A 72,089-nucleotide genomic window follows, 5' to 3' on the forward strand; every position below is an offset into this window, starting at 1 on the left:
TAATCCAGAGACTAGATTCCTCCTTCTCACCAACTCTCTTTCTTTTCACCACAGTTCTAACTTTATTGCTTTACACACTTGTGCACTGACCATGCCTTAAAAGTACTAGATAATCAGGCATCACTCATTAATTCATTTCTTGGTCAGCTAGCCAACAAACACTCATGGTGTCCACACTAAATGTATTATTTACTAGGAATGTAGACATGAATGAGAGAGAATCTATGTCCTCAAGGAACATCCATGAGAGAAGGACACACCCAGGCCTGGATTCAAAAGGAAAACTCTCAGAAGACTTGCTGATATATCACATTTTCTTTATACCTACATCTGTTGATGGGCACTTAGGTAGTTTCCATATCTTGGCTGTTGTAAATAATGCAGTGCAGATATCTTATCAAATTCGTGTTTTCTTATTCTTGGATAAACACCCAGAGGTGGGACAGCTAGATAATATGGTAGTTCTATTCTTCCTTTTTTGAGGAATCTCCATACTGTCTTCCATAGTGGCTGCCCCAATTTACATTCCCACCCACAGTGTTTGAGGGTTCCCTTTTCTCCACAGCTTTACCAACACTTGTTATTTCTTGCTTTTTTGATAATAGTCATTTAACAGGCATGAGGTTATATCTCATTGTGATTTTGATCTGCACTTCCCTAATAATTAGTGATGTTGAACATCTTTTCATGTACCTGTTGACCATCTGTATGTCTTCTTTGGAAAAATGTCAATTCAACTCCTCTGCCTGATTTTTAATTGGGTTGTTTTTGTTGTTGAGTTGTATACGTTCTTTATATATTTTGGTTATTAACCCCTGATGAGATGTATCATTTGCAAATATCTTCTCCAATTTAGTACATTGTCTTTCATTTTGAAGCTTTTTAGTTTGATGTAGTAACATTTGTTTATTTTTGCTTTTGTTTCCCTTGCCTGAGAAGACATATCTAGAAACATATTGCTAAGATTTGTGTCAAAGAGTGAATTGCCTATGTTTTCTTCTAGGAGTTTTATGGTTTTAGGTCTTACATTCAAGTCTTTAATCCATTTTGAGTTAATTTTTGTGTATGGCGTGAGATAGGGATCTAGTTTCTTTCTTTTTCTTTCTTTTTTTTTTTTGCTTGTGACTATCTAGTTTTCCCAACCCATTTGCTGAAAAGACTATCCTTTCTCCCTTGCATATTGTTCATTCCTTTGTCATAAATTAATTGCCCATACTTGTGTAGGTTTATTTCTGGGCTCTGTCTTCTGTATCATTGATCTATGTATCTGTTTTTCTGCAAATACCATGCTGTTTTGATTACTATGGCTTTGTAATATAGTTTGAAATCAGGGAGTGTGATACCTTCAGTTTTGTTCTTTCTTCTTAAGATTGCTTTGGCTATTTGAGGTCTTTTATGGTTCTATATAAATTTTAGAATTTTTTGTTCTATTTCTGTGAAAATATCCTTGGGATTTTGATAGGGGTGACATTGAAACTTTAGGTTGCTTTAGGTAATATGGGCATTTTAACAATGTTAATGATTCCAATCCATGAGCATGGAATACCTTTCCATTTATTTATGTCCTTTTCAATTTCTTTCAACAAGGTCTTACTGTTTTCAGTGTACAGGTTAAATTTTACCTCCCTGGTTAAATTTATTCCTAGGTATTTTATTCTTTTTTTGCAATTGTAAATGGAATTGTTTTCTTAATTTTCTTCATTTTCACTCTATAAGCCATCCTGTAACGTCATGCCTCTGCACTTCACATCAGTTTAGATTTTAAAGCTCCAGAACAGTTTGTGAACTGTTCTTATATGCACAATAAATTCTTATTAAATTTTACTGATCCTGTGGTTTTAATTTTGCTCTTTCTGGACATTTGACATCTTTATTTTGAACACTTTCAAATATGCACCAATAGCACCTAGCATCAATATTCAATATCAAATATCAGTATCACTAATTTATCAATAACTTGCCATTCTTCTTTCATCCATCACCATCATCCCCCATATCTTTTTTTGGGGGGGGGGGCAGAGGAATATTTTAAGCAAATCAAAGATGTCATATTATTTCACCTGTATACATTTTACTTTGGGTCTGTAATAGATATGAACTTGTAAATTAACAAACAATATTATCAGCACAACAAATACAATTAACAGTATTCCTTAATAATTGCTTAATATCATCCAATAATCAACTCATGTTTGCTTTCTTCTGATTGTCTCAAAATGTCTTTCTGGAGTTGCTTTTTTTCTTTTAACAATTAAGATCTCAAATAAGTCCATACATTGCCTTTGGTTAATATGCGTATTAAGGTTCTTTTCACCTTTACAATTCCTTTTCATCCCCGTTTTTTTTTTTTTTTTTTTTTTTTTGCAGTACGCGGGCCTCTCACTGTTGTGGCCTCTCCCACTGCGGAGCACAGGCTCCGGACGCGCAGGCTCAGCGGACATGGCTAACGGGCCCAGCCGCTCCGCGGCATGTGGGATCTTCCCAGACAGGGGCATGAACCCGTGTCCCCTGCATCGGCAGGCGGACTCCCAACCACTGCGCCACCAGGGAAGCCCTCCTCCCGGTTTTTTTCATGCCAATTACTTGTTGAAGATACTTGGTTGTTTCTTCTGCGGAATTTCTCACATTCTCTATTGGGCTGATTATTTCACTTGATTTTGTTTAATGCATTCCTTTATCCCACATATTTTCAGTAAACAGGCAGGACAATCTAGTGGCATCATTAGATTCAGATTAATGTATTTTCTTTGGGCAAAACTTTTCTTCATAAGTGGTACAGTGTCCGTCTTATTAGATCACTTCAGGGAACACATGATGTCTGGTGTCTCCTTTCTGTCAATATTACAGTTGATAACTAGGTTCAGATGTTGTCGATCTGAGCCACACTTTGCAAAAACCCTCATGAACCTCTCACTCATTGTTTTGAAGCCAAAACCATGTTCATTGTCCATGTCGATTATTTCATTATGTGTTGTAAAATGGTGATTACTATAATTCTATCATTCCTGGTACATTCATTAGTTAGCAGTTTTCTAGAATAAGGATTTTTCCTTCATCAATTATTTAGAACATATGGTTCATAGCCAAAAGGCTGGATATAATCTTGATTCGCTTGATTCTGACCCTGTTTTTACCAAGTTTCAGAATGATGAGTTGGTAGAATACAATAAAATACAACACAGTATTGGAACCCAGGATTATGTGACTCTAAGCCTTTTTAATTTCCACCTAACTAGAGAGTTTAAAAGGTTGCATAAGAATATAAATGAGGTCTAAAAGTCCTAGTGCTTTTTGGCAGGCAGTAGGTTAAAGAGCCAGGATCCCTCCCTCATTCTGATGTTTCAGGAGAAATGTCAGAGGTTACCAAGTGTCACCCAGTTGCATTTCATAGCAGTTACGGACCTTTGCAGGCTGACTATCGTAATCACCATGGACTCTCAACACTCCGATGGTCAACAGCTATGTTTAATTTATACCCCATCCCTTCTACGGTGCTCCTGGCTCCGGGCTGGAAGAACAGCAGAGACGGTGCTTGCTGGGGCATTTCCTTCTATTTCACTTCTTGCAGCAGTCTGACACCTTTGGAGAAGAGGAGAGTTATGTGAGTAAATACGGTATTTCCTCTCCAGCCCCAAGGGAGCTGCCTTTGTCAGCATCAGCAGAAAATTGTAGATTGGAAGTGACTCGCTGTTGCTCCCGAGCTAGACCAGCACAGCAGCTGAAACCACACCCGTCTCTGTGTGCCCATGTGAAAACCTGAAAATAATGTGTTTATCCGCGTGCTTTTAAAATGAGAATGATTTTTCAGGAAACCTTGGAGTGTTCCTTGGAGGCACCAAGGAAATTGTGGGAGGTTCAGTTAACTGCTCTTTTTCCACCTGTTGCTCTCCTGGGCAGGTGGCCTGGGAGGGGTTATCTCCAGGCACCACTGCCTTAGAAAAAGGTTGGAACTTTCTCCAGCCATCCCTCCCCCAAATTTGAAATGTTCTTACTAAGCCTACATGGGAGGATGGAGCCCAACCTTAGTCATATCAAAGGGATGGAGTTGGATAACAGAGATATTTAGAATTGTAATATGTATACAAATTCCACCTCCCCTCTCTACTGGGAACCCAAAAGTGTAGAGAAGATTCCTTCACACAACTGTCTTGGGGAGTGGGAGGAGGGATGGTCAGAGTAGTGGGTATCCAAGAATACAGAGAAGAGGGCAGAAGGTTGGAGATTCAGGAAGGGCAAGGGAGCCCAAGGAGAGCAGAGGGTGCAGTGGGGCCAGGAGTCAGGTGGATTCCAAGGGGAGAGTCCTGGCTCCCTTCCTTACTGTTCCCGAGTTCTCTGCCCCACCTCTTCTTTCTCCCCCAGTGTCCTGATTGGGATGGCTCTTGGCAGGTGGTCCAGTACTGAGTCTTTGAGAGAGCCTGAGGCTGCAGATGGCTGTGCTGGGTGAGAACAGGGCATACTCTCAGCTCGTCTCCATGCTCATATTCCCATAAAGGTCATTACAGAGTATTGAGTAGAGTTCCCTGTGCTCTACAGTAGGTCCTTGTTGATTATCTACCTTATACATAGTAGTGTGTATGTGTCAATAACAATCTCCCAATTTATTCCTTCCCCCTTTCCCCCCTGGTAACCATAAGTTTGTTCTCTAGGTCTGTGAGTCTATTTCTGTTTTGTATATAAGTTCATTCATACCAATTTTTTTTTTTTTTTTTTGTGGTACGCGGGCCTCTCACTGTTGTGGCCTCTCCCGTTGTGGAGCACAGGCTCTGGACGTGCAGGCCCAGCGGCCATGTCTCATGGGCTCAGCCGCTCCACGGCATGTGGGATCTTCCCGGACTGGAGCATGAACCCGTGTCTCCTGCATCAGCAGGCGGACTCTCAACCACTGCGCCACCAGGGAAGCCCCATACCAATTTTTTTTAAGATTCCACATATAAGCGGTATCATTTGATATTTGTCTTTGTCTGAGTTACTTCACTCAGTATGATAATCTCTAGGTCCATCCATGTTGTTGCAAACGGCATTATTTCATTCTTTTTTGTGGCTGAGCAATATTCCACCATATAGATGTACCACAGCTCCTTTTTTTTTTTAACACTGAATGATAGTCGATTGTCTGGATGTCCCAAAGATTATTTATCCATTCACTTAGTAAAAGACATCTTGTTGCTTTCAAGTTTTGGCAAATTATGAATAAAGTTGCTAAAAACATTCACGTGCAGGTTTTTCTGTGGATCTAAGTTTTCAACTCACTTGAGTAAATTCCTAGGAGCATGATTACTGTATCATATGATAGGACTATGCTTCGTTTTGTAAGAAACCATCAAAGTGTCTTCTAAGATGACTGTGCCATTTGCACTCCCACCAGCAGTGAATGAGAGTTCATGTTGCTCTGCATCCTCCCTAGCACTTTGCATGGTTAGTATTTGGGGTTTCGGCCTTTCTGATAGACGTGTAGTGACATCTCATTGTTGTTTTAATTTGCATCTCCCTGCTGATATTTGATATTAAGCATGTCTTCATATGCTTATTTTTCATCTGTGTATGTTTCTATGGTGATGTGCCTGCTCAGATATTTTGCCCACCTTTAAATTGGGTTGTTTTCTTATTGTCGAGTTTTAAGACTTCTTGGCATGTTTTCAATACAAGTTCTTTATGAGATGTGTTCTTTGCAAATATTTTCTCTGAGTCTGTGGCCTGACCTTTCACTCTCTTAAAGGCCTTTAAGAGATTTTCCAAATGTCTCAAAAGCACTGGGTTACACTACGGTGGGCTACAGGGCTTCAGAACAGAAGACAAGTCATCTAAGATAACTTCACAGAGTTGGTCCTTGTAGCCACTTAGAATACTCCTGACATTTCATAAAACCTATAAAAGTGTTTGTAAGATAAAAGAAAAGAACAAAATCAAGGGTGTTGTAAGTAGATGGTAGTTTATATGAACCTTAAAGATAGAGAAGTTATTAGATAGGCAGGATGGGATGGAATTCAACTGATTGAGATAACATTTGCAAAAGTCATAGCATGAACATAATTAGTGATGTTTTCTGGTGAGGAAGGAAACTATAGGGCAGAGTAGAGGAAATCATTCCTCAAAAGAGAAAAAGAAGGTGGACTATATATTCTATTATTAATAATAGAATAACAACTGTAATGAGGGCCCATGACTATAGAATGTATATCTTTAGATGGCTGTAAAACATGGAATTGCACTTTGACTTTGCTGTATATTTTGGCAATTATCCTAGCATTTTTATTGAGGTCATTCCCGCCTTCCAATTAAGCCATGAGAGTCATGGACTCCTGGAATCACCAGGGTGACACAGAGAAGACAAGGAGAAAGGAGAGTTTCTGGAACCATCACTGGCATCATGAAGCCAAGAAATGTGTTGTTTCAAGTCCAGCCAAAGGAACTAACATTCAAAGAGTTTTAAAGTCATAATTTCCCACTAGGTATCATTTGTCACACACGTTCAGCCACCTCTATTCTTATAATAGGCTGCATTCCACTACAAAAAGGGCCATTGTCAAAACAACCTGAGAAATATTTCTAATGATTCCTTTAGGGTTCTCATCTGGTGCCCACTCATTCTTTCTTCCTTTTTTTTCCTTTTGCTCTGGCTAGGAGGTCCCTAAAGCAGAAACAGTGCAGGTTTGCTGGCCACTGGTCCAGTGCTAGTAATTACAGTGTACACCTTATGCATTAGTTGTCATGAAATAGGGATTCTGGAGCTGGAATCTCAGTTTACCCATTCACCTCTCTGAGGTTCAGATATTATACATGCAGAATGAAAAGAAGAAGGAGAACTCCTTTATAGGCTTGTGGTAAAGATTCCATCAATTTATACAAGTAAAGTATTTAGAACTGCCTGACACATAGCAAGTATTTAATAATGTTCAGTTACTATTTTTTTAATAGATTTTTTTTATTTTGAATTTTATTTTATTTATTTTTTTATACAGCAGGTCCTTATTAGTTATCAATTTTATGCACATCAGTGTATACATGTCTATCCCAATCTCCCAATTCATCACCCCCCACCCCCACTCCCCCACTGCTTTCCCCCCTTGGTGTCCATACGTTTGTTCTCTACTTCTGTGTCTAAATTTCTGCCCTGCAAACCAGGTCATCTGTACCATTTTTCTAGGTTCTACATATATGCGTTAATATATTTGTTTTTCCTTTTCTGACTTACCTCACTCTGTATGACAGGCTCTAGATCCATCCATGTCTCTACAAATGACCAAATTTCCTTCCTTTTTATGGCTGAGTAATATTCAATTGTATATATGTATCACTTCTTCTTTATCCATTCATCTGTTGATGGACATTTATGTTGCTTCCATGACCTGGCTATTGTAAATAGTGCTGCAATGAACATTGAGGTGCATGTGTCTTTCTGAATTATGGTTTTCTCTGGGTATATGCCCAAGTGGGATTGCTGGATAATATGGTAATTCTATTTTTAGTTTTTTAAGGAACCTACATACTGTTCTCCATAGTGGCTGTATCAATTTACATTCCCACCAACAGTGTAAGAGTGTACCCTTTCCTCCACACCCTCTCCAGCATTTGTTGTTTGTAGATTTTGTGAAGATGCCCATTATAACTGGTGTGAGGTGATACCTCATTGTAGTTTTGATTTGCATTTCTCTAATAATTAGTGATGTTGAGCAACTTTTCATGTGCTTCCTGGCCATCTGTATGTCTTCTTTGGAGAAATGTCTATTTAAGTCTTCTGCCCATTTTTAGATTGGGTCGTTTGTTTTTTTAATATTGAGGTGCATGAGCTGTTTATATATTTTGGAGATTAATCCTTTGTCCATTGATTCCTTTGCAAATATTTTCTCCCATTCTGAGGGTTGTCTTTTCATCTTGTTTATGGTTTCCTTTGCTGTGCAAAAGCTTTTAAGTTTCATTAGGTCCCAATTGTTTATTTTTGTTTTTATTTCCATTACTCTAGGAGGTGGATCAAGAAAGATCTTGCTGTGATTTATGACAAAGAGTGTTCATCCTATGTTTTCCTCTAAGAGTTTTATAGTGTCCGGTCTAACATTTAGGCCTCTAATCCATTTTGAGTTTATTTTTGTGTATGGTGTTAGGGAGTGTTCTAATTTCATTCTTTTACATGTAGCTGTCCAGTTTTCCCAGCACCACTTATTGAAGAGACTATCTTTTCTCCATTGTATATCCTTGCCTCCTTTGTCATAGATTAGCTGACCATAGGTGCGTGGGTTTATCTCTGGGCTTACTATCTTTTTCCATTGATCTATGTTTCTGTTTTTGTGCCAGTACCATATTGTCTTGATGACTGTAGCTTTGTAGTATAGTCTGAAGTCAGGGAGTCTGATTCCTCCAGCTCCGTTTTTTTTCCTCAAGACTGCTTTTGTTATTTGGGGTTTTTGTGTCTCCATACAAATTTTAAGATGAGTTGTTCTAGTTCTGTAAAAAATGCCACTGGTAATTTGATAGGTATTGCATTGAATCTGTAGATTGCTTTGGGTAGTATAGTCATTTTCACAATATTGATTCTTCCAATCCAAGAACATGGTATATCTCTCCATCTGTTGGTATCATCTTGAATTTCTTTCATCAGTGTCTTATAGTTTTCTGCATACAGGTCTTTTGTCTCCCTAGGTAGGTTTACTCCTAGGTATTTTATTCTTTTTGTTGCAGTGGTCAATGGGAGTGTTTCCTTAACTTCTCTTTCAGATTTTTCATCATTAGTGTATGGGAATGCAAGAGATTTCTGTGCATTAATTTTGTATCCTGCAACTTTACCAAATTCATTGATTAGCTCTAGTAGTTTTCTGGAGGCATCTTTAGGATTCTCTATGTATAGTATCATGTCATCTGCAAACAGTGAGAGTTTTACTTCTTCTTTTCCAATTTGTATTCCTTTTATTTCTTTTTCTTCTCTGATTGCCATGGTTAGGACTTCCAAAACTATGTTGAATAATAGTGGTGAGAGTGGACATCCTTGTCTTGTTCCTGATCTTAAGGGAAATGTTTTCAGTTTTTCATCATTGAGAATGATGTTTGCTGTGGGTTTGTCACATATAGCCTTTATTATGTTGAGGTAGGTTCCTTCTATGCTCACTTTCTGGAGAGTTTTTATCATAAATGGGTGTTGAATTTTGTCAAAAGCTTTTTCTGCATCTATTGAGATGATCATATGGTTTTTATTCTTCAGTTTATTAATATGTTTTATCACATTGATTGATTTACATATATTGAAGAATCCTTGCATCCCTGGGATAAATCCCACTTGATCATGGTGCATGATCATTTTAATGTGTTGTTGGATTCTGTTTGCTCGTATTTTGTTGAGGATTTTTGCATCTATGTTCATCATTGATATTGGTCTCTAATTTTCTTTTTTTGTACTATCTTTGTCTGGTTTTGGTATCAGGGCGATGGTGGCCTCATAGAATGAGATTGGCAGTGTTCTTTCCTCTGCAATTTTTTGGAAGAGTTTGAGAAAGATGAGTGTTAGCTCTTCTCTAAATGTCTGATAGAATTCACCTGTGAAGCCATCTGGTCCTGGACTTTTGTTTGTTGGAAGATTTTTAATCACAGTTTCACTTTCATTACTTGTGATTGGTCTCTTCATATTTTCTATTTCTTCCTGGTTCAGTCTTGGAAGGTTATACCTTTCTAAGAATTTTTCCATTTCTTCCAGGTTGTCCATTTTATTTGCATAGAGTTGCTTGTAGTAGTCTCTTAGGATGCATTGTATTTCTGTGATGTCTGTTGTAACTTCTCCTTTTTCATTTCTAATTTTATTGATTTGAGTCCTCTCCCTCTTTTTCTTGATAAGTCTGGATAATGGTTTATCAATTTTGTTTATTTTCTGAAAGAACCAGCTTTTAGTTTTTTTGATCTTTGCTCTTGTTTTCTTAGTTTCTATTTCATTTATTTCTGCTCTGATCTTTATAATTTCTTTCCTTCTCCTAAGTTTGGGTTTTGTTTTTTCTTCTTTCTCTAATTCCTTTAGATGTAAGGTTAGATTCTTTATTTGAGATGTTTCTTGTTTCTTGGGGTAGGATTTTATTGCTATAAACTTCTCCTTAGAACTACTTTTGCTGCATCCCATAGGTTTTGGATTGTCATGTTTTCATTGTCATTTGTCTCTAGGTATTTTTTGATTTCCTCTTTTTTACTGTCTTTGATCTCTTGGTTATTTAGTAACGTATTGTTTAGCCTCCATGTGTTTGTGTTTTTTACATTTTTTTCTCCTGTCTTTTATTTCTAATCTCATAGCATTGTGGTCAGAAAAGATGCTTTATATGTTTTCAATTTTCTTAACTTTACTGAGGCTTGATTTGTGACCCAAGATGTGATCTATGCCAGAGAATGTTCCATGTGCACTTGAGAAGACAATGTAATCTGCTGTTTTTGGATGGAATGTCCTATAAATATCAATTAAATCTATCTGGTCTATTGTGTCATTTAAAGCTTGTGTTTCCTTATTAATTTTCTGTCTGGATGATCTGTCCATTGGTGTAAGGGAGGTGTTAAAGTCCCCCACTATTATTGTGTTACTGTTGATTTCCTCTTTTATAGCAGTTGCCTTATGTATTGAGGTGCTCCTATGTTGGGTGCATATACATTTATAATTGTTATATCTTCTTCTTGGATTGATCCCTTGATCATTATGTAGTTTCATTCCTTGTCTCTTTTAACATTCTTTATTTTAAAGTCTAGTTTTATCTGATATGAGTATTGCTACTCCAGCTTTCTTTTGGAATATCTTTTCCATCCCCTCACTTTCAGCCTATATGTGTCCCTAGGTGTGAAGTGGGTCTCTTGTAGACAGCATATAGATGGGTCTTGTTTTAGTATCCATTCAGCAAGCATGTGTCTTTTGGTTGGAGCATTTAATCCATTCACGTTTAAGGTAATTATCGATATGTATGTTCCTATGACCATTTTCTTAATTGTTTTCGGTTTGTTTTTTTAGGTCCTTTTCTTCTCCTTTTTTACCCGCTTAGAGAAGTTCCTTTAGCATTTGTTGTAGAGCTGGTTTGGTGGTGCTGAATTCTCTTAGCTTTTGCTTGTCTGTAAAGTTTTTGATTTCTCCATCGAATCTGAATGAGATCCTTGCTGGGTAGAGTAATCTTGGTTGTAGGTTCTTCCCTTTCATCACTTTAAGTATATCATGCCACTCCCTTCTGGCTTGTAGAGTTTTTGCTGAGAAATCAGCTCTTAACCTTATGGGAGTTCCCTTGTATGTTATTTGTCGTTTTTCCCTTGCTGCTTTCAATATTTTTTCTTTGTCTTTAATTTTTGCCAGTTTGATTAGTATGTGTCTCATCGTGTTTTTTCTTGGGTTTATCCTGTATGGGACTCTCTGTGTTCCTGGACTTGAGTTGCTATTTCCTTTCCCATGTTAGGGAAATTTTTGACTATAATATCTTCAAATATTTTCTCAGGTTGTTTCTCTCTCTCTTCTCCTTCTGGGACCCCTATAATGGGAATGTTGTTGCATTTAATGTTGTCCCAGAGGTCTCTTAGGCTGTCTTCATTTCTTCTTTTTTTTTTTTTTTAATTAATTAATTTGTTTTTATATTTATTTTTGGCTGTGTTGGGTCTTCGTTTCTGTGCGAGGGCTTTCTCTAGTTGGGCCAAGCAGGGGCCACTCTTCATTGTGGTGTGCGGGCCTCTCTTGTTGTAGAACACAGGCTCCAGATGCACAGGCTCAGTTGTTGTGGCTCATGGGCCTAGTTGCTCTGCAGCATGTGGGATCTTCCCAGACCAGGGCTCGAACCCATTTCCCCTGCATTGGAAGGCAGATTCTCAACCAGTGCACCACCAGGGAAGCCCTGTCTTCATTTCTTTTCATTCTTTTTTCTTTATTCTATTCCTCAGCAGTGAATTCCACCATTTTGTCTTCCAGGTCACTTATCCGTTCTTCTGCCTCAGTTATTCTGCTATTGACTCCTTCTAGTGTAGTTTTCATTTCAGTTACTGTATTGTTCACCTCTGTTTGTTTGTTCTTTAATTCTTCTAGGTCTTTGTTAAACATTTCTTGCATCTTCTTGCTCTTTGCCTCCATTGTTTCTCCAAGGTCCTGGATCATCTTCACTGTCATTATTCTGAATTCTTTTTCTGGAAGGTTGCCTATCTCCACTTCACTTATTTGTTTTTCTGGAGTTTTATCTTGTTCCTTTATCTGGTACATAGCCTTTTCATATTTTCTATCTTTCTGTGAATGTGATTTTTGTTCCACAGGCTGCAGGATTGTAGTTCTTCTTGCTTCTGCTGTCTGCCCTGTCGCCCACTCATTCTTTTTTGAAGACTCTTGGCAAGTTAAGGTATGTGGACTCTTCTAGAGAACCTGCTCACATTTCCCAGATGGATCTTTGCACTTTGGATATCTTGGTGCCACTTAAATCTACACAAGTCTCTATCCCATTATCCTTATATCATAAAGTGCATGCTGAAGTTCCATAAACAGCAGTGAGAAAATGTAGGAAAAGTGGATGGTCTCATCTCTAATTATAGTGCATAGAGTTACATAAACCCCAAAATACAGTCAGGAGGTTCAGATACGACCATGCCCTGGGCAGGGAAAGGCAGAAGGAAGAAAAAGCACAGAGCTCTCACCCAGATGTAAAGGAGAAGGAGATTACAAAGCCAGAGTGTGGACTCTTCCTGTTACCTGGTGCCCCATATAACCCACTCCAGTTCCATATGATTGTTTTCCCCCTCACATCCTCTTTGCTGTAGAAAATTGCAGGACATGAAGGAGGAGCAAGGATGCCCTTACTACACCCTGAGGAGGTGCACACCACCGTGGGGGCATTCATCACAATATCAAGGACTAAGTTTAAAGAGAAGTGAACACTATATTCAAGGAATAAAATGCCTGTTGATTGCATTTCCTTTCCCATTAATACCAAACAAACGTTTTTCCATTTTAGTCAGCTGTGCTGAATCCCAATCTGGGTGTCCTTTTTAAGTTCCACAATTAATCACCTGACAGAAGGAAGGCAGGGGGTGTGGGTGGGAAATGAGTTGGTAGGAGAACGGAATCAGCGAGGAAACACACAATTACAGCTGTGTGATGGGCTGCACCAAAGGCAGTGGTTTCTGTCTACCCCATTCCACTGAACAGCAACAGCAGGAAACCAGTGATGGACCCAGGTGAAAACATACATTTAAGCACTCTTGGCTCTCCCCCTGCTCAGTCTGTGTTGGCCACACAACTTGGGAGGCTGAAGCCAGAGAAAGTGCAGTTAGGAGTTTCAGTTTTCAAATTATGAAACGTTTACCTTGTTCTTGAAAGAGAAAGATGTGTGCCTGGCAGAAGATGAGCCCACCTGGGTACCGCCCAGTCATTCCTCTCTTGTATCATGTAGCATCTCCTCGTCACACGTCTGCAGGGACCGTGAGCATCTTGGAACATCCCACCAGTTCCCAAACATGAAACTCCTTTGGCTTCTCTCTCTTACGACTTTCTTTGTCTCACCCTGCGAAGAGAGAAAAGATGGGCATGCATTGCAATTGCCTATTAAGGGAGACAAAAAGGTTGCTTTTGAATTTCAACTTTAACACCTACTAACACAACTGTGTATCTTAGGAAGATTGTTTCTTTAAATGTAAACTTCTTTTCTTTCTCCTTTTGCAAACAGCGTTAATTGGGAATGTGTCATAATTTCTTAAGTTCTTTTTGTCTGATTTCAGTTGATCAAAATATTAGTTGGTCATCTACTTAATCATTCAATAATGTCTTATTAGGTAGTGATTATGTGCAAATCATTTTGTAGCCTGGGATACAAAGATGATGAAGGAATAGTTGCTGTCCTCGAGGAGCTCTAAGTGTAGAAGGATCCCCGACATTCACAAGAGAAGCCAAACTGAAGCCTTTGAGATTAATCCCATAGCCTATTATGCCCCCCCAACATGCAATGAACTAAAACTGAAAAATTAATCTCATTCAGGTCCTTTGTCATGCTTGAATTGTCATTAATTAAGCTACTCATTAATTTAACAAATATTTATTAAGCATGTACTAAGTGTCAGAAACTCTCATGAAACTTACATTTATGTCAGATAGTGATAAAGGCAGTGATGAATAAACTCAGTTAAGCAGATAGAGAGAGATATCGTGGTCAAGGAAGGCCTCTTTGATACGGTGACAATCGAACAGAGAAGGGGTGAGCCTTACAGGTGTCAGATATCTGCAAGGGCAGAGGGCCTGAAGCATGAATGAACTAGACATGCTCAAGGGAGAGCCAGGAAGCCAGTGGGGCCACAGAAAAGGAAGAGGAAGTAAGTGATGAGGAATAGAGGAGGTGAAGGCATCTTATATGTGGATGCATGGTTGTGTGGGTCCTGGTAAGAATTTGGGGTTTTACAGCATGACTATAGGAAACAGATGAATATACAATAAATGTTATTTAACATAGTATGACAGTATAATCAAATAATACCATCTCTGTTTCCAAACTTTATGGCCACCCTGAATAATAAAAAATGTGGGCAGCTCATGGTGGGTTTGGAGCAGAAGAGAGGCATGGTCTGGCTTTTGAAGGGGTTCAGAGTATGCTCCCCCCAAATGTACTATGCTGGCATAAGGATTATTTTAAGTTCAAGACAACTGAGAAAAAGCAGACACAAGAAAATCTCTCTGCCCTCCCCCTCTCAACCAGGAAGAGCAAGACAGTCCTTAATCCCCAGGAGAAAACTCCAGGTGCTTATCAGCCCAAAGATGACCCCAGAAGAATCTACATAGGAAATCTTGCTAAAACTGCCATTAGTTTACATTAGTTTCCTCCCTATATTTACCTTCTCACAATTTGCTTCTCAAGTTCAAAACTCCCTTTCCTCTTTGTCTTGTCACTTCTCTACAAAGTTATTGTTCTTTTGTTAAGATGCTATTTAAGCCCCATTTCTAACCAACCCTATGAGTCACCATCACAGATGACTCCCATGTGCATGTGAATGCATGCATTAATAAACTGCTGTTTGTTTTCCTCTTGTTCATCTGTCTTTTGTCAGTCTAATTTGCAGAGCCCTAGCTGGAGAAACTAGGGAGGTAGAGGGAAAAAGAGTTAAGTTTTTCCTCCCCTACACTTTCATTTACCAAATCTTTCAACCTGTTATGTTGGGAATAACCTGGAAGGTTGTAAGGAAGAAGCAGGAAAAGCAGGTGATGGGCTATGGAAATGGCTTTGGTGGAAAATATTGGGAGACTGGGCTGGAATGGTGATGGGGAGAAGGGCAGGTTCCAGATATATGTCAAAGGTAGAGCCAACAGGACTTGACGGTGGATTGTGATATGGTTTGAGAAATAAAAAATAACAAGGACAACTCCAGGCTTTTGTCCTATGTGACTGGCAACCAGGAGTGGGTGATTCCCAAGATGGGAAAGACTAAGGGAAGAACATGTTTGGGGTGGGGGTCACCCCAAATGGAGATAAATGAAAAGTGGGTTTGGGTTTTCTGTATTTTATCAACAGAATAGAAAACAAGTGGCACTGATGAGTGGGCAGTTGGATGTGTGGGTCTGGAGTTTAGGGTGGGGCAGGGGAGGAATCTGGGCTGGAAACAATCAGAATTTGAGAGTCCCTGGTGTATGGATGTTATTTGCAGCCCTTGGTGGGGCTGAGATCCCCTGGAGAGTAAATATAGAGAGAGGAGGGGGTGAGGACTGAACTCTAGGTCATCCCAAAATTTAGGTGTTGGGAAGATGAGGAGGAACCTGGGAAGCAGATGGAGAGGAGTGAATAGCAAGATCCAGGAGGAAGTGAACTCAATGCCAAGTGAAGAAGACAGTTCAAGGAGGTAATGTTCAACTTTGACTCAAGGTGAAGACCTCACTTTCTTTTCTCATTTATTTTTTACCAGCCCTAAAAAAATGTCATAAATGGCTTTTATGTCTACATATATTAAGAGCTAGTAGCAGCTTGCTTTCTTCCTTCCTTCCTTCTTTCCTTCCTTCCTCCCTCTCACTCTCTTTCTTCCTTTCATTGGTCATGCCACATGGCATGTGGGATCTTAGATCCCTGACCAGGGATCAAACCTGTGTCCCCTGCTGTGGAAGCCCAGAGCCCTAACCACTGGACCACCAGGGAAGTCTCCAGTGGTAGCTTTCTTTAAGAGAATATTTTCAACTCTTCATAAAATGCATTACATGTAATAATAAGAGAATAAAGAGAGATGAGTGTGTGTTGAGATGAACTGCTGGACTGTGGATGAGGCCGTCTCCTTAGCTGTGTTGGTTTCACAACATATGTGTTTCCCATTTAGACCTCAGCAAAAAGACAATTTTCTGTATATCATTGACCTTTGGGTCTGATCACATATAATTGAAATTGCAAAAGTTCAACTCATAAATGCCAAGAGCCAACAACAAAGAGTTGCAGGGGTTGGGATAGAAGAACATGTACAATTTGGGCACAAAAAATAGAAATAGTCAATTTTGCTTTCTATGTGGCTTATTTATTTATAACCTGCTTTGTCCCTAACTATAATCTTCCAGCAGGAAAAATCTGGGTCTAAAAACACCCATTGTTTGCAGGAACTTAGATTAAGTGCCTGGGGGTGTAACAAAGAATTAAAAAGAAAATAGAGGCAGCAGTCTTCTAGTTGGCTTACTTTGGTCAATGTACAGATGCTACATACTTCTTAGATTTGTAGTTTTTCACCCATATGTTCATTTAGACTCTAAACCCACAGGCTAAATCCAGGCAACAGGCAAGCTTTGTTTGGTGAACACAATGTTGGCTTACATATAAACACTGGGAGATTTTCCATTGTACATTTCTGGGTGTTTTTTTTTTTTTGAAAAACTGGCCCGATAATACGCTGAGCTGGGTCACAGCTAGCCCTCTAGATAGGGCATGCCATTCAGTCTTCAGCTTGTCAAAATCCACACTCAGCCTAATTTATCCATTTAAGTTACCTGAATGAGCCTTAGAGACAATGGAGTTTGCAATCATTGACCCGTGGGATTTAGTTATCACATGAATTATTACCACTTGAGTCTTCTTTCAACACAACACATGTGGCTCTCCCATAAACAATTTTCAAGATGAGAAAATCGACTTCTTCTGTATGTTACATTGTTTTGGATGCTCATTTGCATCATGTAAAAGTTCACTTAAAATTATTTTTGATATGTCAAAACAAGATGCATATGGTTCTGAGCAAGTCAATAAATATATATTGCTATATTTTCCAATGTCAAAGTATTGTAAAGATCTGGTAAGTTGACTCACTTGGCCATACATATCCACCATATTGGACCAGACATCCTAACCCACCATGCTATAATCTCTGAAATGGCTTTCATTAGTTAGTTCATTTGTTCATTCACTTACTCTGTGTCAGTGCCTTTTATATGTCAGAACTTCTGGGAGATTGAGATTAGAAAGGAGTAAAGTTGTATCCCTACCATTATGATTCACTAGGAAGATAAATACAGGAGCAGACAATCAAGATCCAGTGGGATAAATTCTAGGAGAGTGTCAGCACAATGTGCTATGGGACCACAGAGTAGAGGGTCTAAAAGCAAGCAGGAACTTGTGGGGCCCTCCCGGGTACAAAATCTCCTCTGTATCCCCCACTTCTTGTCCATAGATAAAGGCTTCAGCCTCCTAGACCTTCCCTTAGTTCCAAAGAGCAGACCCAAACAGTTACTAATTAGGGAAGGGAGGAGATGCAGACTCATAGAAGGAGCAGTCAAGAAACAAGAGTTTAGTGATAAAACAGAGTCCTAGTTTCTCCTCAAGGGATAACAATCTGATACACATCTTAGAGTTGCTCTACAGCAGGAGTCCCCAACCCCCAGGCCGCGGACCAGTACTGGTCCTCAGCCTGTTAGGAACAGGCTGCACAGCAGGAAGTAAGTGGTGGGTGAAGCTAGAGAAGCTCCATCTGCTGCTCCCCACCACTCACATTTCCGCCTGAACCCCCCAACCCCCTCCCCAGTCCTTGGAAAAATTGTCTTCTATGAAACTGGTCCCTGGTGCCAAAAAAGGTTGGGGACCACTGGTGTACAGGAACCCAGGTGGAGGATGGTAACTTCAGGCTGAGCACAAGATTCCTGGAGCACCGCCCTGTTACCTCACCACCAACCAATCAGAAGAAAGCCACACACCCTGCAGCCCTCACCCTAAATGCTGCCTTTAAAAAGTCTTCCCAGAAAACCATTCAGGGAGTTTGGGTCTTCTGAGCAGAGCTGCGGATTCTCCTTGCCTGGCCCTGCAATAAACCTTTGCCCCAAACTCTAACATTTCTGTTTGTTTCTGTCTGCTTCAGTGTGCATCAGGCACACGAACTTGGACTTGGGTTCAACAACAGGACCAATGACCTCATTCAGTGAGGAACTCCAGTGTGGATAACTTCCAAGCTTCTTTGTTCTTAGCAGTTAAGTGAATATCAAGTATCTTACTGAACAGTGTTACTCTTTTGTGTTGGTGTGTGATGGGTCTCCATCAGATCTCATTCAAGGATATTCTCTCTGACTCTCTCTATCTTTCTGTCTCAATTTATTTCTAGAGAGATAGGGAGGGAGGGAGAGGGAGAAGGGAAGAGAGGGAGGACAAATGGGGGAGGATAAAAGCATTTATTTTAAGATGGTTTCCAGATATGGGTTTATATAACACTAGGGTTTGTAACACTTTGCTATGTAGCAAGGAAATTTACTGTCTCACAACAGCAAAGAAGTCCTGAGCTAGTCTTATTATTCTTCATTTAACAGATGAGGAAACTCAGAGGAATTAGGTCACTCACCCAAGATCCAGGGCTTATAAGTGGCAGAAGCAAGTTGCAAACCAATGTCTCTATAACCTTGATAACCTTACACTATGCAGCTCTCCATCATGGCATACAGGAGTTAGGCTCTGCTTCTCAGAGCGGGGAAATGGAAGGAATGAAACAGAGACTCCAGACCTGTCAAAATATTACAAAGACTGGGCAAGCACAGCGAGAAATAGGCTGAAGCTTGGAGGGTCCTGGGGGTCCAGGGGATATACTCCAGGCATCCTAAAAAGGCACCTGAAGCTTAAGGAAAAACCCCCCTAATTCCCACTCCAGCACCTGTTGACACCAAATCTAAGGCCCAATGCTGTCTTGGTCAGAACTGATGCAGTAGCCAGTGGGGAGGGGAGGGGGCAGAAAAGAGGGCCTGCAGATCCAAACCTCTGTTTGCAGGACAGTTAGGAAGGGGCTGGTACTGGTGCTCTTTGTGGATCTACCTGTTGGAGAATGAACCCCTGCTCCTATTTTTGGTGGTGAGCATTTCCTTTGAAATATTACAGCCTTGTGGGTGAGCTGCATGCCTCCTCTGAGACCCATTTTAATGTTTCTATGCAATTCTCCCCTCAGTTTGGTGGGTTCTTGCCTTATTTCAAGTACTGTCTTCAGGCCAATGGAATGATTCCTGCAGAGAGTCTACATCATCCCAGGGTAGCCCTTCCTGGTCACCTACAGCTGCAAGGTCATGGGGGCCTGGCTCCCTCACCTGGGTGGGACATCCCTAAACATAAATTACATTCCCGATTTCCCCTGCAAGATCAGCTGAAGCGGCTCCTGTAGGGTGTTGTCTGAACTCACACCTTTACTTGTCTTCTTCTCCTTTTCTGTCTGTCTTTCTTTTACTAGATTCTCCTTAATCAATAATTTGCTCCTGATCCTTGTTTCAGGATTTGCTTCTGGGGAAACCCACCTAAGACATGCAGTATTCTTGTTTGTGTGTTACAGATTTATATATTCAGTCATGTTCGAAACTCACGGAGAGTGATGTTTATGGAAAAATGGCATCGTGTTTGAAGCCAGGTGAATCTTGCAAACCTAACCATTGCTGCTGAGGCTGTCAGGCAAGGTAGCCCACCCCCCACCAGCTCTCACCTTGCTTGTTTCATAATGTGTGAAATGTCAGTAATGGTACTGAAATGGAAGGAGTCTGAATTTAATAGGATAAAGTATTTAAATCACTTAGTACTCAATGGCCTAGTTATTATAACCCCAAACAAAATAAAGTTTGAGACATTGACTCCCAGAAGTCATGAAGAAACTGCATTTAAAATATAAATGATTTTCCTTTGATTATGTTTTTGTATAGATCTTTCTCATAGAAAGGAAGAAACGAATCAGTACAGCCCTGGCCTTCACAGAGACAGTCAATGCCTGCTTGGAGTTCTATAGTGTTGCTGACAATTTGTTCTCACCCTCAGGAGGCCCTGTGGTCTGTGAACAGAAAAATAAATATTTTTGTTTGTTTCTTCATTTAGTATATGTCAGTCTTTCATTGATCTTGGCTATTTCCCTCAAAGGGCTGCATGTAGAAGCAGTTTTCACAGCACAGATAAATATTAAAGGCATATTTAGGTCCCTACAGTAAACTAAACAGAGGAGACAAACAGTCTTATCACCAAAGGATGTATTTGAAGGCAGATGAAGGGATGGCCATAAAAATGACCTGCCTAAAGCCCTAAGAAAAGATGCCTTTCCTAAAACTCAAGGACCTGCCATCTTCCCTTGGGCTTAAATAAGTTCATTTTTATCATTTTTTAAAGATTACCCATATAAGTGATATCATATGGTATTTGTCTTTCTCTGTCTGACTTACTTCACTTAGTATGATCATCTCTAGGTCCATCCATGTCATTGCAAATGGCATTACTTCATTCTTTTTTATGGCTGAGTAATATTCCATTGTATATATGTACCACATCTTCTTTATCCATTTATCTGTCGATGGACATTTAGGTTATTTCCATGTTTTAGCTATTGTGAATAGTGCTTCTGTGAACATTGGGGTGCATGCATCCTTTCGAATTAGAGTTTTCATCTTTTCTGGATATATGCTCAGGTTGGAATTGCAGGATCATATGGCAGCTCTATTTTTAGTTTTTTAAGGAACATCCATGCCGGTTGTACCAATTTACATTCCTGCCAAGAGTGTAGGAGGGCTCTTTTTTTGAGGAGGGGGATTTTTTTTCTTTTTTTTTTTTAAAGGAAGGCTGGATCTGGGTTCTTATAGCCACACTTGACTGCTCCCTTATGAATCCTCTATTTCTTTTTGCAGCTGGTAGAAGAGAGCTGAGCTTTTTAAAAATAAATTTATTTATTTTTGGCTATGTTGGGTCTTCGTTTCTGTACAAGGGCTTTCTCTAGTTGTGGCAAGCGGGGGCCACTCTTCATCGCGGTGCGCGGGCCTCTTACTGTCGCGGCCTCTCTAGCGGAGCACAGGCTCCAGACGCACAGGCTCAGTAGTTGTGGCTCACAGGCCCAGTTGCTCCACGGCATGTGGGATCTTCCCAGACCAGGGCTCGAACCTGTATCCCCTGCATTGGCAGGCAGATTCTCAACCACTGCGCCACCAGGGAAGCCTGAGGAGCGGGATTTTAGTCTGCATTGTTCACTATATTTTCAATCCCCCAGAACAGTGCCTGACATGTAGTAGGCCCTTAATAAATATGTTATGAATGAAAGGATGCATTTCCCTTGGTAACAGTTATAGCTCCCTCAATGACGGATCCTGTGTAACATTATAACAAGAGAAATGTATTGCTTCAGCTTGCCAAATCAAGGGTCCTTGTTAAAAGGCAAATACCTCTAGGGAAAAAGTGATGGAGATATTTTAAATCTTGACCTAACCAAACAGAAGCAAGTTAAACCCTTGTTTAAATTTGCTTTTCAGAGGTTCTGGTTTGTTAGAATCTTAAATGGTACCTGGAGGCTAATAGAAGCTGGTTGCTTTTGAGCTCAAACACTTGCTGTAGGAAGTGAGATTGTGGGTGGGGTTTCATCCATCCAGGCATCAGCAGCCACGGAAAATACATGTTCAGCTATAGACTGTTTAATCCAGTTTAGGGAGTTAAGTAGAAAATGTCTTCTTGATTGGAAGTCATTTCTGCTCTTCCTGGGTTGTTAGGTACTTCATCACAAGGGTAGATTTTGTCTCCTCTTTCTCTGTATATTCTGGAAGGTTTAATAGAGGGCAGTAAAACCTTTAGTAAATGGCTTCAACAACAGGCTGTGTCACTGGAATAATTCCTGAAAGACATAAAGACATATGATAGGTATCACTGTAGGAATTTTATTTTTTATTTTTTGCGGTACGCGGGCCTCTCACTGTTGTGGCCTCTCCCATTGCGGAGCACAGGCTCCGGACACACAGGCTCAGTGGCCATGGCTCACGGGCCCAGCCACTCTGCAGCATGTGGGATCTTCCCGGACCGGGGCACGAACCCGTGTCCCCTGCATCGGCAGGCGGACTCCCAACTACTGTGCCACCAGGGAAACCCCACTGTAGGGATTTTTGATGGCAAAGTAGAATTCTCTCTTGATGTCCTAGGACAGTTTTGACTCTGAGATGGTTAAGGAATTACAAAAGATAATTCTATTCCAAGACTGGAGAATCTAACAAGATTATAGTCAGCTGTGGTTGAGATTAGTAAAAGAAAGGAAAAAGCATAACAAAATCTAGAAACATTGACCCTATAGGTTTTATCTTTGAATGTGCTATTTATTAGTATTACTCTGTTTAGTGTTTAGAGATATCTGTTTAGACTTAAATTTTGGGAAGTATCAACATAGTATTCTGATTCTTAGAAAAGAATATGCTTCTCAGTTCAAACTAGATAATTAAGATACCTGTGCTCCACAGTGGCAATTTTCTGGAAGAAAAGAAAAGGGACAGGACTCAGGAGAAGCCCTCACTTGGCATTTGGGGCTGGAGAGGGGTGGGGAAGTCACCAATGGGGAGAAGATGCAAAGAGTAGAACTTGAGAGCCCTTGACAAAGAGGGCAGGCATTAGCTAAGCACCTTCTTGCAAGTGGCTGCCATATAAATTGCAGAATCTTGGCCACTTGTCTTCTTGGCTTTTCTCTCTGTCAGAATGCCAGAAGGAGTAAGTGTTTGTGGAGGGTAGGGAGGACATGATGAGAATTTAAGTGATGGTTTAGAGAGTCTGGTGGAGTGGCTCAGGTTGCCTAAATGGCTGGTGAAAGTAGGAAGTCCTATACATGCATTCCCAAGTGTCTTTCCTTCCTGACTATCCCCCACAGCGGCCTCTGCCTACCAGGAGGTGTGGAGCTGCATCTGCTAGAATTTTTACCCAGGAGAGCTATGCATCACTGTGTGATCCTGGAGTTGATGGCTGGCAGTTAAGCTGTCCCTGGGGGCTTTGCAGATTTAGCGATTCACCCTCCTGGAAAGCATGACTGGATTAATATTGATGCCCCAGGGAGAAGGGTTATTGTAAAAATGGAATCCTGGAACAGTCACTTTTACTGCCTCAAAAGACAGTATTGCATCATTGCTTTAGAGGGAGGCAGAGATATTTCTATTTTTTAGCTTGCTTCTTTGTGAGCAAAGGGAAGGGAGTTATGTTCCCTGAAATGAGATCTTGATTTTTCAAAGTAGAATCAATAGGCTGCCTCATTCCTGGGAAGAGAGAAGATGCTGCAATGGGTCTGGAGCCTGCTAATCAAGAGCATAGTGGGGTCACCGGTATTTCTCATTCTGTCCTGGTGAAGAAAGGCTGTTGTGAGAAGGAAGCCTGACATCTACTCTCACTGCCTAAACCCTCATCCATCCACATCCTCGTCCAAACCGCAAAGGGCTTGACCTCCCAGCCGCTCAGCCGGGGCTTTCATCTATTGTCTAAGGTGACCTCTAAGAAATGGTGCTGTTATCCCCGCCTCACCTGATGACACGGGAACTCTTGACCTTCAGAGCTGGTGAACAGAGAAGCTAGAACTTGAACCTGGGCTTTTCTTCCTCGAGAGCCTGTACATTTAGGAAGTAGGCTTTCTTGCTTGTTTGTTAATTATTAATTAATAACTGAATAATTCAGACATTATTTCTGCTTCTCTATTGTACAAAGAACAGTTAGGACACTGGATTAATCAGGGTTCTCCAGAGAAATGGAACCAAGAGGAGATATAGTTGGAGATTTATTATAGGAATAATAGACAACATATTTTATATATTTTAATAGAATATTAATATTCATTAATAATAAAATTGATTATTATATAATATATTAGGTATAAAATAACATAATAAATATAGAAGTAAATATATAAAATAAATAGAAAATATATAATATTGGGTATTATATAATTAATTATATTGTTAATTAATATTACTATTATTTTAACATATAAAATACATTGTATATTATTTCTATAATAAATTTCCATATCCATCTATATCTACCTGTCTATCTATCTATTACGTACCTATCTAGCTATCATCTATCTATATATCTCTACTGTCTATCTGCCTATCTATCTATCTATCTATCTATCTATGTCATGTGATTTGGAGGCTGAGAAGTCCCACCATCTGTTATGTGCAAGCTGGAGAAACAGGAATGCTGTTGGTATAATTCAGTGCAAGTCTGATGGCCTGAGAATCAGGGGGCTGGTGGTGTAAGTCCTGATCTGTGTCCAAAGGCCCAAGAAACCTGAGCTTCAATTTCAGAAGGCAGCAGAAGATACATGTCCCAGCTCAAGCAAAGAGTGCAAATTTGATCTTCTTCTGCCTTTTTGTTCTATTCAGGCCCTCAATGGATTGTATGATGTCTGTTTGCATTGGTGAGGGTGATTCCTTTACTCAATCTCCCAATTCAGATGCTGATCTCTTCTACAGACAACTTCACAGTCACACCCAGAAATAATGTTTACCAGCTCTCTTAGTATCCCTTAGCCCAGACAAGTGGGCATATAAAATTAACTATCCTAGACACAGTTGCAAGCATTTATCATTCTTGTAGACAAATGATCTATGGTGGAATGTGTTCTTTGAGATGGGTAACCAAAGAGGGATAATGTGAACATGGGAAAGATGGTTAGCAGGTGTTTCCTGGGGAAGACACTGCCTATCCTTCCCTGGGACATCTGACTGCTTCCTTAAATTCCCTGGACTCTCTGTGTGGGTGTGGTGAGCACATGCCAGATTTGGCTGACAAAGTGGAAGATCCTATTCTTTCTCATTGGAAATGCAGTTTTTTCATCATCGTGTGTACCATCTCTCCTTCTGTTTTAGGAGACAGCTTTATGCAGTGGAAGGACAATGACCTTGGGGTGGAATTCCCAATCTCCTTTTGCAGTGAGACCAACCTGGGCAAGCCAAGGAAACCAGCTGCCCTGCAAAGGGACACACACTACTTGGGTATGAATACTGGCTGTTTCTTACAGTTGGCCCTCTGGATCCATGAGTTCTGCATCCACAGATGCAACCAACCTTAGATCAAAAATAATCAAAAAAAAATTCCAGAAAGTTTCAAAAGCAAAACTTAAATTTTATGCATACTGGGAACTGTTTAGACAGCTTATATGCTGTATTTACAACTATTTATATAGCATTTACACTGGATGAAGTACTATAAGTAATCTATTGATGACTTAAAGTAAACAGGAGGATGTGTGTAGGTTATATGCAAATACCGTGCCATTTTATGTAAGGGACTGAGCATCCAGGGATTTTGGTATCTGCGAGGGGTCCTGGAACCAATTCCCCGCAGATACTGAGGGAGCACTGTACTCGAAATATGACATCACACAGGTTCCTTACCTGTTCTGTGCCTCAGTTTCCTCATCTGTGAAATGGGGATGATAATATCAGTTATGTTTTATATAAACCCATGGGGATTATATGACGGATAGGTGGGTTTATAAATAAACTACTTTCAAGGATGCCTGGCCCATAATAAATTCTAAGCAAGTGTTCACTGTCTCAGTTATTTCTTCCCTGGTGAAAGCATTTTAATGCCTTCCTCGTGAGATTAATTTGTGTACCTTATGGCTGTGGCTTTCAACCAGGGCCAGTTTTTCTCCAGAGGATATTTGGCAATGTCTGTAAACATTTTTAATTGTTTAAAACTGGGGTGGGGTGATGCTACTGGCATGGCACCAGAGGTCGGGGAAGGTGCTAAACATCCTACAATGTCCATTGCAGACGACAAAACAAAGAATTATCTAGTCCAAATGCCAATAGTGCTGAGGTTGGTACCCTGACTTACAGGATGCTTGTAGCTCAGCCCTAGGTACTTTACAGGTATGCAGTGTGTATTGGTACCTTTCTTTTTCCCATCTTCCTTCATCTATACCATTGATATACCATTGACTATCACCTTTCTTTCTTCACAGGTGTACATTTACAGTCAACAACTCTACTTGATGCTCCATCTTTCTATTCCTTCCTTTAGGAATACACCAGATATTGGGCTTTTGTGGGGAGATTGGAATAATGAGCTCCCACTTTAGAGCTGTTTTTAGAGCTACCAGAGGAAGATGGATGATAGAGAGCCAGTTCTGGCTTGGAGCTTAGAGTGCTAGAATCTACAGTCATTGAAGTGTCATTGTTTCCATTTCTAAAATTCTGAGTGGACCAGGGCATGTCTTCTGCCAGTAATAGATCCTGGGTTGGGGGAGAGTTGAGTGGAATCTCTGAAAAGAACAGAACACTTGGTCAGTGATAGAAAGGGGTGTTCATTTATCTCACCTCTTTCCTTGATGAAGATCCTAGTGATTGGGAGTAATTGGTGTTATGGATGAGAAGAAGGAAATAATGGACATGCAGAGGATCATTTTAGAAACTGTCTTTGAGGCTTACCTGGGAGAGCTTCTGTAGCTACAGGTAAATTTATTGTTTGGAGACACATAATTTATCTGAATTTTTATGACAGCTGTTTTGGCTCCCTATAAACATTTCCTAAAGCAGGAGGGTTCTGGGTTCCACCTCTTTTATGTTGACAAATGAAAAGAGAAATGATCTGGAGCATTACATATTATCCAAAATTTTCTTAGTAGATGTTCTAGTAATTAGATGTTTGTTCAGAGGATGCTTCATTGGAATCAAATACACCATTATTAATTGCTGAACACAAACGATGCCTTGCATTTGTGTGATGTGGAGTACAGTATGAATCCTTATCTCCATGTTTGACTGGCCATTTTCCATTTTCTCAAAGTTCTTAAACTGTCTCTGCTATTTAGAAACTGACACTTTCCTCTCATAGATGACTTATGGTTTTAGAATGAGAAATATAAGCAGGAAGAAATTTCCCTAAAAGTAATCCAGTATTTTATTTTCAAGACTATAGAGTGTTATTGAATATGAATGCAATGTGCCTGTAACCTCTTGGCACCTACATTATAATAAAAAATGGGCATTTGATAAAGTCTCAGATATGAACCATGAGTCAGGGCAGTTTTTCAAAGCCATTGTGCAGAGTTCTTATGACAGCAATAAATACCTAAATATCAGTTTAATAATTGGATTCTGATACGTATGCAATCGTGGCCACACATCACCAAAACTGTTTATTCAGCACCTCAGAAAAAAATCAGAGGATGCATTTGTGCGAGATGTTTTCAAGTTAAAAAGGAAAGCAGAAAACAAATGGAGAGGAAGTGCTAAAAAGACCAGTGCTGAGTCTTTTGCCTAAGTTTTTTGCATTAGTCTCATTTGAGGAGCCGGAGTTGAAGATGTATCGTACAGGCAGTTTGACCTATGTTGAAATTTTGGTTCTTTCTCTTAAGCCCTCTAAGACCTTAGACACTTTATTTAACCTCTGCTTTTAAAACTTTCTCACATATATGGATATTGCAAAGATGAAATGAGATAGTCTATACAGATATCCTTGCAGAGACTACTGGAATATAGCAGGTAGTGCTTAAGAAATTGAACCAATAGATCCTCAAGTAAAAGTAATGTGTAATTGATGTGATATTTACCAACACGACATTTTGAAATTTCTATCTTCTCTATTTCCTTTTTAGGAATTTTGGAGCTGGGAGAGGTCAAAAGAAGTTTGACGTATGGCAAATTTCTAGTCACATCCAGCTCAGGTGAACATAGATATTGTGTTGTAGGGGTCAAAACTGTTCCCAGTCAGATTTTTAGGCACATTATGAGCAGGTAGAATTTTGTTGGATTTCCCAAAGAGCTGAAAAATGACTCTAGTGAGGAGAAAGTCGGCTTACATTAATGACCGTTATTACTCTGCTGTCTTTTAAATGCAAGTTCAAAAATGAAGACGGAAAATTATGTAGAGCATTTCAGCATCTTTGTTTACATTGCTCTTCAAATCGAATTGAAAGTCCACTGTTTTCAAGCCCTCTGTCACTTTCTAGCTGTGTGATTTGGGGCAAGTTACTTAATCTTTTTAAACCTTAATTCTTCCATCTATAAAATGGTACTAATCAGTGAACCTGTTTCAAATTTGGTCATGAAGATGAAAGGAGATAATGCATAAGAGGTTGTTAATAGCCATTAGCTCTTACTATCATTCTTAGCCTCCCAGAATTATCTTCCATTCACCCTGGCTCTTCTGGTCAAGTTTCCCCAGGGAGATGTGGAGGGTTTGGATGGCTGGTGAGTTTGTGAGCCTCTAATAGCGGCTGCTATAAGGTCTTAGGTTCAGGCATGCTGCCAGTTGTACTGATGACCTTGGAGACGGGTAAAAAATGAAAGTTTGCTGTTGACAGGAGCTGAGGCATCTGTAATTAAGCACCTTGTCTTTGACCTCTTGATTGCATCTGTCTATACAAGTATCTATGCTTGTATGTTTATTTAGAAAGTGTGATTAGGTTAAATGTTTCTGGCCATATTTTTAACTCTTCTATGATGCTTCCTATGGCCATCTTCACTGCAATTGTTTCCGGATCCAAACTTGGCTGCAACACTTTCTAAGGAATTTAAAAAATACAGGTGCATGTATTTTAACTATTGCTGGACATTAAAAAAGTCTCACAATGGAAATATTCCCTATGATTTACATCAAAATGAAAACTTCAGGAATTATAGCTGCTTTCATCCTGGGATAACATTAGCTGTTGGCTGGGAATGAATATCAGCCATACAAAATAGATGGGAGCTGCTTATTTAGTGTTTTCATTTGTTGTAACAAATCTGTCAGGTGACTTTGACAACAAGATGAGCACCCTCAGTTTGATTCATACAGGAGGAACGGGAGGAACTCTGCAGAGATTGGACTTAAGCCTAGTATATGAGGGAAATGTAGGTGAATAAGGAAATCCAGGTAAACCACACAGCCAGCAAACTTACAAGAGAAAGCCTTCGGCCATCTGATAGTGACATACATTTTAGAAGGTGTCCTGCTTTAAACTGATACCACCAAGGGACCCCTCTTCTAACTTGGAGGTTTAGGTTACAAATCACTTTTACATCACTTCGAATGCTTAGTTTCTCCATACAGGCAAAGACTAGTATGGAGCATATTATTAATTTGTTCAACATGACATCTTAAATACCTACCGTGTTTCAAGTAAACGCTGGTGACTGGGAGGTGCGTGAGATACTGTGATTGCTCTGGGGGCAGGTGGAGAGGATGGAGGCTGGGTAAACTCACTCACAAACAAGCAAATGCTACAAAATTCAGGAGCATTCCAGAAGTCATAGCTGGTGGGCAAAGACGAGATAGTTGTCATTTCCATTTGTGGGTAAGGATTGTCCATATCAGAAAAGGTTTCAAAGAAGAGATGAGGCTCAGATGACTTGGAATGTTAGCGGATGCTTGCCAGAAAAGATAGGAAAGACGTTTCAGGAAAAGGTATCATTTGAGCAAAGACACAGCGGTGTGAAGCCCAAGAGCCAAGTATTGGCTTCCACATTTTTTTGTGTGTGAAATTCATCCAAGTATTTTATTTTAAAGGATGACTCAATCACAAAAGAATAAACACAGATGAGAGGGCCATTAAAGAGTATTCACTTGTAATAAAATAATACTTGAACAATATCTGCTCTGCTGGGGTGCCCGTGGTTGATTAGCAGCACTGGTGATTCTGTGGATTGGCTCATTAAACACCGTATTCCAACCTTCTTCTTTGTGTACGTGTCTGACTGGAGATTCTGAAAAGCTTAAAATGACACTTCCCATGGCACCCACATTTGACTTCATCTGGGCAGTCTGATCAAGCCTGGTCTCAGCTCCTTCCATATCACTCAAGTGCATGAGATTTGGCGTCAGGAAGTATAGAAATAGGACTGCTATAGACTGAATGTTTGTCCCCCTAAAACTCACATGTTGAAGCCCCAGTCCCCCAGTGTGATGGTGTTTGGAGATGGAGCCTCTGGGAGTGTTATGAATTTGTCAAATTAACACTTGGTTAAATGGAACCCAAGGTGCTGGATGGTGAGTTGTATTTCAACAACAGGTCACAAGAGAGATTGAAATAGGGAAGTTTATTACTTGCGGCTCCTGGAAGAAGTATCTGGAATGCCTCAAGAGGCCACTGGTGAGGTCAAGGCAGAGTACAGACAGAGAGAGACAGGCCCTAGTACACATACCTTGTGAGGGTCTGTGGGTGGGGTGTTTTGGAGTTCTTAAGCCAAGGCTGGTTTGGTCAATTGAAAACCAAGTGCCAGCTTCTAGTACGCTCCATGGGGGCTTTATCTGAGGGGTGTGTAAGGGGCAGGCCCCGGGAGACGCGGGAGACTGGGGATCACAAGGGCCGCTGGGAGGTCATATCAGGAGCTTACACTTGCTTGTGACTCGGAGGACTGCTATCTAGGGCACATGTTTGTATGAGGGGTCAGTGTCAGTTTAAGGTCCCTGAGGGCCACACGGCTGAAAAAATTGGATGCCAAGCAAGACGGATGCCGAGGCAGCGATATCATGGAGTAGCTTAGCTATACTCTCAACAGAGAGGTAATTAGGTCATGAAGGTGGTGTCCTCATTAGTGCCATTTATAAGAAGAGACATGGGACAGATGATCTTTCTCTATCAGGTAAGGCCATAGCAAGAAGGAAGGCATCTATCTGCAAACCAGGGAGAATGTTCTCACCAGGAATCAAATCACCTGGCAACTCAATCTTAGATTTCTGAGCCACCAGAACTATGAGAAATAAAAATGTTTAAGCCACCCAGTCTATGATATTTGTTACAGCATCCAAGCAGACTAAGAGAGACAGGTTTGACGTCTCACAGAGAACAGATTGGTGGTTGCCAGGGGGTGAGATGTGGGTGAAATTGTGAAAGGGAGTCAAAAGGTATAAACTTTCAGTTATAAAATAGGTAAGTCATGGGGATGTAACGTACAGTATGGCGACTAAGGTTGATAGTACTCTATTGCATATTTGAAAGTTGCTAAGAGAATAGAATAGTTCATATCAGAAGAAAAAAATTCTGTAACTATGTGTTGTGATGGATGTTAATTAGACATTGTGGTGATCATTTTGCAGTAGAGAGAAATATCGAATCATTATGTTGTACACCTGAAACTAATATAACATTATATGTCATTATACCTCAAAAAATAAATAAAAACAAAGGAATTAAAAATGCAGAAATAAACCAGGGTTGAGACATCTCAGAAAGAACTTTGAGTGTAGTTAGAGCTACATGGCTCAACTGGAATCAAATCAGAATCTAAATGCATTTTTGAACAGGCTTTATTGCCAACAAAACTGCACTCCTGGAAAATACAAAAAACTAGACAAAAAATATCTCCATCCCTCAATTAAAAAACCCGGTGCCTGTTTGACGTTTAGGACACTAAGTTTCCTATGGCAAGAAGAGGGTGGGGGTGTTGTGACATTCCCAAGGAAGACATACCTCCCTAAACCCTCTTCAGATAAGGCAAAGAGGAGAATGGAAAGTGGACAGAAGCATTCCTCCCAGAAAACAGAATCAAAGCCGAATCAAGGAGCATCCCTCATCCCCTGAATCAGCTGGATCCCATAACTGGGCTAGTGCTTCTGTGTGTCGTCCATTCTTTCATGTTCAATGGGGAATTTGTATTGACAATTTCCTGACCCTGGCCCACCGTTGCTTATCAAGTGTGTGTGTGTCTGTGGTGGGCAGGTGACCCTCACTGGACCACTAGCAGTCACGTGGCTCTTCATGTTGTCTTCTGGGGGCTGGGGTGAATGGGGTCCATGGCAACCAGAACAGTGGACCACGAGGGGTATAGTGCTTGATGCTCACCAAGCCGGTGTCCTTTTCCTCCTGCTCACCCAGGAAGACAGGTCCCAGACCCTTTCAACAAATACATACTTTCTAAAGTTAGATGGAACTTTGGGATTGAATTTTGGCCGCAGGAATGTGAATGGAAGTGGCTGGCCATTTGGGGCTAGTCCTACCACCTCCTCTCACAGGAACCTCTACAATTTCTCCCATCCCCATCTTCCAACTGGATTTGGTACCCAGGGCCACCTTGGGGACTACATATGGAGAATAGTGAAGCTTCTGTGATGAAACAAGGAGCCTTCCTTCCTGGCTCAGGACTGCACCTGAGTGCAGTGCTGGCTACAGTGCTTGCTGTAGGATTCTGGGATGTGGTTTTTGTTATAACAGTTAGCCAACTCTGACAACTCCTATCTAACTTCTACCTGTAGCCTCAGCATTTCACAAGGTTCCCAGAACATAGTAAATGCTCAGTATATATACTTGTTGAACTAATGGATAAAGTTATATACTAAATTTTAGAATTTTTTATGGTTATTATAAAATGTTGGCTACATTCCCTATACTGTACAATGTATCCTAATAGCTTATTTATTTTACTTTTAAAATTTATCTTATTGAAGTATAGTTGATTTACGAGGTTGTGTTAGTTTCTGCTGTACAGCAGTGATTCAGCTATACGTATACATCCTTTTTCATATTCTTTTCGTTATGGTTTATCACAGGATATTGAATGTAGTTTTCTGTTCTATACAGTAGGACCTTGTTGTTTATAAGAAGAATTTAATGAGTATCTGCTATATGACAAGAATTGAGTGAAGTACTGCAGGGAAATGATGACTAAGATATTGTTTTATCCCTTAAATGGTTAAAAAATCTTTTTAAAAGTTATATTTTACTTTATTCAATCACTTTGTTCCTTAATGGTTCTGAGGTATTACATTAAAAGCAAAAGTCATAGAACGAAATGCAATATCCATAAGAATCAAGAGTCAGGATCAGGGAAACAGAAGTTTTAATGGACAGTCAAGATCAAGGTGAAGGCAGGAGACTAGTAGGAGAGGAAAACCCAGGAGACACAAGGCTATGCACACTGTAAAGTATAAGTAGCCTTATTTTTTTCCCAGTCCCCAAAATTTCCTTTGAACTTGAAATTGAGACCATTCCACTTTCCTTTAACAACTAGTCACTTGTTAGAATTGGGAAGGCCATTAGCATTCAACATTTTTTTCAAGGTGAAGTTTATTTAAAATGTAACAGAAATAGTTCTTTAATATGCTAGTGAAATACTATACATTTAGGTGCACTTGAATTTAATGCAAAATGTTAAGGGAAGGAAAGTGACTTTTGGTAAATACTTCCTAAGTGCCTAGTACATAGTAAGCACTCAGTAAATACATGTTGAATGAACACTTGTAGCCACCATCAGGTTAAATTTCAATTGAATTAGAGTTGGTTACCTTCTATAGATTGATCTTTATTGAAGTTCCTTTCAATAGGCCTTACATAATAGACCACATTGATTTTAATAAAATGTGCATTGATTATGGCAAAATGTCAGTTTTCTGCCCTGAACACAATTTCCCACAGTCATTAAACAACATTACAGTTTTATTAAATCAATTCTATTCATTCATTTTAATTAAGGATGCTTTTAATTTGACCTTTTTACTTTGGAGGACATTTGATCAAGATTTAGCAAAGAGTTAATCACTTCACTCAACTGCATTTTTTGGATCCTTAAAAAAAAAGAAACTGCAATTATGTTGTCTTGGTCTTATCCAAAGACACAGATAAAATACATCAATCACATCACTTTAAATTTCAATTTGTGGGTCAGAAGGCCAAGTGTTTGAAAAGTTACTTTTTTGGAGCCAAATTTCTCTTATCTTCTGATCTAGAGTCAGGTTCTGAATGCAAAGTACAAAGCAGAAGAGGTTGGTCCTTGGAACTCGTCCACTTTCCCCAGTTTTCTTCCCTTTATACACTTCCTTTCTCTTTGTGACACGACTCAATTTATTTTCTACATTAGAAAATATACGTTAAAAAGTGTCTCCTAAGATGCTAAGTAAGACAAGCCACAGAGACAAACAAAAAAACTCCCAACCCTCGCAATAATAGATGAAAGTGGAATCCTATTTTAGCTTTGAATTCTTTGCTTATTAGTGACGTTGATCATTGTTCTTTCTGTATGATTGTTGGGCACTTGTATATCCAGTTGTGTGAATGTGCCTTTAAATTTTGGTTATGGGTTTTGCTTTTTTTTTATTTTTTTGCGGTACGCGGGCCTCTCACTGTTGTGGCCTCTCCCATTGCGGAGCACAGGCTCCGGACGCGCAGGCTCAGCGGCCATGGCTCACGGGCCCAGCCACTCCGCGGCATGTGGGATCTTCCCAGACAGGGGCACGAACCCGTGTCCCCTGCACCGGCAGGCGGACTCCCAACCACTGCGCCACCAGGGAAGCCCCGGGTTTTGCTTTTTTAAGTAACCAAACAAATTGCTCTTTTCCTATGCCATTCTTTTCCTCCCGTCTTTTCCTGTTAAATGTGGAGACCCTTCCCAATCTGGAGATTTAATAAATATTCATTTTCCTTTGCAAAAAAAAAAGTGTCTCCCAAGATGCTAATGGAGATTAAGTTTCATCTGCCTCATCATCCAGGGGTTTTTGTATTAGTTTAACAGGAGAAAATACCTTGGTTCTTCAATCACAACCTCATTTCTACCTCTAGACTGGATATGACTGGCTTACCCATAGCCACAGCACACCTGTGACTCTGGTTTAACAAGAAAAGCCTAATAAGCTGTACCTACAGTGAGTACATCAGTGGGGACTGACCCCAGCCTCCTGTCCCCGCTGTGGACCTGATAACACAGTCTCATGCCCAAAGCCTTGGTTAAAAGTAATTATTACCAAAGTGTATTGTAACTAATTATCTAATTTTGATGAGCTGCTTATAGTTAATTTTGTGAATATTCCATTATGAAAGTGATGACCTTATAAAGTGTTCCAGACAAAAGAGAAATAGATATGTATAAAATTTCCAGGTACAATTAACTTATGTTTGAGTTCCATCCAATTCTCTAATTCTCTGTGTGGATCAACCATTATTTTAAAAGAAAAAGATAAGCAAATGTGTCTTGTACATTCATAGGTTTTAGAATTTATGGCCACTGCACGGGGGTGGAAAACAAAACAAAATTCGATAGCTGAATGTTAACCCTAAACAATAAGAATCGAATGAATGCCAGTCATTTCCTCCCTCCCTCCCTGCCTTACCCTTACTTTGGTTTCCCTGTGCTTCTGTTTAGTTTTCTGATTCCTCTCCCTCCAGGTAGTCTATGAACATTTCGAGAATGAGGTATGTCTTTTATCTTTATCCCAGTTATGTTCATCGCAGCATCTAATTCATGGGAAGTACTCCATCCCATGAATTAATTGAATGAATTATTAATTAACTAATATTGAATGAATGAATAAATGAATGAAATCACTCTTCTTTATGAACATTTAAATAACATTTTACCCTGCGCTTCTGCAAAATAAAATAAGAAAAATCCCTAGAGAAAGTCAGTGTAGTGTAATCAAAATTGATTCAGCACTAGTCTTTTAGAAAAAAACATCTTACATGACTTGTGTGGTTTTCTGAAGGATAAAAATGAAACCTCTTCTTTCAATAGTCATTTTCCAACTATTCACAGAAGACTTGTTAAATAGACAGCATTGAGCTTAAGCAATGTGGAAAACTAATGAAAATACTACAACGTTCCTGTCCACAAGTTGTTTTTAATCTGTCTGGGAAAAAGCAAGAGGTAACAATAGGTGAAAGTATCAAGGATTCTTAAGACTGAAAGAGCATCACAAGAAGGGCTCTGCTACAAGCCAGATGCAAAATGAAGGTGGGCTGGAAGAAGCTTCAGAGGGAAGCTTTCTGAAGGGTGAAGCATCAAATTGTATTTAAGCACGGGTGGTTCACAGACCCGGTAGAGAGGAGGAAGACGGGTACTACAGTGTATATGAAATCGATGGTGGGAGAGGACATCTCATCATGATTAAGGGCAATGGACAGGTGGTCTCCCTGGAACTGGGGAGGTGGAATGAGGTTGGAAGGCTATATGGAAAGGTGTGTGGTTAAGATCGTGGGCTTTGGAACACGGTACTCCTGAGTAGGGCCATGGCTAGTTTGTGCAGGGCTCCGGGCAAATGTTTTCTGTGCACTTTGATATATAAACAATTTGATGTAAAAATGTATTGCACCCCAGTCTAATCATTAGAAAACATCAGGCAAACCACAGTGGAGGAACATTCTACAAAATACCTGACTGGTCCTCTTTAAAAGTGTCAGGATCAGGGCTTCCCTGGTGGCGCAGTGGTTGAGAGTCCGCCTGCAGGGGACACGGGTTCGTGCCCCGGTCTGGGAAGATCCCACATGCCGCGGAGTGGCTGGGTCTGTGAGCCATGGCCGCTGAGCCTGCGCGTCCGGAGCCTGTACTCCGCAACGGGAGAGGCCACAACAGTGAGAGGCCCGCGTACCGCAAAAAAAAAAAAAAAAAAAAAGTGTCAGGATCATAAAAAACAAGGAAAGACTGAGAAACTGTCAAAGATAGAAGGCAACTGAGGAGACATAGTAACAAAATGTAATGTGGGACTCTGGGTAGGACCCTGGAACATCTTGGGAAATCCAAATAAAACCTGTAGCTTAATAATATTGTACTGGTGCTAATTTCCAAGTTTTGACAAGTGTACCATGGCCATGTAAGATGTTAACATTGGGGGAGTGGGGTGAAGAGTATCTTTTGTAACTTTTCTATAAAGGTAGAAGTTTATGTTTTAAAAAACGCATTCTCAGGGCAGTGAAACTACTCTGTATGATACTATAATGATGGATATATGTCATTATATATATTTGCCAAAGCCTATAGAATATACAACATGAAGAGTGCACCCTGCTGACCTTGGTTGATAATGATGTATCAGTGTTGGTTCATTGATTGCAATAAACATATCACACTGGTGTAGGATGTTGATGGTGGGAAAGACAGTGTGTGGGCAGAAGGTATGTGGGGACTCTGTATTTTCTGTTCACTTTTGCTCTGAACCCAAAACTGCTTTTAAAAAAAGGATGTTCTTTGGAGAATGGATATATGTATATGTATAACTGAACCACTTAGTTGTACACCTGAAAACTAACACAACATTGTAAATCAACTGTATTCCAATATAAAATAAAAATTAAATTAAAAACTAAAGTATATTTCTTAAAAAAAAACACATTGTAGTACCACATGTACAAGAATCCCAGATTTGTATGAAAACTGTTATATATAGTGTGCTCCTTACCCTGGAAATTTTCACCCCTCCCCACTTTTGCATGAACTCTTGAGTTTTCAAAATCAAAAAGTTCAATAAAAATGTGACTATCAAAAATGCATTACAAAGTTCATGGGTTCGTGTGAGCTATAGTGATTTATTGATTAAGATTTTGAACTATAGATGGAAAAGAAGTACTTACTTGTTTGTTTATTGCCAAGTCGGTGCACATGAAGATTCTGCAGAGTGTCCAGGCACCACCTCACTGTCTTTGGGCTCAGACACACTATTTCTGCATAATTCCATATCTTCCACCATTTCTCACAATACTATGGTTTGAGGGAAAGAGTTTTATAATGAGTTAATGTAGGTCTCACCTTTGCGGTATCTCAGGTCATTTATTGAATGCTGGTGACATCATCACTCCTGACGCTGGTCACCCACTGGACCACCTGGGAATACCAGCTCTCAGCAACTCTCTCTGAGGTTGCTAACTGTGCTTTGTTGATAACGACCTCACATACAAATCCTACGCAGAATATGCAGGAAAATGTGGATGGCAGTTTGTTTCTTGTCATGTGAAATTTACTGCTCAGAATTTCCTATCATAAATATACAGCGGCACATCTTCCAGCGACATCTTCTTTGAAGGCTTCAGGCTGTAATGACTGCATTGCTAGAATGCAATGTCTTTCTTGGTGCCTTCCACAAACCTGCCTGTTGCAGGGAGCGTAGGTGAGGGGTCTGTGGGAAGAGTGAGAAGAGCAGTCCCATTTATGCAAGGAACCTCTGTCCCCCATCCTGCACGACTTATGACTCATGTAGGAGAGCATGGCTTTATCACATTGGGTGCTTGTGATTCACTTGAACAAGGCACGTGTTTTGGAGATCTCTGTGACATCTGGTTGACCCCACGAGGGGAGCAGAATGTCAGGCACATCCCCTCAAAAGAGAGATGTGATCAGCGTTCATGCAGGTCCAAATCCAGTCTAGGGGTACCCCCAGATGGCACTGCCCACCTCAGCCAGCCCCAGGAGCCAAAGGGGACTTAGAAACTCTTGAAGAAGGTAGCAATACAAAGTGTGGGGCCCCTGTGGAGCCAGGTCTGGGACAGGAGTCCCGATTTCTTGCTTGGGACTAAGGGTGTTGCTGGACCTGAGCTTGGTCCCAAGTCTGCCTCTTAATAGAACTGAAACCCAGGCAAGTCTCGAGCTCTGGGCCTTGTTTTCTTCTTCTCTAAGATGAAGATCATAACCTCACAGGGTTGCTTTGAAGAGTGAATGAGATATTTATTGAGTTCTTCTGATATGCACTAGAGGAAAAGCAGTGAACAAGATACGTAGAAACTGTCCTCCTAAAATTTATAATCCTGTATTCTATGAAGTCAGAACTGTGCTGAGCAAACAATACACTCTGAATAAATGTCACGTAGCATTGTTGTTTGTACAAACTGTAGATCTTCTCCCCAGAGTGTTCTAGGCCTGCCTGGATGCTTCAGTGAGGCCAGAACTTCTTTTGGGCTTTACAGGGTGAGAGAGAAAGGACTGGGCCAGGTGAGAAGGGGTTTTGCTTGTTGGGTTTAATCCAAGTGTTATTTAAGAACAGAGGAGAGGAACAAAAAGACCTCAAGGTCCTCAGGTGACACTTCCTAAATGTGTCTTTCTTCCAACAGAGATTTTTCAAGGGATCAGGTAGCAGTGGGTTCAAGATCTTACTTTGCTGTGAGTTCCCCCCACTCTTAGTTGCATAAGTGAAGATATCTTTGCCTGAACTGTGTCAGGATGTGTTCGCTACAACAATATGTGTAGTGACTTTACGTTCCATGAAGATTCCTCCTGATGTCTTTGAAATAAATTCTATTAATAGAAAAATCTACTTGATCATCTTTCTAGAATACAACAATTGCTAAAAGCAGTGCAAAATGGCATTGTTCTTTAAATTTCATTTTCTGACTTTCCATTTTTTCTGGACCTGAAAAATATATTAAAAAATTTCCTTCCCAGATATGCTTCTAAAAGGCTGTAAGAACCCCAGAGATACTGTTCCTCCTTTGAACAAGTGCCTATCATACATCTACATGTGATGTACCAATAATTAAAGGATACCCTAGTCATAATTGGGAGTTAGCTTTACTTTCTGCTCAGTAGGAATTCTGTCTAAAATTCACTTTCTTTCATGTTAAAATGAATACCTCACATCCATTTTAGTTGAATAACAGGGAGAAAAGCCAATTATATTTGCTATAGCTATCTTTTCCCATTGTCCCATAATAAAGCATTATCTCCATGTAGAGAGAGTAACATTGACATACATATAGTAAGTTTAAATAGAGATGTTAACTTATTTGTGATCAACATTCCAGTAAGAATATAAGGCTATTATCTGGACAAGTTTTCTTTACCTGAACTCTTTGGAAGAGAGAGCATAGGTTGGTAATTGTTATGGGCTGAATTGTGTCCCCTCCTCCCCCAACCTTTCTATGTTGAAGATCTCACCCCCAGGACCTCAGTTTATGACTGTATTTGGAGATGGGGTCTTTCAAGAGGTAATTAAGTTAAAATGAAGTCATTAGGGTGGGTCTTAATCAAGTATGGGTGGTGTCCTTATAAGAAGAGAAGATTTGGACATAGACACACACGGAGGGATGACCACGTGAAGACACAGGGAGAAGACAGCCCTCTACAAGACAAGAAGTGAGGCCTCTGTAGAAACCAACTCTGCTGACACTTTGGTCTTGCACTTCCAGCCTCCAGAACTGTGAGAAGTAAATTTCTGTTGTTTAAGCCATCCAGTCTGTGGTATTTTACTATGGCAGCCCTAGCAAACTGAGATAGTGAAGCAACACTGTATAGTCACACAGCACAGGGCTGAAAAAAATCACTGGGAGACATCAGTGCACCTAGAGCTTTACTTCCCTGATATTTTAGCTGAATCATAGGAAGTGTTCCTTTCTGAGTATATTTCTGCAACATTAATCATCACCACCATCACCACCACCACCAGCAGCAGCAGCAGCAGCAGCAGCAGCAGCAGCATCACCATTTTATAGAGCAGCTCCAGAGTGCCTCAGCTAGTACACATTTACCAGGCAATGTGCTCTGGAATTTTCATCCACACTATAGGAATATGATTCATATCATAGGAACATCACAAAGCCTTTAAAAATATCTCTGATTCAACATTATACATGTTTGCATCTTGCTCATGCATGGTCTGGAAGGGGTACTCCTGGCTGGGAGGCTCTCCTTGGAGGTTCCCTTTCAACAAGTGAATGAGGGACACAACAAGCTCCTTCTTCCTTCTGTCCTCTCAGAATTGACTTCACTGAGTCAGTGGGGAGAGAGAGAGAGAGAGAGGGAGAGAGGAGGGCCATTGTGTTGTTCATAGGAGGATTCTGTGGGCAAGACTTGGAAGTGGAGTTTGTCACTGGTCACCACCTTCCACTACCCTGAACTAGTGATGTGGCTTCACACAAGTGCAAAAGATCCTGGGAAGTATAGACCCAGGATGGGAAGTGAGCAAATTGGGGAAGAGCAAACCTTCCTCTGCCACGGTCTCTGAAAATTTCCTTTCTCTCCAAGTCTTATGCTATAATAAGGTAGATTTTATTCCCCTTTTACAAATGGCATGAAAATCGGGGTTGGAGAGATTAAGTGATGTGTCTGAAGTCAAATAGATGGAACTGGGAGTGAGCTCAAGGCCCCAGTACTCCAACACCTGTGATGTTTCCCCCAGTACATTAGTGTGGAAGTAAAGTGAATTTCCAAGTGATGCTTTAAAAAAGGAAAAGTTCTGTGGTCAAATACATTGAAAACACCACGCACCATAGGCCCCCCTTGGATATTCAAAATGGACTTTGATATATTAAAGGATGTGAGGACTCTGGAAACCTGCCCAGAGCCACCCCAGCTCCTCCTTTGGACTTCTTAGTTATTCCCATGTGATGCTACGGAAAGGTTACCGACAGCACAGCTGTGGGTCGTCAAGATCCTGCTCCAGCACTAAGGCTAGTGTCTGTTCTGACTGTTCACTGATGATGTCATTTAGCTTTCAGGGCATCCACTTCCTGGCCATCACTGTTGGCTGGCCAGGGATCATTACGTGCTGCTTCAAACCCTGCCCACGTTCCTATCGGATTAATGGAGCCACAGGTGGGCACCACCAGGGCATAATCCTGGCATCTGCTGGGTTTTTGTTTGTCAGGCAATCAAATGGGACCCCCAAATAGAGTGACCTCTTCCTTGGTGAGAGAAGAGGCACTCTTCGTGGCATCACTGGCACCCCAGTGCTAAGTGTGTGCTGTCCATCTGGCCACCTGTATTCATGGATACTCCCCACTGCCTAGTGTTTCTCAACTTTCCCTCCACATGGCCTCTTTTGGTACAAAGACTTTAGTACCAAGACAAAGAGTTTGGCTCTGAGAGAGTCAAGGTTGGACAAAGAAGCAAATGAGTGGGCAGTCACAGAGGTCAGTGCAGACACCAGCTGTAAATCATGTAATCTACCAGCATGGGGAGGGGGATGCTCCTGGGACATGTGCTGTGACCGTGGGTGGTTTGGGCTGAGGGGACGCCAAGGCTTTGGGTTCCTCTTTTTAGCAATCCTGTTGAAGCTCATCTCCATTTAAGAGGAAGAATTCATTACAACTCATAAATGCTGACATCATAAATATTAAAAACATTAAGTTTATTAATAAAATGATAGTTAACACTTATGTACCACTTGCTCTTCGCCAGGCATATACTTTCTAAATGAATAATCAATTCAGTAGGGTATTATAATTATCATCATTATCCCCTTTACAAGTGAAGAAACTGAGGGAGAGAAAATTTATTTAATCATAGAGCCAGAGTTTGAGATTACAGATGGTGATCTGAATTATCAGACAACTCCACCACTTTCCAGTCAGGAAGACAAGATTTGAATGAATTATCTATGACTTTCCAGTAAGTGATATTTATGACTTAGTCAATAGTAAAGATATTGAAAATATAAAAAAACTAAGACACATTTTTATTTTAAATTCTAGTCCTTTTGCTAAATTGGTCTATTGCTGTTGCCCAATTATTGGTTCAGCAGAAACTGAGAGGATTCAGCAGCAGAGGAATGAATATAGTCGATTTTAGAAGGAAATCTTGACTTCTTATAAGCGACCTAATAACTACTGATTCAATGGAAACGTCATTGGAATAGTTTGATGTGGTTTCCTATGTCAAAATATAACTCAGACAACCAGCATCCGTTATATCAGAAGGATTGCAACAATGACCATTTTGGACATTTAAAAAATGATTTGATAAATGATTTATGTTACAACTTGTGAAAACTGATAATCACTTGTGGAGTTTAACTGAATTAGGTGTTGGTTTGCGACTGTGGGAACTTTCTGTGTGCAATCTGAAACCAGTCCCTGTATACAGAGGGCAGGGGGAGACCAAGGAAACAAACATATCACTGCAGATTGGCAGGTTTCATAAGCAAGGGAACTTACATATGAGGCTTGGCTTTGGCAGCTGTGAGACTAGGAGAGATCACACCCACCCACCAGAATCTTCAAGTTTATATAGAGGCCTTGACCGGGTTCAGCCACGTATACGGTCTAGATGGTCTCAGTAACACCTTACTCTCTTGAGGCTGTATCCTTGAAACAGCTCCTAGGGTGGGAATAGTGGGCATATTCCAAGGACTGTGGGGGGTGGGGCAGGGTGAGGTGTATCGGATTGGCCAGGCCCAGCTCACGGGTCAACCGGTGGTCACATCCTTTGGATTACCTCCTCCAACATTAGGAAATAAAAATGGATAAAATATTTATATATAAATATATATATATATTTCCATATTAATGTTATCACTGTACCATTCTGATGGTATGGTCAATATTCTGACTATATACCTGTGGGTGCCAAATCTTATGAAAGTGCTTCTGGGTGGTCCACACGTTGTTATAGTTCCATATCATCTGATGTACTGGGTTAAATGGTGTCCTCCCAAGATTTATGTCACTTGGAACCTCAGAATGTGAGGAAGTAGGTTCTTTGCAGATGTAATTAGTTAAGACAATATCATACTGGATTAAGGGGGCCTTAAATCCAATGACAGGTGTCTTTATAAGAGAGATTCAGACTCAGAGACACACAGAGGGGAGAAGGTCATATGGAGATGGAGGAAGAAACGGTAGATGTGCCATCACAAATCAAGGGATGCCAAGGGTTGACGGTAGCTATCAGAAGGTAGAAGAGGCAAAGAAGGAGTCCTCACTAGAGATTTTGGAGGGAGCTTGGTCCTGCTGATGATCTGATTTTGGACTTAGCCTCCAGAGCTGTGAAAGAATACATTTCTGTTTGAAGTCACCCAGTTATGGTAATTTCTTATGGCAGCTCTAGGAAATGAATACATTTGCTTCTGCACATCCTACTCATTCTTCAAGTCAAATTCAATCTTTGTCTCTTTTGGGAAGTCTTCCTTCTCAATGCATAGAGATATTGCTTTTCTCTAAACCCTAAGACATCTTATTGTCTCAACCATTCCTACTCACACTTCAAGATTCAGCACAGGTATTTATTAACTTTCCAAGACAGCCTCCCCTGAATACCACCAATACAAGGGGTGGTACACAAGCAAGGGGCATCTGGTCTATAATCTCACCACTCCCAGATTTTTATCTTTGTCATGGTACCCATCATACTACCTTTATTGTTGGTTTATCTGTGAGCCATTTGAATGTAGGTGTTGTGTCCTTCATTTGTGCCTAATGTCATAGACCCTCAAGTGTGTGCTAATTGAACCACATGCATGAAGGAAGGCTGGAAGTCAAGGAACTTTGCTTAATTGCATTTGGCAATATTCTTGTGATTTTTATGTTAAATTCCTTTAGCCCTTGCCTTTGTTTTCTTGAGATCTGTGGACTTATAAAATGCATGTACTAATGTAATAATAGGTCATGACCCTGGGTCTTTTAATACCTGCAGCATCTTCAAAGTTGAAAACATATCAGAGATGGTTACAACATCCCTGTGAATTTTCCGGTATATTAATATCTATCATTTTTATCAGCTTCCTTTGTTAATTTTCTCCATTAGTGTTTAGTTCTTCTTTTGTCATTTTAAATTGTAAAATCTTTACTAAAATTGCATTAAGTTAAAAAAAGTAACATTCATTGATCTTTATTCCATATGGCTAAACCTCATACTTTTATTTTTATAAATTCTGGTAGCTGCACATCCATACTTAATCTTTCTAAACTTTACTCATGATGTGACTATAATCCTGTTTTGTGTTTGTAGTGGATGTCTGTGGGTGTAGCCGGTGCTTTATCTGGTAGGGCATCCTGACTCTGAGACTAGATGGTGAGACAGAGGTAGATAAGAAAAGACAGAGGGAAGAGCAAATACAACACACTTAAGATGAGAAAGAAATTGGCATATTTGGGGAAAAGAAGTATGGTAAGTGGAGAGTAGTAGGAGATTAACTTAAAGAAGATGACGCTTAAATCATGAGAGGGCCTTTAAGCCCTGATAAAAAGGTTAAATTTTATTCTAAGTGCAAAGCAATGAGACTCTGTTGGGAAATTATAAGCAAGGGAGTAACATTGTATGATTTTTGATAGGAATGATTTCTATGTGGAAATTGGATTGGGAGGGGTCCAGCATGGAAGCAGTGAGACCAAAAGCTCAGAAGCCAAAGGAAAAAAGTTAAATTGGGGCTTCCCTGGTGGCGCAGTGGTTGAGAGTCCGCCAGCCGGTGCCGGGGACACGGGTTCGTGCCCCAGTCTGGGAGGATCCCACGTGCCGTGGAGCGGCTGGGCCCATGAGCCATGGCCGCTGTGCCTGTGCGTCCGGAGCCTGTGCTCTGCAATGAGAGAGGCCACAGCAGTGAGAAGCCTGCGTACTGCAAAAAAAAAAAAAAAATTAAATTGAACTTCATCAAAATTTTAAAATTTTGTGCATCAAAGGACAACATAGTCAAAATACAACCAACAGAATGGGAGAAAATATTTGCAGATTGTACATTTGATACATTCTTGTATCCAGAGTAACAGAAAAACTTCTACAATTTGTGGTAGGCAGAATAATGGTCACCTAAAGATACCCAGGTTCTAAACCCTGGAACCTTTGGCAAATGGTACTTTGCAATGTGACTAAGTTAAGAACCTTGAAGTGGGAAGATTACCCTGGATTATCTAGGTGGGCCCAGTGTAATCACTAGGGTCCTTATGAGAGGGAGACAGGAAGGTCAGAGCCAGAGATGCTGTGACAATGGAAGCAGAGATTAGAGTGATGCAGTCATGGGCTAAGGAATATGGGCAGCCTCAAGAAGCAGAAAAAATGCTAAGAATAGATTCTTTCTTCAAGCCTCCAAATGGAATGCTGCTCTGTCAACACCTTGAATTTAGCCTGGTAAGACCCATTTCAAACTTCTGACCTCCAGAACTGTAAGATAATAAATTAGTGTTGTTTTAGGCCACTGTGTTTTTAGTAATTTGTTACAGCACAATAGGAAACTAATATGGACTTTGGTACCAGGAAATGGAGTAGCTCCTGTTATAAATAAATAAAAATGTGGAAGTGGTTTGGAAGTGGGCAGCAGTTGGAAAAATTTCAGAAACATGATGGAAAGAGCCTAGATTCCCTTGAACAGATTGTTAGTAGGAATTAAGATATTAAAGGCTCTGTTGGTGAGGGCTCAAAAGGAAATGAGGAGCATGGTAGAGAAAACCTGTATAATCCTACAGAATACCTAAGGCATCATAGACAGACTGTTGGTAGAAATATGAATACTGAGTGCTATTGGTGAGGGGTCAGAAGGAAATGAGGAACTCATTATTGAAAAATGAAGAAGGGGGATCCTTGTTATATAGTGACAGAAAACTTAGTAGAATTTTATCTTACAGTTATGTGAAAGGCAGAACTTATAAGTGATGAACTGCATATTTAGCTAAGGAGATTTCCAAGCAAAGTGCTGAAGGTGTGGACTGTTTCTTCTTGTTGCTTATAGTAAAATAAAAATCAGAGAAGTAAATCAAGAAAAGAACTATTAAGCAAAAAAGGAACAAGGATTTGGTGATTGGGGAAATTCTCAGCTTATCTAAAATTTGGAGATTTAGCCAAGAGTATGACAAGACAAACTTTTCCCAATACCTGGGGAGAATCAAGAGGTCAGAATATTCAAATTATACAGAGGAGCCTTTAAAGAGATTAGGTGTGTGACTCAGCCATCTCCCAAGAAGCCAGGGATAGGATGAGGTGGGATTTTTGTGGAGGAGGCTCTAGTTTATGAGTGAATCCTCAGGCATACACAGGAGACCTACAGGGTTCTTGAGAATGTTATACTGGCAGAAACACTGTCAATTTAGGCACAAAGAGAGGATGAAATGAAAGAAGGCTGTCAGACTCCCAAAACAGGCTAATAAACTACTAAGCTGCAAACATTTGCTACCCTCCATAAAAAAGGAAAGATGTCTCAGAAGGTGGAGCCATGAGCCCAGAGAGAAATAGTTCTCAAGCATTGGTGGTAAAGAGTATAAGATTTTCTTTTAAGAGTTACAATATAGTATGTATAAAAGCAAGGATGACAACAGCAGCAGCATCAAGAGGTGTCATTCATTGAGTGTTCTTCCTGTTCCAGACACCATTCTGTATGTGTTTCATTCGATTATTCTAACAATACCAGGAAGTAGGTAGTCTTGTGCCCATTTTAAAACATGTAAATTATGGTTTGGAGAGAGCAAGAAAGTTGCTCATGGTCACAGAGTGGGGGTGGAACGAGCTGCTTTCAGAGCCTGGAGTGGGTACCACAATGTTGCATTTCCTTCTCATTCTGTAATGGATTAAGGTGACATAGTAAAAGTCACCTTAAAAGTACTAACTCTCAGACCAAAGGGATAATTTTCAGGAACCTAAAATACTTTATGGCATTAACATACTAGAAGGAAAAAAAATATCGACTAGAAGGCAGATGTCAGCAGTTCCTCCTGTAAGTATTCTAGTATGGAAGAAATTTTGTGTAAGAATTCTGAATATTTAAACTCTCTGGCCCTGCTAAACTTATACTAAGTACTTCAAGTTAGTTTAGTTCGTGGACACTCTGTACTTCAGAGTATCCAAATATTAGATACAAAATATCAAATTCCATGCTCACCACAGAATCTATGATTTTAGGGAGTTCCCTGGTGGTCTAGTGGTTAGGAGTCAGAGCTTTCACTGCTGTGGCCTGGGTTCAGTCCCTGGTCTGGGAACTGAGGTTTTGCAAGCTGCACAGTGCGGCCACACACACACACACACACACACACACACGATTCTATGATTTTAACATCTTCATGTAGATTAGCTCCAAATAGAAAATGTGGAGAGCACAATTGCCTAGGGAAATTGGTCTACAGGATAAATATATTTCTTTCTTTTGTTTTATGGCTGTGCCACAAGGCATGAAGTCCCTATATTTCTCATTGGAGTCATTAAAATGACAATCTGGGAAATGCAGTTAAGTAATGGAATGTTGTGGTTAAAGCATAGATTTCAGAGGAGGATAGAATAAGCTGGAATTATCGTTCCATTACTAAGTAGCTACAGGAAAACTGCCTCGTAGGATAATAGGACAAAATGTAGTATTTCATGTCACTTACATAGCACAGTAATAACTTATACATATTAAGCACTCGGTATAGTTTAGCTGTTGTTATTATGATTTTACCCAAATCCTTGGGACTTGGTTGATATGACTCTCTGAGATGACAGATCAAGTCCCTGAGCCTAGATCATGGAAGAGAAGACCTGGGACTACAGTGAAACCATTCCAGGGATAATCTATTCTGTCTGAATCCCCTGGGATTTCATGAAACAGAACAATTCCTGATAGAGGAGATACAAAAAGTAAGATTGTTGAAATTCAATCATGCCAAACAAAGCAAGCTACAAACAGAACAAACAGACCCAACTGTTACCATTATTTCATAAATGAAAGGACATTTCAACATCAAAATGTAATAAGGAAATAATCTTGGAATAAATAATGGCTCTTTGAATACATTTAGCTTTTTGAAAAATTCCCTTAATCTGACTTGGTTTTTCTGTTTGATGCAGATCAGTGAAAATCTCATCTTTTTTGGCATCAGTATGTGGGTCAGCATTTAGCAAAGATTGATAGAGATCATTTGACAGTTCTTTTGTCAACCAGCTAGTTGATGTTGCTTGTAGACACTCCGAACTTGCTCCTTTATTTATATGCAAGGTTGCACTAAAATTTTTATAGCTCTCTTCGTCTTCACATCTTTGTGAATAACTATCATGCACACGATCTACGACAGACGGCAGAGAGCTACCACTGAACTGGGGTAGAAGAGATCACATCAATAATTTTAGTTTCTTCTTGAACATAACTAAGACATTTCCAGCTTATATTATTATGTTCTAGATGCTGTTTTCGGGTTTTGTCTATATTATTTTACCAAAGCTCTACAGTATTCTCTTTAGAGAATAGCAAATAAAAGTATTATTCTTATTTAAAGACTAGGTGTCCATGACACACAGAGGTTTAATGTCACAAGTTAATAAGCAGTGGAGCTAGGATCCTATCCCAGTTTTTCTTACTCCATAACCAGCTCAACTATCATCTCTTTATCTGCAGATCTTGTCATTTGTGAGGATTATGGGCACATAAATGGAGTGTTTCAACAAAATAACATATTATTAAGTCCTAGAGAAGCATAAGTTACTTAGGAATACAGAGAATTAACCATTGGCCTATTCTGAGGTTCAGAAAGAGCTTCTTTAAAGAGATGATGCTTGAGTATATTCTTAAAGGATGAAGAAGATAAGAAGGGCATGCCTGAGAGAGAAAACAGCACTAGCGGAGGCATGGATAGATGAAAGCCATGTAGAAACTATACGGCTTATGGGGAGTTCCATGTAATTCAAGAGTAACAAGTATAAAGGACTTGAAAGAGGTCTTTAAAAAATAACATTAATATGCATGGAAGTTTACTATTATAGTGGAATTTGAGTGGTCTAAAACTTTGTTCCCTCCACTGTTTCCTGCAGGGGAATATCTGTAAGCAGGAGGATGGCTTTAGATGACCAGACATCTACATCATACCTTTTCTTTTTTTCTTTTCTCCTGAATTAATTAAATCAAACTTTTAACAAACTTAACCTTAGACCTAAACATGCCTAGATATGGGGAAAGTGAAGAATATATACTTCCTTCTATTTGGGGTATTTATATTTAGGATTTTTATGGTTGGGCATGGAATTTCTTGGGGTACAATTGTTTCCTATTTGGAATATTAAAAGAGGAGACAACGTCACTGGGAAAGATGGGTTCAGGAGCATCAGCACAAAGGCCTGGAGTCTCTCCTGATGCAGCACCGCCTCCTCCTATGGTGCACCACTGCAGGTGTTTACCCTGCTGGATTGGGAAGCATTTTGAAATTATTAAGATGGTTCTTGTGAAGATGTGTTAATGATGAAGGTATAATCAAGCTTGGTTGGGACTATTACTTTAGCTATATCATATGGGAGGCCATGTGGTCAATAACATCTGTTAAAATCCTGCTAAGGAGTGGCATCTATTTTAATTTAATGATCTTAGTACCTATAAGAGAGTAACGGTCTGGTTTGTTATAGTTGCTAAGCAATGATGCAATCGAGCAGAAGAGAGCTCATTTATGCATGGCCTTGCATGCCATGTTAAGGAGCACACAAATGTTACGAATCATTGGTGGATTTTAAGGAATAGAGTCTAAAATGGTCAGATGTGAAACTCAGTATTTTCATGTGACAGTGTGAAGGGTGGATTAAGGGATTAAAGAGAGGAGGATAGCAGCTGGAAGCCTACGTAATCATTAGCTGATGGAAGAGCATGGGCCATGGAGTCCGATGAACCAAGGTTCAAATCCTGGATCTACCAACTCCTGGACTTGACTCTTGGAAAGTCACTTCAATCTTTTCTAAGCCTCAGATTCCTCCACTGTATGGAGGAATGTAGGAAGAAGAGAGGTTTGTTGTAGGATTTAAGAGATCATTTGTGTAGAGTACCCCATTTAGCACCTGCCAGAGTAAATAGCATTACCACATCTTGTAACCCTTAGGTGTCCATCACATTTTTCCATTCATATCCTAATGCCAGAAATTTCTTCAAAGCTACCAACCTCTTTGTGCAATTTAGCATAAAACTTAGAGTGAAAATCTCTCACGAAGAGAGCTCATTGATTAAAATTAACCCTGATCAAGATGTAGATGGTTGACATGACATCTCACCCTGAAACCAAGGAGAGTAACTCTCTGATGAGAGAAAAATGGGGCAATGAACAAACTGCAGAAACAAGAGGCTGGTTGGTGGTGGACGTGTTGAGAGAACAAAAGACAAACACTTTACCAAAAACGCTGGACTTGCTAATTAGATCCATCTGTAGCTTGACTCAAGCTAAACATGCTAGTCTTTTCTCCTTATCAACTCATCCATTTTCAGATTTTATTCCCTTATCAAACAGCACTTTGTATCAAAATGAAATTCCCTGAATGCAATTTTTGAACAGGGTTGTGTTATTACTGAATGATCCTCTGGCTCCATTTTTTCCTACTAATAGTTTCAAAGTAGGGTCTTTCACTCTTGCAGGTGGTTTGAAGAGGCTGTGTGGAGCCAGTCATACCCTTGCAGTTGATTGTATTTATTCGGTGGTGAAGCAATGGAGTCATTGTCATCCTCCAGAATGGCAGCCTCAGATGTCTGTCCTTGAGCAGAAACACTGCTACTGCTGCATTCAACAGTGGATTTAATAAGACACTTTTGGTTAAAACTCTGGAAGAATGACTTTGGGAGACAGAGTGAAATAGTTGCCTAAGTGGGACTGAACTTGTGAGGTGTGAATTCTTTGACCTCTTTTGTGACCAAAACCAAAACCAAAGTAAGTTGAGCACAGAAAGATTTGCAGTGATGGCCACCCTCTGATAATAGATATAATTGAGATAAATATACTTAATATATTCCATTTTTTAATTACAATTGGTTTCTTCTCAAATCACATTTTGAATGAAATGTTTCTGTTATGATTTATAATGATTTGAAAACAAAAAGATTAGTTTGAACAAAGAGTCCAATGAAAAAGTGATCCAGTTATTCAAATACGATCTATTTCTCTATGTCAGCCCAATAGTTCCAAGATATAACAGAGTGGATTAAAAAATATTTTATTAACAAAAACATTAATAAATAGGCATCAATAGGGTAAGCTTGATTATTTCCCTTATGGAATATTCTCTGTGCATCGATAAAATTGATAGCCCCTTAATTCACAGTAACATTTGAAAGGCTCTGGAAGGTCCTTTTGTCCTCAGAGTCACCCTCCTCCAGCTTCCAGGTTATAGGATCTGACTGTTTACAGGTTCACTGGCCCCTCTTTTGGGAGAAAGCTTTATGATGTGGATCAATGCCACTCCTGCTACATTTATTTAAGGAATATTACCTTGTCGACAGACAGACAGGCAGACTTTGCAGCATATGTCTCTACTTCTGATCCTGTTTGGTCACAGTTGGACTAAAAATGGGCAAAAGCAGAATACCAGAAATAAATGACCTACGAGGCCTGGCTCAAAGAGGCATACTGGTTGCATCAGAGTTTCTTGTGGCTTTGAGTCAAGAAATACTGAGACTGTGACCATTAGCAGGTTGCCAGGAAGCTCTGCTGGGGCCCTGGCCACAAACTCCACGTACAGGTTGAGGAAATAGACAAGGTATTGGATATAGGATGAGGACATCGGTAAAGATGGGGGAAGAGGAGCAGATACGCAGACAGAGAGGCCAAGAAGCGAGAGAGCATGAGCGGAGAGGGGCAGGGCCTCACCCCCTCTCCTGGAGTTCCAGCTCTTGTTCAGCCCATATATCTTCATGATAACCACATACTCTCTCTGGTAACTTAAATTAGGTCTCTCTTTTTCTCAACCTAATAAGCAAAACAAAGAAAATGTCAAAAGTTTTTCTAATAGCAAATAAGTTCAGAAACACTAACATAATATTTTCCAAGTGCCCATTGCTTAATGAGGTTAAATAACAAAACTAATGAGCTGGTCATGGAATGGGCCTGCAGGAATGGGGCAGGAATTGAAAAGGTCCTTTGGGCAGGGAAGGCTTAAGGGGACACCCTGTGCTAGTTATTCTCCTGGGTGAGCTTTGGGCTGGGAGTCTAAGGAGGTGGGAAACAAACATTTCAAAGAACACGATTTTCTCCTCAATGGAATGACTTTCACTTAGTTGTGCTTTGGTATTATACCCTCCACTTTCATTGAGGCATCAAGAAAAAGTGCTTTCTGAGGCTCACACTTACATTTCATAATGAGATATGGTTATTGTCACCACCCCAACATTGCTTGAATTCCTTTTAAGAAGTTTCATACAGGGAATTCCCTGGCAGTCCAGTAGTTAGGGCTTGGCACTTTCACTGCCTTGGCCTGGGTTTGATCCCTGGTCGAAGAACCAAGAACCTACAAGCCACCTGGTGTGGCCAAAAAAAAAAATTTTTTTTGTTTTTCCTTACAAGAAATTTCTTTCGTAGTGAAGTGGTAGGTAAAATTTTACTTCCTCTTATGAACTGTCATGATTTGTCTTCATGGGCATTGAGAAACCACTCAAATGATTCTGTTATCATTTTTATTTTGGTTGTCTGGATGCTCAGAAGTAAAGTCCTGGAGGACCTTCTGGACCACATATTTGTCTTCTCTCTCTCTCTCCCTTTCACTCTCTCCCTCTGTCTCTCTCTCTCTCTCTCTCTCTCTCTCTTTTTCTCCAGGCTTTAGTTTCCAAGGTTTAACTCTATGTTTACTAGGTTTAATATTTATGTTGTAATTAATATTTTACTATTTTATTGCATAATTAAGTAAGTAGTGCTGGAAAGATCCTAATTTTATTTTATTTATTTATTTTTTAAAATATTTATTTAGGCTGCGCCAGGTCTTAGCTGAAGCACACGGGATCTTCATTGGGGCGTGTGGGATCTTTTTTTTAGTTGTGGCATGCGAACTTTTATTTGCGGCATGCATGTGGGATCTAGTTCCCTGACCACAGATTTAACCAGGGATCCCTGCACTGGGAGCGAGGAGCCTTACCCACTGGACCCCCAGGGAAGTCCCAAGATTCTACTTTTAAAAGCATGATAGATGAAGGATCATAGAGAAGGTGATATTTGATAAAGACAAGAAGGAGTAAGAGAGGGAGCAACGTGGGGTGAAATAGCAAGGAGGAATGGCGCAGAAGAAAAGACAGCAAGTACAAGTGCTCTCAGGAAGGAGTGGGACACACAGTCTTAAAGAACTGTGAGCCAGCCAGTGTGGACCAATGGAGGGTTTGAGGTAGGGAGGCATATGAGATAAGTGAGGCAGGGTTAAAGATTGTGTCAGACCCTGTAGGCCATTGCAGTGATTTTGGCTTTCACTTGAAATGATGTAGAAAGCTACAGAAGGGGTGTAAGAAGGAGAGTGAGATGATATAACTTACATTTTAACAGGAATAGTCCAATTGCAGTGTCAAGAATAGACTAAAATGTTGGGTAGTAGGCACAATAGAGTCAACAAAGACCGAAGCAAGAAGACAAATTAGGGGACTTCCCTGGTGGTGCGGTGGTTAAGAATCTGACTGCCAATGCAGGGGACACGGGTTTGATCCTTGGTCCGGGAAGATCCCACATGCTGTGGAGCAACTAAGCCCATGTGCCACAACTACTGAGCCTGCACTCTAGATCCCGTGAGCCATAACTACTGAGCCCACATGCCACAGCTACTGAAGCCCGCATGCCTGGAGCCCATGCTCTGTAACAAGAGAAGCCACCACAGTGAGAAGCCCGTGCACTGCAACAAAGAGTAGCCCCCGCTCGCCACAACTAGAGAAAGTCTGTGTGCAGCAACGAAGCCCCAACGCAGCCAAAAAAAAAAGAAGACAAGTTAGGAGGTATTTCAGTAATCCATGTCAGGGATGATGCTGGCTTGTTACAGGTTGGTAGCAGTCGAGGTGATGAGATGTCTTTGACTGTGGACGTATTTCCATGGCAGCACAGGTATCTGATAGACTTGATGTGCCATGTGAGAGTAAGAGAGAAGTCGTGGACAGCTGGGCTGGAGCAGCAGGGATACTGAAGTTATCCACACTGAGATGGAGCTCTGTCTGGGACACACTCAGCTTAATGAGCTTATTAGAGTGTGGATGTTTAAGTAGAGAGCTGGAGACAGAAGTTCAGTTGACAGGTCCATGGAGGAGGGTCATCATTTGGGGAGACAGCAGTGTATAAATGGATTTCAATGTCATAAGACTGATGGGATCATGAAGGAAGTGAGTCTATTTAGAAGAGAGAAGATGTCCAAGATTGAGTCAAGGAAATGAGGTGGATACATCAAAGAAGATGCAGAAGCAATGGGCCAGTGGGATAGGAGAAAAATTTGGAAAGGATGATATCCTGGAGTCAAACAAGCAAAGACTATTGAAGAGGAGGGAGCAATCCACCTAGTCAATGTGAATGGAAGCTGGAGAATCAGCAGTTGCATTTATTATAGCAATACAGGGCTCAGTGGTGACCTTGATTGGAATACTTTCTTCATGAAGCAACAGGAGAGGTTAAAAGCCAAAGAAGGTGGGGCAGAGCTGCTTAAGAAAAAGAGGATGCCTAAGTGTCAGGAGAGAAGGGGTCAACACCGTATCTGGAGAGTCTAAGTCAAGACTCAAGCCTCTGCCTTCAGATTTTGGAGTAGGTGGAAACAGAATCTTAGTTCAAACAGGCTTACAAACAAGTAAAAATTTCTGAGAAATTACTTCGAGCATAAACTGGTGTTTTAGGCTGAACTTTACAGGACACGAATGCATGGTATTTGAGTGTTTGAGGCTGGCTTACGGGGTTAAGCAACAAATGAACACAGACTCTTTCCATTTGGGGTATACAAGTAAATGTAAAGAAAAACATATTAAATATAATTGTGGGTATCTAATCCAAATTTTCACGAGACAACATTTTTTAAAAGAAAAATGCTCAGATTAATTATATTGTGGCATTTAAAAAAATGTCTTGGGTTGCTGTCATTTTATCTTTAAAAAACTATCTTTCTAGATTTGACCGATCCCCTATGTTTACAGAAAATCAATTTTATTTTTGGACTGCATATTAATTTCATTTCCCAGCATAATGAAATTCCACTGACCAATTTCATTAGCCATGAAAAGTGATTTGGCCATTTTGGTCAGAAAACTAGCATTAGGCTGAAAGACAACAAATCTCCCATTACTTTGTCTTAAAAAAAAAAAAAAAAAGAGTTTTCTGGTTTTACTGCATCTAGCGATCCTTTGGGTGAAAAAAACATTCTGTCCCAAATTCTGTGCCAAATTTCATCACATTTCCTTCACTGCACAGCTTGTTAAATGTGAACAAGTGCCTTGGATTTCAAGGCAGTGCTAAGATTCTCACTTAAATTGCCTTGGAACTTGGTGGCCCCTAATTAATCCAGTCATGGCTAGATATTTTGTGTGATATTGTTTACATAGTTGATAGAAAAAACACATCTATGCAGCAAGGTCTGGGATGCATAGTGAAACAGGAAATACAGACTTTTAAATTTGACCATTAAAATGTCCCAACGGGAAGCCTAGAGTATAGGTGTTACTCTTGTTATTTAGGTTATTTTTAAAGCGCTGACAAAGGAGGACTGTTTAAGGAGAGTTAAATACCAGGTTGACTTTGGACTTCATTCTCCGAAGGAGTTGTTGAAAGAATTTGAGCATGAAAACAGCATGATCACTTCACTCTGGTGGTTCTTTGGAGCACATACAGGAGGCAGATGAGATAGCTGACAAGGAACGAAGAGGTTATTGAAATCGTCCAGATGAAAACAATGCACAAGACCTAGGAGGAAAGAAACAACGGCAATTGCGATTGAGGGGATTTCACTGCGTTACTTTGCATTTTGCTGTGTCGTTGAGTCTAGAAAATATAAGTACAGCCCATTTCTCCTAGGGTTTCCTATTCTAACATCTATTTCCTTACTTTGTTTTGGTTAGGTGCTCCAATATTAAATGCGCTTTCTATTTCTTTGAGCTGACGAAATTGGTGCTGCTTCTTCCCATTTCTAAAGAAGAGGGGTTTATGAAACGTAACAACTAGCCATTCCTTTACCCAATTCAGTAATCTGAAAGTTATCTTGGACAATCTTTGCCCACTGTATAAATCCATTTTTCTTTTACCAAATCCCAGAAATAAGAGGAGACATCAAATTCCTTCCTAAGTGGTAATTATATGTATCTCGCTCCATGTGGCTCATCTTATGGTAAAATTGAGATGTTACCACTTTTATTAAGGAAACTGCTCTGGCATAGTTGACTAGGGCGGAATGTGGTAGACAGAGATTCCTGATATACTATTGGTTTGTGTTTTGAAAGTAGATATTGAAAATAGTTCTGCTCAGAAAGTCTAAGCCAGAGGGTAGTATATGGTGATGTATCTTACCCATAATTGTTTTAAGTAGAAATGAAAATTTTTTGATTGAATTTTTGTAGCTGTTATGTTAATCTTTTTTTCACATTTATTTATTTATTTATTTATTTATTTTTGGCTGCATCGGGTCTTCATTGCGGTGCGCAGGCTTTTTATTGAGGGGGCTTCTCCTGTTGTGGAACACGGGCTCTAGGCATGCGGGCTGCAGTAGTTGTGGCATGTGGGCTCAGTAGTTGTGGCTGGCAGGCTTTAGTGCGCAGGCTCAATAGTTGTGGCACACGGGCTTAGTTGCTCTGCGGCATGTGGGATCTTCCCGGACCAGGGCTCAAACCTGTGTCCCCTACATTGGCAGAGGACCAAAAAGCACAGAACTAGTTTCCAGTTTATTGAATAAAGCCTCGTTTCCTGTGCTATGCTTTGTTTGATGCGCAGGTAGACAACAGAAGCTCATTATTCCTCTGTAAGTGCTCGCATGTTTGCATTTTCTGGCCCTTCTCCATGCCCGATCCTTAGGAGGCAACCAATAAATTAATGCTGAAACTGTATAAACTCAATAGCAGTCTAATTTGGCATATTAATATGTCATTTAAAAAAAGCTCTTACTCTTAATTAGTATACTAAACGAACCATTCATTTAGGAACAAAAAGTCCCACGTGTACCCATTTATCATTTTCTGAGTTTCTACTGTGTGTGGAAAGCGATAATTACTGCTGGGGTCTTCTGAAATGAGGACAGCACTGCTTTCATCCTCCAAGACTCACAGTCTGATGGAGGTGACAACTGGATAAATTATTACAAATCAGTTTGAAGTGTTGCAATAGACATGTGCAAAGACTCATTATGGTGTGCCTAGAAGGACCCTGTCAAGCCCATTTCAACCTAGAAACACAAAGTCATCGCATTGTTTTGCTAGAGTTGGAGGCTATTTCAGAGGTCATGATGCAAACTTTTAGTCTCTCTTGCCAGACAAGTTAAATAAAAACATCTTTACAATGAATACTATTGCCTGAATTCAATGTATTGACTATCTGTTTATGCATTCTAGTGTCTTATGTTCTAACTCTCTTACATTGATCAATTCTAGTTTTCAACTCTTATTTGCCTCTTCCCTTCCAAAATATTTCTTGCATGATAAGTTTCAACTTTGGATTGGAGTAGAACTGACCAGAATTTTTTTTGTTTTCATTTATTTAATTGAAGTATAGTTAACTTAAAATATTGTGTTAGTTTCAAGTGTATAGTCAAGTGATTTGTTATACATATATATATTCTTTTTCAGATTCTTTTCTATTATAGGTTATTACAAAATATTGAATATAGTTCCCTGTGCTATACAGTAGGTTCTTGTTGTTTACCTAGTTTATATATAATAGTGTGTATATGTTCAACTCAAACTCCTAATTTATCCCTTCCCTGCCTTTCCCCTTTGGTAACTGTAAGTTTGTTTTCTATGTCTGTGAACCTGTTTCTGGTTTTTAAATAAGTTCATTTGTATCATTTTTAAAAATTCCACATGTAAGTGATACCATATGATATTTGTCTCTCTCTGACTTACCTCACTTAGTATGATAATCTCTGGCTCCATCAATGTTGCTGCAAATGGCACTATTTCATTTTTTTGTGGCTGAGTAATAGTCCATTGTGTGTGTGTGTGTGTGTGTGTGTGTATATATATATATATATATATCGCATCTCCATCATCTGTCAATGGATATTTAGGTTGTTCCTCTGTCTTGACTATGGTAAATAGTGCTGCTATGAACATTGGGGTACATGTATTTTCAAATTAGAGTTTTCTCTGGATATATGCCCAGGAGTTGTGTTGCAGGATTATAAGGTAACTCTATTTTTAGTTTTTCAAGGAACCTCCATACTGTTCTCCATAGTGGCTGTACCAATTTACATTCCCATCAACAGTGTAGGAGGGTTCCCTTTTCTCCACACCCTCTCCAGCATTTGTTGTAGACTTTTTTTTTTTTTTTTTTTTTTGCGGTACGCAGGCCTCTCACTGTTGTGGCCTCTTCCGTTGCGGAGCACAGGCTCTGGACGCGCAGGCCCAGTGGCCATGGCTCACGGGCCCAGCCGCTCCGCGGCACGTGGGATCCCCCCGGATCGGGGCACGAACCCGCGCCCCCGCATCGTCAGGAGGACTCCCAACCACTGCGCCACCAGGGAAGCCCCTGTTGTAGACTTTTTAATGATGGACATTCTGACTGGTGTGAAATGGTGCCTCATTGTAGTTTTGATTTTCATTTCTCTAATAATTAGTGATGCTGAGAATCTTTTCATGTGCCTGTTGGCCATCTGTATGTCATATTTGGAGAAATGAGAACTGATCAGAATTTAAAAAGAGATGACTTTAGGAGCAGGTACACTGGTGAGTTGTTCACATTCTCAAGGATTTTCCAATCCAGAAATAATGTTTTTTTTAAAAATAGAAATGGTGACTGAACATTAATGAAGACCATGGAAACTCTAGATATTTATGAATAGCCTTTAGGTTCAATAGAAAGAACAGGCCCTGGACTATAGGCTCTTCTCAGTAAGGGAAGAAGTGCCCATCTGGGGAAATAAAACAGAAGAGAGTGTTGAAGTAATGGCTGTGAAGAGGGCAGCATGGATAGAAAAATGAGAAACATTCTTTTTCACGTGAAGAATAAGCTCTGGTTACTTTCTTCCATTTTGGGAGAGTTAGAGTGGATTAGACTTAGTAAGTTGCAGCCATTATTATTAGAGCCTCATTCTAGTAATTTGTTTGAAGATTCCTGTAGGAAAGAAAGCCTCATACACTCTTGAGTTAAGAATAGTTCTTCCAGATGGGAGAAAGTGACTCCTTGGTGGAACTCAGGCAAAGAGAGGATGGAAGAAGGAAAAACTCAGAAGTCACATAAGAAATCTGATTTCTGGTAGTGATAGAAGAGCTTAATTAGGCTCACCCTATAACTGTAGATGATAACTATAAAATGTAGACAAATAATGTGAAAAATACAACTATTTAAAAGCCCTAGAGAGCAAACATGCAGAAACAGGAGTGAGATGTACAAGTTGGCGACATCAGGCTGGAAGGTACCCTCTGCTGCCCCATACTTAGTTTGCATGCGGCTCCAGCTGCAGAGAGCTGCTCCTTATCGGCACAAGGTGTCAAAGGACAAAGTTCAGGCTGGCAGAATGACGATAAAATTATGGGAGAGTTCTTGGAAGAGGGGGAGCCCCACAGAGAGTGTGAATTCCCTGATCAGCACATAAAAACCATGCAAATTTCGGGGGGCTAGGAGCTATCTTACAAGGATGTAAGCAAACCTGCATTTTGCTCCAGAGGGAGACACTGTCTCTCTTCATCAAGGCTGGTCATTACATAAACATCCTTCAAAAGATAGTCCAGAACAGAAGGCAGTCAGTTTCTCTGCTCAAAATGTGCAGGAATTTGAGAGACCCATGAAGAATTTTATCCCTACAGTAGTGTCCCTATAAGCCTAAATTCTTAATAAATGGAGTTGGAATGAAAAAAAAACCCAACAACTACTACTTAAAGTAATAATTATAACACTGTAGTACGGCGTTTGTAACATTTATAGGTATAATATGTATAATAATTATAGCACAAAGGATAGTGGTGGTGAATTGAACTATGATATTAGAAGATTTCTACATTTTTTTACATGAAGTAGTAAAAGTTAAGCCCACATAGATGGCTAAGATACCCACTGTAATTTCTAGTGAAATCAGTAAAAAATAATGCAAAGAGGTTATAGCTAAAACATCAACAGAGGAATCAAAATGGAATATTAAAAATATTTGACTAACCAAAAGGACTATAACATTATATATGTAATTGACATAAAAATAACACCTGTAAATTGATAAGAAATACATTAAAACCCCAGTAAATGAAAGAATCAAGAAGTATAAAGAAAGAATCTACCAAAAAGGAAAATAAAGCTGTCAGTAGAAATGGGATAGAGGCAATTTATGAAGGAAAATTTCAGAAGAAAGTTTTTTTTTTTTTTTTTTTTGGCGATACGCGGGCCTCTCACTGTTGTGGCCTCTCCCATTGCGGAGCACAGGCTCCGGACGGTCAGGCTCAGCGGCCATGGCTCACGGGCCCAGCCGCTCCACGGCATGTGGGATCTTGCCGGACCGGGGCACGAACCCGTGTCCCCTGCATCGGCAGGCGGACTTTCAACCACTGCACCACCAGGGAAGCCCCAGAAGAAAGTTTAGAAATTATTAAAAGCAAAGCTGTGCTGTTATTTGAGAAGATAGCCAGTAAAAAGTCTCTTTGGAAGATATTTTTCAAAATTTCTAGGACGAGTGATGTCTGACATTGAATTTAAATTTTTTCTTGGCTTCTGCTCAAATGACCCTCTCTTACCTTCAAACCTTCAACAAAGGCCATCGTACTCAAGAATCTTGTGTTAGTTGTGTCTGGAGAAGTTTACCTCTAACAATGTAATATTTCCCACTACTTCTCTTCAATATTGACTACTGTTTAAGCCAATGCGAGCCAGTGGTCTACTCCATGCCTATCACTGTGCTATGCCCTTCAGGTGGTTTATTTTTAAATCTGGATTTACTCCCACTTTATGGAGGCCTAGGGAGCTTAAGTGACTTACCCCAAATCACAGAGCCAGTAATTGGATGGGTGAGTTGACCCGTGGGTCTCTGGTGTTAGTGTCAACACATGTAATCATGGGGTTAGGCTGAAGGAAGACAGGTGACACCACCACGGCACAAAGTAGGCTAAAACAGGAGAGTAGCTGCCTAAGGACCCAAGAGTCATGAATGGGAGCAAGTGTTAGGTGTGAATGGAAAACAAGATCACTGCACGCTGGAGAATGTTGAAATATCCAGGTAGCTGCTGTCTGGTTTACAAGAAGAGTATGATTAACATGAGAGAATGATACACTTATAGAACAAAGTGCGATACCAAATTGAGGCAGTATCCAAATGTGGCTAACATACATTTATTTGATCTTGCTTATATAAAAATAATGTAGGAATTCAAGTTGAGAAAGAAATAAAACCCGAATAGTTAGTTACCCTCTGTGTTTGGACAATAGAATCACATTGATTTCAATTGTTCTTTATTCTGTTTCATTTTTAAATTTTCTACCAAGATCATTTACTATCTTTATAAACAGAAAATATATTTCTAAAAGGAAAAAAAAAGAAAGTACCATCATTTTGACCATTCCAGGAAGAAATGTAAAAGAATAAACATAATTACATCAGTCTTTAAAGAATATCTCTCATGGCAACTGCTTCTGAGAATCTGATATATTCTCTGAGGGAAACTGCTCATTAAACAATTCTCAATAATGTGGTGAAGAAATACAGCAAAGTTATTAAAGATGTGATGGCTCTCCCAGGGTACACCTACCACAGGGACTAGAACCACTCTTTTAAATATATTTTCATTTGACTACTGCTCCGACAGACTGAAGCCATATTACCACACCTAATTTTTAAAACTCTTTTTAATAGGGGTCATTCTTCTTGACTTGAAAACTGGCTCATTTTATTACTTTGGAACCTCTGCGGAGCCTGATGATTTTACTTTCTTTTGATATTTTCATATGGTTTGGTTTTCATTAAATCAAAGGATATAGTAAGACTGTAATGACTTCAGGGGCTTTCTGACACCTTATCTACTCAGTGGTTGCTGAAATTATCTAAAAGTGTATACTTGTTAATTATACAAATTACAGAAAAACTTTAAGATACAAAGAACCTGGAAGAGATCAGGCATGGCAGTAAATCATATTAAAGTAGAAATGTCTAATTATCTATCTATTTATCTATCTATCTAATCTATCAATCTATAATTTTAAACAATCAGAACTAGTGGGGATTTCAGGAAGCCCCAGGTTCCTGAAACAAAGATATATTATGGTGAGGGAAGTAAACAATAGAGTTTTAGTATTCTTGCTTCATTGAGTACTAGTACTTATGTTGTCTATTAAAAAGTTCTGCCTCAGTTTAACCCTAACGAAAGGAGTTTGTATGACTTGAAAGGCTGTGAAGAAATGGAGCAGATATACCTGGATTAAAATATGCTCTCTGTCTCCTTTAGCTATGTGATTGAAGGCAAGGGATTCAATCTCCCTCAAGCTCGAGTTTCTTTACCTGTAAAATGAAGGTGATGTGAGCCATTGGTCTACTCTATGCTGAACACCGTGCTATGTATGTGTGACATGTGTTTTATTTTTAACCTGGATTCACTCTCATTTCATGGATGAAAAGGTAGGGAAGCTTATTGATTTGTTATGAGGGTTAAATGAGAGAAGTTTTCTGAAGTACAAGGCATAGGGTTTCATATCTCATAGGCATTCCATAATTATTTGTCCAGCCCTCCAAAGCTATTTCACGAGGGCAATGCACCCCAGGAGGCTGTAACTTCTTAAGCACTATTTATTTGCTACCTGTAAAGATGTGCTGCTTCTTCTCTCCCTGGTGAATTTCTATCCCATATTTCAGGTGTGTATTTTATCTACCACATCAGTCTTACATATTCACTCTATGAACACTGATTTTTCCTTCCATCAGATTTCTGTATCTAAGAATGTATGTCCCTTGGTCTGGCTCTATACATCATTCAACCGGAATTTTGGTCTATTCTATAAACTTTGGAGCCCTTGGCTTAGAGCCTAATTTTATAACTTACTATGTGAAGAGCCATAGCAAAATATTCAATCTCTCTGTGTCCTCATTTCCGTATCTGCAAAAGAGGGAGGGCCTTTGTTAAATGCACCTTGAGGACTATGTAAGGATAAAATTTTAAAATGTGTGAAAACCCCCAATGCGTGGATGTATACAATGAGTCATCCACATGTGCTAGACCTTGTCCCTAATTGTCCTGAAAAACTAATATTTTTGAAGCACAGATGATTTCTTATTTTTTCTTTGTATGTCTCACATGCCCATTGTCATGAATTGTTCTGGTCATATTGAACTACGTGCAGTTTCCGACATGTGTCATTCTTTCCAACAGATGTATTTTGAAATTATTGACCTGACTCCTTTATCCTTCACCACTCAGCTCAGGCATCAGTTCCTCTTGGAAGACTCCTGGGATCTTTTAGCTGGGGTTTCCCTCCACTCCTCAGGCACTATGCATGTCTGTCATTGTGCTTATTACACTTTATTACCTATGTACATACTTCCTTCCTCTGGTGGAACAGGAGCCTCTTGAAAAGTGATTTATTTGTCCCTTTATCCTTGGAGCATAGTTCAGGCCATGAAACATAGGTGCTCAATGAGTATTTGTTGAATGGATGAGTTGAATGAGTGGGTACAAAGCAAGACTCTCAGGAATGGAGTGCTATCACTGGGTAGAGCCTCCAGCTGGACCCTGGGATGTCTGATTGACAATGGGTACACTCAGCATTGAATTACCTAGCATGCTGTTGGCATTTTTGGTGATCCTTTTCTTCCTCAAGCTCCCAGATATGGCAAAGACACGTGACCAGTTGGCTCACTGGTCAGCCATCAAAATGACCTTTGGAAATTTAGCCACAAGGGATAACTTGCCTTGTTTGGTTGGTGGTTTATGTAACTTACAGATACTGTAATGGTTCAGATCTTACTTATTTGTATGCATGTCATGGCTGATCTAGAAAACATATGGTATTTTGAAATATTGATCTTTTCAATGCCAGTGAGTAAGAGATATTAGTGTATCCTGGGATTCCATTTGTTACCGTGGGATTACAGTCAAGAGAAGCAGAAAATTGGAATAGAGCAAAATTCATGTGAAGTGGAAAGTACAGCTGGCAGTGGTGCTAAAGAAGGAGAATGACAAATAAGGGAAGCATTATTTTAAAGGCTGACTCGACCATCAAGTGGGAAAGCAGCAGTCAAATGAATAGGCTTTCGTTGCCTCAGCTTCCTGTGCCTCCAGGTTGGTTTTGCAGACTTAAATTCAGCACAACAGCTGGAAAAGGCAAAGCAGAACGATTTGGAAGGAGGAAAAGGTTACACCCCTATGGATTCCTGCCACTTCTGCCAAGCAAGTAAATGGGAAGATGAATTGGAGAAAGAAGTAACTGTGGTGATGAAAGATGGAAAAAAATAATAGAACATTTTCCTAATGCTTATTATTATACCTAAACTGGACCTTTTAAGTCTTCCAATGTCACTTTCACCATGAAACCCTTCTAGACCCTTCCTGGCCTGTTCACTTGCAGAGCTAATCCTCTTTTTTCATCATTAAGCTTGAAGATTCTGCAATAGTGCCCTGGACAATTGACTCCATGTGTGTCTCTGTTGCCTCAGCTTTGTGCAGAACCTAGGTCTGATTTGATTTTGTGCTTCCGGAGACAGAGAACCTAGCACATTATCTGGCACATAGAAGGCACCCCAAAATACTTTCTGATTGAATGGCTGGGTGAACACATTTAGAAGAAATATATTTGGTTGATATTCTATCCACCGGACCTTTAAATTATCTCTGTCCAAGGATTTAGTCCTGTTCTCAGGTGGGACTGGCTCCTCCTTGATTGTAAGGAGAAAGTTAAACCCCAATGTCTTTGTCTTTAAAAAGGAGGAAATGTACTAGATAAACAGGAAAGGAGACTGATGGGAAAGAAGTACCTTAGGTAATAGATGCAAGATGGAAGCATGGCTCCTTGTTAGCAGTTCTTGTTTCTTTGGTTCTTCTTTCTCTAGGAACCTTTATAGGTCAGGGTCTATCTACCATATTCCCGAAATCAAGTCATACAGTATCGCCTGAAGACTTGAAATATTTTTACATTAAGTGGCAGAGAATAACATTCAACAAATATTTAATTTTCTCTTCTACATTTCTCAGTCATGTTTGTTAGAGAGGGCCACGTGGGTACTTAGGTCGATGAGGGATTGGCAGGTAATGTGGCTCCATTGCAGGCTGAGGCAGTAAGAAGTCCATGTGCAATTGGCTGGGTTTTTCCTCTTTCTTTTCCAGCAACTGAGGGGGATGCATATTATAAATGATGTTCTTTCTAAAAGAGGAGAGACCTCCCTCATCCTGGATCTTCGAGTGATTTTTGTAATAGACACCCCACCAATCCCCTGGGGATGTGTAACATAAGGGAGAATTAGGCTTGTGCATTAAGTAACCACACTTTTGGAGTTGTTTGCTGTGGCATCATAACCAAGGCTCTCCTGACTCCTACCCACCACTTATACATTTTCAGCAATATCTTTTTCCACGTGCTTTCCGCTATACTTTTCTCTGTCGATCTGATCTTGTCTTTTCTATATCTTTTATTCTGTAAAGTTGTAGACTGATTATTTTTGAAATACGATTTGTCATTTTTAGGAATTTGGGGTGGGCAAGGGGGCAAACATATTTGCTCAGCCAGCAATTTTAATGCAATCTCAGAATATACGGGGATACATTTATGGATTTGGGGTCCTAAGAGAAATGAAGCTGCTTGAAACACATTCCTATCATTTGAAGGAGACTTCACGATACAAAGTGACTGCTCTTCATATCATGTTATTTTGATTGAGCATAATTATCACATACCTATTTAACGCCTAACTCTGGGCTTGCTAGGGGTTATCATGGGAAAGGGAGGGTGGCAAGAGAATTTTAAATCATAGTTGCTATTTTCCCTCCTCCTACATAACCTTTTTAGTTTTGAGAAGATGAAAAATATTGTGCAGGTGAAACATTAATGTAATAAAGCAGGACAATTTTGTGTGATGTTGAGTCATCTTCTATTGAGGCTGAAACACATAGATAAAAGTGAATCTGCTTTGAAGTAATTGAACTTGACCATCTTATCTCCTTTAACCATCATGGTGATCCCTTGGACAATTGTTCTTGGAGACCCCCTCTATTTCTCTGCTGGCTCTAAAGTAATATGAGTCATAGTAGGTAAGGTGGATTCTGGGAGGGACTGCAATTTGAACTTGGCCTTCCTTGGTACAAGGAAGGGGGTGGGAAACCTTCAAGTCTTTGAAAAAAAACAAAAAGGTTAGAATGGAAAAGGTATGGAAATGGCTAACTGGGTGGGTCCCAGGGGATATATGTTGGAAAACAGTAGAAGTGTTCTAGGTTTTGGTGGGTCTTATTATTCTCCTATCAGAAACATGACTCTTCATTATTTAACGTTTTTAGTTGCTTAATCTTGTGCATTCTCTACTGCCAATTTTGTAGTTTCTATTCAGTGAATAAAATGTAGGAACATTTCAATTTTTACCAAGGTATCTGGTTTTCAGTCATTTCTATATCCATACAAAGCTACAAGTTTATTTCCTAATCTCTCATTATCATCATCTATCCTTTATTCTTTTCTCTGTGACTTTTAGTCTGACTCTTGACACCAGGTAATCACACAGGCTGATGTATAGCAACAAAATCTCTATAAGGATCACCCATCATCTGGATAGAACCATGCCAGGATGTTTATCCTCTCATGTTAATTCTCCCATTTATTCCACAAGTGTTAACTGTCAGAGATTGTGCTGGATATTAGGGATATAAAGAACAGTGCATTCTCTGCCCTCATAGTCTTAGAATGGAAATAGCCTTATAACATCCTGTAGCACAGTGGGATAATTATTTTAGAGTTAGGATTAAGAAACAGCAGATGACAGCTCTTGAGAGCTAAAGTTTAAAACTGGCCTGAATTTCATGTGTTAACTGATCTGTTTTTGACTTCCTCAACTGGACTGGTACTGAAATATTGTCTTTTGGGTTAGTCTGTTCCTGCTGCCTAAGAATGGACTCAACCTCTATCACTGGGGATGTTTAAACCAGCCACATACCACATGAAATAAGAATCGGGATGCAAAGAATCCTCAAAAGAGTTTTGGTAGGATTGTTACCAAAAGAAGAGGAAAAGGATATCAAAAGGCCAAAATTAGCAAATGCCTACAACTTGCAGTGAGCCTTTCTGAAAAGAATTCTAGGGAGCCATGGAGCAAACAAGTTCAGAAGGGAGAAACCTAAGGGTAAACTAGACACATCCTGAGGGAAAAAGCAGGTATGTGGAGTCATGACAGATATTTCCTTTCTTTCCTCCAGATCCATTCTGCACCCTTCTCTCCACCCTGTTTTATGTTGGAGGAAAATGACTATCACGGGCTACACTAGCCAAACTCCCTTGCCCCATACCTTCCACAATCAGAAGATGGAAAGGTGGGAATAGAGAGAGATTGGGGTGTTTATTCCCTTTGCTCCTTCCCTCCTGTGCTCAGGTGGCAGTGACTGTGTTCTCCAGAAAGTCAGAGCTTCTGTCTCATTATCTTGTCTTACAGCTACAGCTACTGTTACAATATGACCCTCACCAGGGTCTAGAACTTTTTCCCCCTCTCCTTGCCCTTTCAGCCTAAGAGGTAGAGTGGCTCCATGCTCTTGCTGGCCCGAGGTGCTTTACCACTCCTTGTTGGTTTCCTTTAACTTTGTTCTCATCATTTAGGTAGGTGAAATATTACTATACTTGAATGGAGTCTGTCTATTGTTGGGTCCTTGAATGCACGATGGGACATTGCAGCTGGTATTGGATTAAGAAACAACTAAGGATAGGGAGCCCAACATTTGGAGACCATGGAACCAGATGATGGGTAAAACTGGGTTGGGTGGAGTCCCAGCAGGCTTGAGAAACATATTGAAAGGAGCAGACAACACACACCCAAGCAAGAGAGGGAAGGGCTGATGGCAAATAGTAGCAGGGCTACTGCATTGGAAAATTCCAGTGTTGACTTTTCACTCAGTATTCTAAGTAAAACAATTTTTTTCCATTGGAGACCACCTGGGGGGGATAGGGAGGGTGGGAGGGAGACACAAGAAGGAAGAGATATGGAGATATATGTAGATGTATAACTGATTCACTTTGTTATAAAGCAGAAACCAACACAGCATTGTAAAGCAATTATACTCCAATAAAGATGTTTAAAAAAAAACAGAAACCTAGTCTTAGGGTGGAGCCTGACAAGATAAAGTGAATTACCATTCCTAGAACTATTGAGGTGCTGAAGAACTTGTCCATGTAGGATTGATGATTAGGCAGGGTCTTTGAAGTTACAAACAGCACAATTGATGGGAATAATACTGCTTTTAAAAATTATATTGAAAACATACCAACAGCTCTTCCAAATTCTTCATTTCCTTTGGTAGGTTATTTAAGCTCTCTAAGCCACAGTTACCCCTTCTATAGACTGGGAATAATGATATCTACCCCCATGTGCAGGCTAACCTTGTAGCAGCTTATGGGAAGAAAAGTCTCTGCTCAAAAGTGGTAATAGATTTCTGAGCACAGCAAAAGGGGTCTTTGGTCCATTATGCAGCATTTAGTTAGAGGTTTGTGAGGTGCATTCTCTTGTCTGACACGTGGCAGAAATGTGATTTTAAAAAATGATATACAAACAAACAATGAGTCATGAAGAAATCAAAAGGGAAATAAAAATCTTGAAACAAATGAAAATGGAAAAACAACATATCAAAACCAGAGGGATTTTGAAAAAGCAGTTCTAAGAGGAAAGTTTAGAGTGATAAATGCCTACATTAAGGAAAAAGAGGGGCTGGGAAGATGGCAGAAGAGTTAGACATGGAGATCACCTTCCTCCCCACAGATACACCAGAAATACATCTACACATGGAACAACTCCTACCGAATACCTACTGAACGCTGGCAGAAGACCTCAGACCTCCCAAAAGGCAAGAAACTCCCCACGCACCTGGGTAGGGCAAAAGAAAAAAGAATAAAAAGAGACAAAAAAATGGGGCAGGACCTGCACCAGTGGGAGGGAGCTGTGAAGGAGGAAAGGTTTCCACACACTAGGAGCCCCTTTGCGGGCAGAGACTGCAGGTGGCAGAGGGGGAAAGCTTTGGAGCCACGGAGGAGAGTGCAGCAACAGGGGTGCGGAGGGCAAAGCGGGGAGATTCCCGCACAGAGGATTGGTGCCGACTGGCACTCACCAGCCCGAGAGGCTTGTCTGCTCACCCGCCGGGGCGGGCGGGGCTGTGAGCTGAGGCTCGGGCTTTGGTCGGAGCGCAAGGAGAGGACTGGGGCTGGCGGCGGGAACACAGCCTGCAGGGGGTTAGTGCACCACAGCTAGCCAGGAGGGAGTCCGGGAAAAGGTCTGGAGCTGCCGAAGAGGCAAGAGACTTTGTATTCCCTCTTTGTTTCCTGGTGCGCGAGGAGAGGGGATTAAGAGCGCTGCTTAAAGGAACTCCAGAGACGGGCGCGAGCCACGGCTAAAAGCTCGGACCACAGAGACGTGCATGACACGCTAAGGCTGCTGCTGCCGCCACCAAGAAGCCTGTGTGTAAGCACAGGTCACTCTGCACACCTCCCTTCCAGGGAGGCTGTGCAGCCCGCCACTGCCTGGGTCCTGGGATCCAGGGACAACTTCCCCGGGAGAATGCACGGTGCACCTGAGGCTGATGCAACGTCACGCTATCCTCTGCCACTGCAGGTTCACCCTGCCTCCGTACCCCTCCCTACCCCCAGCTTGAGTGAGCCAGAGATGCCGAAGCAGCTGCTCCTTTAACTCTGTCCTGTCTGAGCAAAGAACAGACACCCTCAGGTGACTTATACACAGAGGCGGGTCCAAATCCAAAGCTGAACCCCGGGAGCTGTGCGAACAAAGAAGAGAAGGGGAAATCCCTCCCAGAAGCCTCAGGAGCAGTGGATTAAATCTCCAAAATAAACTTGATGTACCCTGCATCTGTGCAATACCTGAGTAGACAACAAATCATCCCAAATTGAGAAGGTGGACTTTGAGAGCAAGATATATTATTTCTTCCTCTTTTCCTCTTTTTGTGAGTGTGTATGTGTATGCTTCTGTGTGGGATTTTGTCTGTATAGCTTTGCTTTCACCATTTGTCCTAGGGTTCTGTATATCCGTTTTTGTTTTTTTTTTTACTTAAAAATTTTTTTTTCTTAATAATTATTTCCTATTTTAATAATGCTATTTTATATTATTTAATCTTACTCTATTTTATTTTATTTTATCCTCTTTCTTTCTTCCTACTTTTTCTCCCTTTTATTCTGAGCCATGTGGATGAAAGGCTCTTGGTGCTCCAGCCAGGAGTCAGTGCTGTGCCTCTGAGGTGGGAGAGCCTACTTCAGGACACTGGTACACAAGAGACCTCCCAGCTCTACATAATATCAAATGGCAAAAATCTCCCAGAGATCTCCATCTCAACACCAACACCCAGCTGCATTCAACAACCAGCAAGCTACAGTGCTGGACACCCTATGCGAAACATGTAACAAGACAGGAACACAACCCCACCCATTAGCAGAGAGGCTGCCTAAAACCATAATAAGGCTACAGATACCCCAAAACACACACCAGACTTGGACCTGCCCACCAGAAAGACAAGAAGAGATCAATAGCAGAATAACTGAGGCAGGGAATGGATAAGTCACCTGGAAGATAAAATAATGGAAATAACTACTGCAGAGAAGAATAAAGAAAAAAGAATGAAAAGAGCTGAGGACAGTCTCAGAGACCACTGAGAAAACATTAAACACAACAACATTCGAATTATAGGGGTCCCAGAAGAAGAAGAGAAAAAGAAAGGGACTGAGAAAATATTTGAAGAGATTTGAAAAGGGAAGAGAAAATATTTGAAAACTTCCCTAATATGGGATAGGAAATAATTAATCAAGTCCAGGAAGCATAGAGAGTCCCATATGGAATAAATCCAAGGAGAAACATTCCAAGACACATATTAATCAAACAGTCAAAAATTAAATACAAAGAAAACATATTAAAAGGGAAAATCAACAAATAACACACAAGGGAATCCCCATAAGATTAACAGCTGATCTTTCAGCAGAAGCTCTCCAAGCCAGAAGGGAGTGGCAGGACATATTTAAAGTGATGAAGGAGAAAAACCTGCAACCAAGATTACTCTACCCAGCAAGGATCTCATTCAGATTTTATGGAGAAATTAAAACCTTTACAGACAAGCAAAAGCTGAGAGTTCAGTACCACGAAACCAACTTCACAACAAATGCTAAAGGAACTTCTCTAGGCAAGAAACACAAGAGAAGGAAAATACTTACAATAACAAACCTAAACAATTAAGAAAATGGGAAAAGGAACATACATATCGATAATTAACTTAAATGTAAATGGACTAAATGCTCTCAGTAAAAGACACAGACTGGCTGAATGGATACAAAAACAAGACCCATATATATGCTGTATACAAGAGACCCACTTCAGACCTAGGGACACATACAGACTGAAAGTGAGGGGATGGAAAATGATATTCCATGCAAATGGAAATCAAAAGAAAGCTGGAATAGCAATTCTCATATCAGACAAAATAGACTTTAAAATAAAGACTATTACAAGAGACAAAGAAGGACACTACATAATGATCAAGGGACTGATCCAAGAAGAAGATATAACAATTGTGAATATTTATGCATGCAACAGAGGAGCACCTCAATACATAAGGCAAATACTAACAGCCATT

The sequence above is a fragment of the Monodon monoceros genome, unplaced genomic scaffold (assembly GCF_005190385.1).
Source record: "Monodon monoceros isolate NGI ecotype Baffin Bay Population unplaced genomic scaffold, NGI_Narwhal_1 Super_Scaffold_16, whole genome shotgun sequence".
Lineage (NCBI taxonomy): Eukaryota > Metazoa > Chordata > Mammalia > Artiodactyla > Monodontidae > Monodon > Monodon monoceros.